Source organism: Pinus tabuliformis, chromosome 2_1, assembly GCF_031772625.1.
Source record: "Pinus tabuliformis cultivar Carrire ecotype Pingquan chromosome 2_1, CPIR1, whole genome shotgun sequence".
In the NCBI taxonomy this organism is placed as follows: domain Eukaryota; kingdom Viridiplantae; phylum Streptophyta; class Pinopsida; order Pinales; family Pinaceae; genus Pinus; species Pinus tabuliformis.
In genome coordinates this window covers 597,471,595-597,543,683 of record NC_142299.1, presented here as the reverse complement: position 1 = coordinate 597,543,683, position 72,089 = coordinate 597,471,595, and the positions used below count along the sequence as shown (strand labels likewise).

General features: G+C 37.1%; 1 protein-coding gene and 3 pseudogenes across 1 annotated transcript; all 4 read right to left on the bottom strand.

Moving 5' to 3' along the window:
* Positions 1–11,697: 11,697 nt before the first annotated feature.
* Positions 11,698–16,190, bottom strand: LOC149201869 (WAT1-related protein At3g18200-like). The gene is made up of 7 exons (XM_089399847.1): positions 15,813–16,190; positions 15,658–15,717; positions 15,433–15,549; positions 15,029–15,263; positions 14,778–14,939; positions 14,374–14,525; positions 11,698–12,249 (listed from the first exon to the last, which is right to left on the bottom strand). The coding sequence occupies exons 1-7, from the start codon at positions 16,001–16,003 to the stop codon at positions 12,102–12,104; spliced, it is 1,065 nt and encodes a 354-aa protein (XP_089255973.1). The 5' UTR covers positions 16,004–16,190; the 3' UTR covers positions 11,698–12,101.
* Positions 16,191–28,404: 12,214 nt separating this feature from the next.
* LOC149201868 (DEAD-box ATP-dependent RNA helicase 15 pseudogene) lies at positions 28,405–33,549 on the bottom strand (annotated as a pseudogene).
* Positions 33,550–36,660: 3,111 nt separating this feature from the next.
* Positions 36,661–37,071, bottom strand: LOC149201867 (DEAD-box ATP-dependent RNA helicase 15 pseudogene; annotated as a pseudogene).
* Positions 37,072–38,180: 1,109 nt separating this feature from the next.
* On the bottom strand, positions 38,181–38,507 carry LOC149201866 (DEAD-box ATP-dependent RNA helicase 15 pseudogene; annotated as a pseudogene).
* Between the last annotated feature and the right edge of the window lie 33,582 nt (positions 38,508–72,089).

Genomic DNA, 72,089 nt, shown 5'->3' with positions numbered 1-72,089 from the left:
GGCTATTAGGAAATAACCTTGCATTAGTGAGAAACAAAGAATTTAATCTTAATTGTAATTACTAGCTTTGCTATAACACCATTAAAATTATTTAGATTATTAGTCCTTGCTGATAGGCAGCTGAGACTATAATAATCGAAAATGTTTTGTTAGCATTAATCTGGGCTAATCCATATGGAAAATGTATGGCAAATAACCTAAGTGGGCTAATCCTTATGGAAAATGTATGGCAAATAACCTAAGTTTTTAGCTACTGAAATTTTTACAACTTATGAAATTTGTTTTACAGTCTTATTTGGCCTCTTCCCGAGGCACGGGGAGGCCGAAACATATGTTATATTGATGTGTTCCCATCACATTTAGAGAAGGTAAACTAAAGGTAAACTAATGCTAGCATTAGTCGAAGAAATTAAATGCTATGCGAACTGATCTTGGAGGCAATATCACTTAGCTAGGCTGGTATGTGCATGTTGACCACTCGTCACTAGCTGTCTTTACCACCAAAGCTTATGGAAGGCTATGCCGCAACTTATTGTTCCTCGTTTTCAATACCGATAAGCGGTCGACAGAGACGAATTCATGCATGTGGATGAAGAGACCTTTCACCCTCATTATGCATCCTCCATCCTTCGACCTTCGACTTTCAAGAAGAAGGATTTGAGGAAGAAGGAAGAGCCATCCTTGAAATTTCAGGGAGAAACAAGAGTCAAGAAGGGAGAGCCATCCTTCGACTTTCAGGGAGAAGGAAGAGCCACCTGCCACTCGAACCATCTGGGGGAGAATATGTGTTCAGGTAGACTTCGGAGCTAACTCCCACTCGAACCATCTGGGTCATATGATGCAGGAGCATCCAACACCCTTAGAGAAAGGGAGGAATCCAAAGCGGACAAGAAGGACGTGGACCAGCGGAGCTGAATAGAGGGAGAAAAACAGGGGAAAATCTGTTTTAAAGCAGTTAAAGAAAAATTAAAGAGAGAATTGATAAGTCTCGAAGACTTACTAATGTAATCTACCATGTGCATATGCATGCATGTACTGAGAGCTTTGAGGGCTTTTGTTGAGAAAATCAAGGAGTGGATTTGATCGGATCCTTCCAGTGATCCGATCCAATATTTCTTATATATGTATACGAACCTGCGTGTTCGAAAAGGGGGATATAGACAGAGAAATAGATAGAGGGTGTAATCAGGGCATAGTCCAGATGTAGTCGAGAGGGAGTCTGTTCCTAAGGCTGAAATGCCTTAGATTTGTAGCCGTGTTGTTCTTATATAATATACGTGTGTTTGTTGATTGTGGGTTGTCTGTGTTATATATATATATATATATGCGCATTAATGGTTTTTCCAACTCTGATTCTTATATGTGTGAGTCAATGGTTTAATCCCCAATCATGAAGACACGCTGATCGACCATCGACCACCATAAGGTCGATAACAATCCCTTGAATAATGAGTAGCGTGTGTTAACAGAGTGTAAGTGGCAGAGACTGTGGCGGAATGGCTTTAAAACACAGAAACCATCAAAATGGCGAGAAGGAGAGGTTTGATGCTCAGCAGCCATTGGATCTCTTAAGATCAACAGGCCGGATCCATATTGCATCGGCAATAGAACCGTCATCGCATTGGAGAAAGATGTGGTATTATTGGAATTGGCCAAGGGACAATTGCGATTGCGATAGTGCGATGAGTCGTGAACCATCGGATCGCGAATCAGGATCGACAGTCCCAATCTAATCAGCGACCGGGAAATGGGACAGTGTGATATCGCAAATATGGAAGTGTGCGATATACAATGGTTGCAATATGGCGACATCATGCGATAACCCAATCGGTGATCGGAACTGATCGCAATAGGAAGGTCGGCATTTCGGTGTGGACTAGCAGACAGTGCGATGGAGGTGGCAATGAGCGATATTGCGATATCGCCGATAGAGATGATCGGCGATTGTAGGATCGGGGTAATCGCATCTCGCAGAACTCAAGTGATGACAGTGCGGGAAGAGTTGCGATATGCGATGGGGGGGAAAGGACCGATAAAGTGGTGGCTCCGATTCTTGTGTGGTCCATGGTTAAAGGCTTAAAGCCTAAGAACGCTTCCGATAAGGCTTAGTGGGCCATAACCCACAGGCCTCAAGATCGATTTATTTGGGAATTGGGATTTTGGTTTAACCCCAAGATCTCAACCCCATCATCATAGAAGACGATGGAGGTAAGATTTGTATTCTTGAACCAGAAAACTAATTAGCACCAACTGACCTCTCCCCACCTCAGATTTTGAGATTTTGATGACTATGCTCATCATGGTGGTAAGCACCCTAGTTTTCCTAGAGATTTGCACCCTACACTATGCAGAAAAAGCTTCAAATGGAATTTCAACATACTTGTGCATACCTTAAATGGAATTTCAGCATACCTGTCACTTCTGCTAGAACTGTTGCGCCGCAAAACTTTGTTCTTACCTTACGCACCAGGGTCTTTATCTCAATATATACCCAGGATGAAGTATCTCAATATATACCTAGGCTGAAGTATATGCAAGTAAGCCTATAGGGATCATTGTCACAGCAGTAAGGGCATGCACTGCACAATTTGTGTTCCCATAAGGTACATTTGATCCAGAATCACCATCTATTGACCTAGAATAAGTAGCAAGGAGGGCATTTACCTTCTAAAAGAATCTATTACGGAGGATCAGAGAGTTCTAGATGTTGTATTGCTGAAAATTGTAGAATTTGTTCCAGATTTGAAGCAATATTTGTCTGCAAGATTTAATTTGAGGTTAGGAATGAAGCCACATAAACTTTTATTTTTAAAAATTGACTTGCTTGCCTCATGATCTCAAGTTTTGGATGTTGTATCGATGAAAATTGAAGAAGTTTTTCTGGATTTGAACCAATATATCCCTGCAAGATTTAATTTAAGGTCAGGAATGAAGCTACATAAACTTTTCTTTTTAAAAATTGACTTGCTTGCCTCATGATCTCCAGAAATTTGGGATCTTATTGTCTGGTTTCCCTTTTGATGGAAAGTCTTTGTTTGTTTCTACAAGAATTCCATTGGTTCTCGAGTTCAAGATTTTAGGTAACACCTTATCAATAATGCTCTTCTTTGTCTCATTTTCCCTCTTCCAAGGGTCAACTAGATTTCTTCCTCTCTTTTTCCTTTCTAAAATTCATTTCTACACAGTCCTTGGCACTCTTCCGCTTGCATGCTTTCCAATTGTCCTTCGGGTTTTATCAAACATTTAGTTTTCTCGTCAACAGCTAAATCATGCAGCAAGTCATGCATTTTGCAACTGTTTACTCGCCCATTCCAACCAACCTCTGAAACTTCGATCAGGCATCGATCAATAAGTTCTTCCATGTAGGAGCAGCCTACATCATATGCTTCTTGTAATTGTACAGAAACAAATCCTGAGCAATCCATGCATGCACTAAACCTTGGGACTCTATCTGAGTATTCTTAGCAAAAACAGAGCAGTAAAGAAAACAAGGCTTTAGATGATGAGGCAAAACCTGGTAACTTAACTTCAATGACGGCATAATGCAGTCTCTCATCACATATTCTTCACTTAGACGACCAAGGGTCCATTCCCAATGATTAGGAAGCCCCTCTACTGATGTTGCCAAATAAGCCCCTATTGTTTTGATGGCAAGCGGCAGTCCGCCGCATCTATTAACAATTTCGTGGGCTATCTTGTCCAACGCCTCTGGACAATGGTGTGCACCATCTGGGAAAGCATGGAGGCAGAATAGTTGCCAACTGTATTCTTCTGACAAACTCTTTTTGCGGAGAATTTGAGGTCCAGCCCCAAAAGCCTTTGCAACCTCTTCATCCCTGGTCGTCAGCACAACCTTATCTTGCTTTCTGAATGCAACCCAATCTTCTCTTTAGCAAATCTGTCCCACACGTCATCAACAACAAATAGACAACTTTTTTTATCTAAAAACCTATCAATCTTCTCTCTCAACATTCTATCATCTAGCTTGTCGGCCCCTTTTTTATCATTTTGCTGGTTGGAAAAACTTTCATTGTTTCCTTTGAAGTGCTTAGCTATCTCATTTCGCTCAAACTGCTTCACCATATCACATAGTAGTTCTGTAACTCTGAATTTCTGAGAAACTGCTAACCAAACCTATTTACCAACTTGAAACAAAAAGAGACATGGCCTACTTCCTGGAAAACTTGGTACTTGAATTTTTTTTCTTATTTTGCTAGAGTTTCTTCTATGATTTCCACTTCTTCCAGCTGGTGGAACAACTTATTCTACAGGTGTCGAGCATGCAAATGACAGCAAAAAGTATGGGAGACATGGGAAAAAGAGCATATCTGCCTGCACAAGTGGTCGCAGGGATGGTGTGTTTTTCCATGTCCCTTTTTGGACAAGTGGTTGCAGGGATGGTGTGCTTTTCCATGTGTCCTTTTTTTTTTACCGTGTGTCTTCTTATTTTATAAGTGACTTCATAAGTTTCTAATTTCTTAACGTTTATTAACATTTTTCAAGATTTGGAGGAATAATATTTTGCATTTTTCAAGATTTGCACGAATAATATTTTGCATTGTCGCTACAATCTAATCAGAAATTTAATGGATTAGTAATGAAGTTATGCCAAGGCTTGAGATTAGAGTAGCAAAATAATTGGTTTCTCCCTCATACCACATTATATCCTGCAGCCTTCCGGTTCAAGGAGGGTTGTTATAGGCGGCAAGGACAGAGGCACTCAAGCCCTTTGTACCTTACTATAAATGGTTTTGCCCAAGGTTTTACAGGTCGTTTTGAGATCCAAATGCAATGCCACACTCGACAGTGTTCTTAAAATTATTAAGAGGAATTTTGAATCTATCAGGAATGCGAAGTGCAAGATGAAGTGCATATCATATTGGGTTGACCTATAGAACTGTGATTTGTCACTCATCTATAGCAAATGCCCAATACACGTCCACGGGCCAGTTGCCAATGCATGTGACTGCAAGGAATCATGTAGTTTCTTACTGTTGCTGTTAAAATCATGGCAGTATTTGCAAGCCAAATGATCAAACTGCTATTTCTGCATGTGTTGTTTGTATTCTCGATGCCCTCATATATAGATTTGAAGGCAATAGAAGCCGAACTGCACCATGGGTTGATGCCCTCGTATCGGTATTTGGAGGCAGCAAAAGCCGAACTACACCATGAGTATTATAGAAACAGTCGTCCTGAAGTAGTCTCTCGTAACCTCTATACTGCAGAAAGCTATTCAAACTAGAAATAGTTATTCCAGCATCTTTAGGGACCACTGTAACTGGGAATATCTCACACAATTTAGGGTCAGTCAACGTAGGACATGCTAGGACATGCTTCATTTAGTGTAGATTGCCAAGCAAATGATGAAGCTATGGAGGATTTATGGGTTGTAGATAGGGATATTGGTTACGAGTGTGAAGTCCCTAATGGCTGCAAAGAAGAATATAATGCCACATAATTTACTATTGATGATGAGCCTGCGAATGAAGAAGAGGAGCAACCACTCCTTCACACAAAAAATCAAGTATGCTAGCCCAATGAGTGGAAGGGCCTTCTCTTTGCTTTATAAACTAAGTTTAAAATAATTCTAAGATCAATCCCGGCCTACTAATTGAATGCATATATCTCTTTTTGCAATATGTCCATCTGTGTGCTTCATAAATTGAATTAAAAAATATATCTCTGTTGACCAACAATCCTCACTGAATTCATATCTCTATCGTTCCAAAAGTTTTGTAGGGTCTCCTAACTTAAATAATTAATTATCTCACGCTTTTGATAAGGTCTCACAGCTCCAATGATTATTATAATTGAGAAATATTGATTGATAATAATTGAATTTCTCATTGTTTTCCTCCAGGGTGGAGAGGTTCCTTTCGCAGAGATGTTTGGCATATTTTCTCTAGTTGTTGGAGCAACGGTAAGACTGAGTACATTGGAAGAAAAAATAGAATTTTTCCGATCAGATATAATACACAGTTAGGTCAAGTGATCTTATTCAAAGAAATGATAAAATTCTATTGCAGATTGGAATGGAGGCATGGGCTCGTTGGGCACATCGAGCTCTTTCGCATTCCTCTTTATGGAGTATGCATGAGGTACATGTTTTCTTATGTTAACCATACATTATTATGTTTGAACTTCTAATATCAAACTGTCTCTGACTATCATATTGATATGAAATGATTTATTGTAGAGCTTTGTATGGTATATAATTCATTCAAGATGTTTGTTCTGAGTAATACTGTTGTATAGTTAATTTAATAAGTAAGGAGTGTTTTAACAGTGCACTTATTTAAATTCTTGTGTTCAACTCCCTGAATATTTATCCCTGAACATCTCCAATTGATTGATTAAAAGTTATTATTTGAACTGCCATGTTAACATGGATTTGTGGCAGTTGGATCACAGACTAAGAGAAGGTCCCTTTGAGATGAATGACATGTTTGCTATTATTAATGTTGTCCCTGCCATTTCCCCTTTATCTTATGGATTTTTCAACAAAGGCTTTGTACCAGGACTGTGCTTTGGTGCTGTAAGTTCTGATATCAATTTCCCCAACCTAACCTATATTAAAATTCTTCTTGTTTTGTTTTTCAAATCAGTGTCAATTTTGTCAGGAAAATGTGTGGATTATTTGCTTTGCAAGGCCTGGGGATCACTGTATTTGGCATGGCATATATGTTTGTACATGATGGTCTAGTTCACCGTCATTTTCCAGTGGGACCTATTGCAGATGTCCCATACCTTAAGTTGCGGTAACTGCCATGAGAAACAAGGGACAGATGGTAAGTACCCTCAGCAGCCCTGTATGTTTTCTGATAAGGGTTTCTTCTGCAATTTCGACCAGTATAGCCATAAATATGAGATAGCAAAGGGCCCATCTGAGCCCATTAAAGACAATGGCATTTTGGACCAAAGGGAAGGATTATGTTTCTTTGTAAAATATGATGATGGTATCACAGCTTCAGTCTATGAACCTATTTTTACCAAGGAGCAATCTGGTAATGATTCTGCAGCATGGCTGAAAGGGAATGTTTATCTATTTCTTTTCTGGGTAACTGTTTGCGTTCCAGGCTTTGAACCTATCTTCTTTGTTGTTTGGATGGCGTTACAATAGTAAGGCAGTCCTCAAGGGAGGGGTGATTCCATCTAAGGGATAATGATATGTACATGTCTCAGTTTCATAATCTTATTGCAACATGGGTTGCATGCAATCAAGGCATGACCACCGACGATTCTGAAGTTGGTACACATGTTTTCTTCTTTTGTTTTTCTTGTAGTATTCGTCCTTAATGCTTTCCATTGATTGACTTCTAGATTGGGATAACCTTATTTATAAATAATCTATTTTGACAGAACGAAATACCTTCGTAAATTGGCGATTGCACTGGAAACGGCTCAGAGGTTTCCTTTGCTGCTGGCGACTGACCAGGTTGATCGAGAGGAATTGACCATGCTTCAATCAATCACATTCTGGGCAAGAATAACCCACCTCCTGGCTATCATCTTCTCGCTTATGGCTCTTGCCTCTCCAAGAAGACTAGCTTTTTGAAACGGTGGAGAATTGTTTGTGTATCTTCGCTTGGTGCCTGTTGAGAGCAGTGGGGTGAGGGAATGAAAAGGCTGGATAGGAAGGCATAGCAGGTATTTACAAGAAGGGCTGGGAGCACTAGCCTGAGGTGGAGTAGAGGTGGGAGCTGTAGAAGGGAGTAAGTGTGGAAAACTGGGTGAGAGTCGACACCAATATTATGCTCATATTTTGATCATGGAGTTGCGTTTTTCTTTATTAATGCGTTGAAAGAACTGTAGATTTTCCCAATAGCAGATGGGCTTTATGTCACATTCTTGATCTACAGGACACTTTTCACTTTAGATTTTCCCAATAGCAGATGGGCTTTATGTCACATTCGTGATCTACAGGACACTTTTGTCCTGTTATTGGGAACGCAGTCAAAACAATGAAGCAGGACACTTTTGTCCTGTTATTGCGAAGGCAATCAAAACAATGAAGATAGGAGAAAGTGTGATTCTCACCATAAAACCTACGTGTAAGCTGAAAGCTCCAAACTCGGTTTGTTCTATATTGCTTTGGGTTGATATTTTTCCTTCCAATGTTGAACTGTATATATGCACTTCTAAGAAGAATATTTGTCCGTGGGTATTCTTTTGGTGATTAGGCAGTTATCTTTAATATATTTGAATATTGCTTTTCTATGGCTAGTATTGCCATGCATCAATCCACAAGTTTTCACCCCATGCACATGATATCATGCGTTAGATATATGTCTATGTCTACATGTGGTAAGTGGCTTAGGAAATTGGGCTTTGGTTATCATATGGAGTCAAAAGATTTCATTGTCATTTTATATTTTATGCTTAGTCATATACATGAAGTTACCTTCGGAATTAAGTTCCTTGGTTCTATTGATTTTTTTGTCAAAGAGGATATGGCTTTTCTCTTTTAATAGAATGCCTATGCTTTTCTTTCTTGTTCACGCTAAGCTCTGCATGTAATATTCTATTTCTCTACATTGTTAGTTAGTGCATGACTAAATAGTGAGGAATTACGCAACTCTTGTCAGCTTGGCTGAAAATTTTATGTCAAATAGTTTGAATCACCCAAGCTTATAAACTCGCATCCCTTTCTAGATCCCCTCTGTAGAAGCATCCATAGCAATGTTGGAGCTCTCTTATTTATGGACACCAAGACCAGAACATATCTCAAAGTTATAAAACAAGAACAGATAAGCGCTCCATCCTAGCTAATATACCTGATTCTATCTGTTGTATATTCTAACTTGGTTCTGGGTACTCGGCAGTCAAGAGGAATCTAATTTGCAGTCTAGAACCTGTGTTTTCTGGAACCTATAATTAGATCTCACCATAAATTCTATTTCTTATTTTTTGAGCCCCAATTCAACTAGATATTATGTAATGTTTAGATGCCACTAAGAAGTCATATATCAATATCTGGATTTTGATGGCCTTGTCTGCAGAATTATTCTTACAACACAAAAAAAACTTGGACTTATGTTTTCTCAACGATTGGAAGGACGGTAGGGAAAATTCAGGTAAGGCATACTCAGTAGGTGATATAAGTAAGGCATGCAGACTCACGTTAGGCACAAAGAAGCCTTCATTTGTGTTCTCATTAACACTAGGGAAGCAGCCTACATTTCAGACTATTATACTGGTACAATCCTAACTTCGATGTATATTTTACATCTACAGGTGCCTTATTCTCAGCATCTTCCATTTCATATTACATTCTGCGTACTCAAACTTACCATAATAACAGGTTTTGGACAAGATATACACCAGAGCCTAGAATCTAGAAAAATTCGCATCATATCAAGGTCCTTTCCCTTCATTAGAAAAGTTGGTCTTAAAAGGGCGCCCCCAACTCGAAAGATCACAAAAACACCCAACAATGGAGGTAAGAAAGGGAAGATGACCATAATTCCTCATCCAAACCAACACTGATCTATTTCCCAGCTCAGAAAAAATCTTAGCAGTTGTCTCTAGTTGCTGCAGCGGCATGACATCAAGGTCTTATTTCAGTGCCATCATTCTGTATGCAACCTTGGTCTTGCCTACATGCATCAAAAAGTCTGTCAAACACTTTCATGGCTTTTTCGAACATAGCATTTTGGCAGGGACTTGATACTTAACAACCTCTCCTGTTTATATTTGTAATTACAACCTTTACTATAACACTCTTAGAAGATATTTACATTACTGGTTTAACATCAAAATATTTCTTTTTTTCTAAATATTTCTGATAATTTCAAACTCTATTTTTTATATTCATTGTTTAACTTCACAAGAATTATTTTTCTAAAAAACTTTTTTATAGCTTATAATTTTTATTCTTTTTATATTCATGCGGAAGGTATTCTTTGCCGAAGTAAACCGATTCCAAACCAATATACTTATAACATATTAGACACTTGGATCAAGAATCCGGAAATTCTCCTCCAAAAACCCATTTATGGATATCTCGTTGGCTTCTCTCAAAAAGTATGTAACATTAGACATCGCATTTATACAGTGATATCGGGTTTAACAGTAAGTTTCGTTGGGTGAAACCCACGAGATGAGGGTTCAAATCTCATTGAGTATATATATGACCTGTTGTGTCTAGGCTAGAAGAGTAGGCGACCCCATAGCGGACGTCTCGGCTCTTGTTGAGGCACTCTTGTTGAGGCATAAGTTTCTTGCTATTGTGCGGCTTGCAGGCGGTTGCACGTAGCCTAGGTTTATAGTGGCAGCCAGTTAGATTTGAATTGTTGAGGCATAAGTTTCCTGTTATTGTGGTTGCACGTAGCCTAGGTTTATAGTGGCAGCCAGTTAGATTTGATTTGTTGAGGCACTCTTGTTGAGGCATATGTTTCCTGCTATTGTGAGGCTTGCAAGCGGTTGCGCGTCACCTAGGTTTATAGTGGCACCGAGCTAGATTTGATTCTGGGTCTGTTCAGGATAACTCTCACCAGTTACCGATTATCCTAGATTTAAAAAAAATATTAGACATCGCATTTACTCTTCAAGAGAACCTTTTCTTTTCTAATTTTAATTAAACGAAGTACATGGCTATCTCATTGTCCTCCCTCAAAAGAGTATGTGGTACCCTTTTTTTTTTAATTTTAATTAAATATACATGGCTATCTCATTGTCCTGTTCAGGATAACTCTCACCAGTTACCGTTATCTTAGATTTAAGAAAACATTAGACATTGCATTTACTTCAAGAAAACCTTTTCTTTTCTAATTTTAAGTAAACGAAGTACATGGCTATCTCGTTGTCCTCCCTCAATAAAGTATGTGGTACCCTTTCTTTTTAATTTTAATTAAATGTACATAGCTATCTCGTTGTCTCCCTCAAAAAGACACGGAAATTACTGGTGTAAAAATGAAATATGCAAAGAATCTCTTTTTCTTTTAAGTTTTCATTCAGCATTATCATCGAAACTAAATCAAATAATATTATATGTTATTTTTGTATGTATTAATATGCATGGAGCTTGATTTTAGTAAGTCATGAAAAGTTTTGGTAATACCATATATTATTATCTACTTTTATTTTTATAATGTTCCTATTTCAAAATCTTAGTTTATATAAAAATAAAATCCAATCTTTATTAAAAATAATTTACAAAATTATTTTAATAATTTATTATATTTTTAAATTACCTGACTTTTTTTATATAAAATAAATATATATTTATCAATACAATTCCAACCCATTCTTAGAAATGGATTATTTTACACACCATGTCTGATTATAATTTTTTTTATAAAATTTAGATTTAGTCCATTTGGTGAATAAATTTAATGTATATAAGAGAGTTGTACCATAGTTGAAACTTATCTCTCTTCAATCAAATAGACTTATTTAATGTATATAAACGAGTTGTACCATAGTTGAAATTTATCCCTCTTGCAATCAAATATACTTCATTTAGTGATGCATCCCGCCTTCATTTACAAGATCTCCATTATTCCCTCCTTGTGACCCGCTTATGAGGGCCCTACGTTAACATCATCTGATTTAACATTTGTTAGCCTACCATTGATTCTCATTCCCAATACCATTATGTAGAGCCTTTGACTTAAGAAAGCCGTATAACGATAAGGAAAATCATATTGCTTTTCATAGTGCCTAGATCATCAGCAATGGAGGAACTTAGATACTATTGAAAGCGCACTGAATAAAGTCATCTTTAATTTTTCAATATGCTGTACTTTGAAATCTTATGGGTGCGTTACATTTTTAAAACTATTTTGAAGTCAACCTCTACCATCGACCACCAGATATTAGAGCCTATCAAAAAAATGATTAAGGAACAAACTTATCTGCCGTTTTGAAAATATAATAAAGTTCTCAAGCTTAAACATTCGCGAAGAGCAAACACCATGGTTTCTCCGCTTTGAAGATGCTCCGACAGCTTTTTTCACAAGTGTCACACTTCAACAGGAAGCACCAACAGTTCCATCCATAAAAAAGAGGCACAGAAAAAGGTCCTCCTGTAAAATCAAGAGAATCTCACTAGATTTATGTAGACACTCAGATTCTGAAAATGCTATGCAATAACGTTTTCAAACAGTGGCCTGATCCTTTTCCAATGGTCCTGCTCCGAACTGAATATGGTTCTCCGAATCCTTATCAACATGGGTTCTGAAGTCATTTGCTTTGCCCCACAGTGCAATATAAACCCCCGCAACAATCACAATTGCTCCCACAACACTACAAATGTTTTAACATCACCATTACAGTTAGATGCTATTTTGAAATACATATGTTCCGGAACTTTTCATAATATTAGGCCACATACTGTATCACAACTTTTCAGTATAAGACAGAGTTTCCATTAAAAGATCGTATGAATGGCTGGAATTACGAAATGTATAGATCAGATCACAGTGAATTCTTGGTTTTATCTTTCATCTCATATTTCTGAGAATCGTCATCACAAATGTACTTTGCGGCTCGAGTAATATATGTAAATTTGGGGTCTCTGCTTTTGTTGTGGTTTAGGTTGACCCATATTTTAAGTGTGTAATACTGTGTAATGAGAAATCAAATTTGAAGAGAATGATTAGGAATCAAATTTGAACGAGTTAAGTTAACTTTTCTACATGAATAAGTTAAAATCGATTAATTTGTTTATAGGAAAATGAAAAATAATTTTAAATTTTATGTATGTTTTATTTATTATAATTTTTAATGCGTGAAATGGTGTATATTACACATAATTATTTTTATTTATAAATAGGAATTTTAGATATATATATATATATATATATATATATATATATATATATATATATATATATATATATATATATATATAAAATACAAGTTCATTAGTATTATAATTTATATAATAATTATATAGAGAATATAATAAAACTATTCACTTATATTCTATATATTAATTATATGGAAGGAATTCAATTGGACCATCTGCTTGTAATTTATATATGAATTATATGTAAGAGATTCAATATGACCATTTACACATTTTCATTTGATTTAATATGGACATCAATGTTTGACATTGAAATTGTTTTTTTTTATTACAAGGTAATTAGCTCAATCATTCAAACAATTGCTAAGAAATCAAAATATAAAATTATTTTATGGATATTATTGTAATCTTCAATAAAGAAAAACACGAAAGAAAGAAAAATTATTTAAAATCTCCAGGAACAATTTTAGATAAAGGAAATCTAACTTACACGAATATTTTTCCATATGAATTATAGGCCTAATGATTAGTGCAGATGTGCACTATGATGTATGACACCATTTGCAAAAGAATATAGAAATAACATTTTTTTTTCAACGGAAATAAATGAATACTACTTATTTAGAATTGAATTTCTGATAATAAGGAATGATATCTCTGTTGGATAACTTTTGATGGCTATGCCTATTGTTATGTCTTCATAATAAATAGGCATAAAGAAGCCATATAGATAATATTCATAAATGAAAGCAAACCAAATAGGAAGTAGAAGTGGAGTGGAAATGAGAACATTTATAGTAAAAGTGGAATATAGTGGGAGAAGATTTACACATGGAGATACTGAGGATTGATATGTACAATTTGTCAATTCAAGGAGAAATAGGATGGAGAGTTGATTCAAGTTTCAGTTAATTCAAATCGGAATTGATTAAATGTCCACTACTATGTTGTAGTTTTGGTAAATATGAGATACATGGATACATGAGCTTCATGACAATAAGATTCTATTGTTTAAAAATGATAACATTTATTTTTTTAAACTATCATAATATTGAGAAAAAAATATTAACAAATAATTTTTTAATTATTATGATATATAAAAAAATCGTTTAAAAACAATAAAAATAATGAAAAATAAATATAGAATGATTTTTTTTAACATTTTAATTGAAAAATTAAAAACAACTTCATTAATAAATTTTTATTTTAAGTTTCATTTCCATGGAAAATAATAATTATACCCTTCTAGAATTAATTAAAAATCTCCGAAAACCAAAAAAAACCTGGAATTTAAACTCTCTGATCTTATTTCTGCAAAATCTTATAGTCAAGAAATTTACAGATACATAATGGACAACACTATATTACGGTTTTAAAAAGAATCTTACTTTTAATTAAATTGCAAACTCAGGAATGTTTAAAAACTAAAAAATATTTGACTTCGTTAGTATACGATATTTTTCGAAAATATTCCAAAAGACTCTAACCAAATTAAGCGCAGCTTAAAAAGAGTAAATTCTCAATGTGTATTCCAAATGCTCTAACCAAATTAAGCTCAGGTCAAAAAGAGTAAATGCTCGATGATGACTTTTCGAAACGTATACCATAACCATACATACCTGCCCACACGAAGATAGACATGAATAATGATAAGCTCCAAAACTGCTGTGATAATCGTTCCCAAAGGAGTGAAAATAGCCACGAACACAGGTCCTTTTTTGCTTATACACCAAACTTGCAGAAACATTCCCAACGCGGAACACAGTATTCCCTGGATCATTTAAATTACTTTCAGAAATCAAAATGATGGTGTTTGTTCTAACTAGTATGTTGTTATACTCAATGTGTAACGTCATGAAAAACATTCCCAACGCTGTTCACAGTATTGCCTGGATCATTTAATATATTTTAAGCAATCAAAATGCTGGTGTTTGTTCTAACTAGTGTGTTGTTACACTCAATGTGTAATGTCATGAAATCTTTCGATTTCGAAAAAGTTTTTTCTGAATGCTCTGATGATTACCGAGTACACAACTCCTAGGAGCTCAACATTCCATCCTAAAGCCCAGATATTAGATTTCTTATGTTCCCAGATTACAGCAATTAGACCAGACTGTATTGATCCAAAAAAACACGAGATTGCTGTCAATGATAGCTGCGCTGGATACGTTTTAAGAACTGGTGCCTGCGTTTAATTTCACCAGAATAATATCAGTGAACAGAATAGATAGAATTGGCAACATATCTGAATATATAGAATATCACGTCTATCACCTGAAAAACAGTACATGAAGCCCAAGAAATGATGCTCCCAAAGACCAAGATGGAGCCCAGTACAAGGTTGATGGGCTTAGAATTCGATGCAGTATGATGGCTTTCAGCACCAGGTGATAAAAACTTAAGGGCTGGACCTTTGTATAAGGTCATGACCATTGCACCACTGACAGATATAACCGTGCCAAGAATCTTTGCCTGTCCACCTAAACTTCTGATATCAACACTCTCAAGTCTAGCAAAAAAATCCAAGATGAACAAGCATCATGAATAGATTGTATACAGAGGCATTGCAGCTCAATAATCAATAAAATCAGCATACAAATACAAAATACTGGAGCTACCAATCTTCTGATAAATATGTTTTAGGTCACATTTTAGTAATGATATAACATGAGCTATACCTTAGTAATGTGGCCATTGCGAATGTGAAAACTGGTAAGAGATTTAGTGCTGCTGAAGCAAACGTAGAGGACGTGTAGTACAATCCTTGAATGTAACAATTCTGAGTGATAGTGATGCTGTAACCAAGAATATGTTTCATTTTATATATAGGTGAATTGGTACCTTAATACTAGAATATGATCCTAAAGACGATATAAAAGATAGTCTGTGTAGCAACTGCTTACCCACTTGCAAGCAAGAAAATTTGAAATAAGGCAGTCCATGTCAAAGGTGGGCGCCGCTTTCTGCAACAATGGATGACAGATTAATTCACATGTATGGGGCCAATGTACTTAACGTGTTACCTTGAATCGTAACAGTGATAAGATTTAGTGCACACCTTTCTAAGAAATAAGCGATTGGAGCGATAACTAATGTTGCAGTAACCTGTCTGTATGTCACAAAAACAAAGTGATTCATTCCATCTACTAAGGAAACTCTGGCGATTATGTACATGCCTGCAAACGCTGCCTGATATATAATCTGAGAAAGAAGGGGTTTGAGTTTCTCAGTTCCCTGCAATCCAACCATTTTGATAATACTGTCTGTCCACCTGGTAGGATCCTTAAATCCTCTACTCCTTCCTCCTTCCTGTTGGGATGTGAAGAACTCTGATCTAGTAGCCCTCTCCTATATACTCGTTACGAACAAGGGTTCAGTGGACAATCAATCAGATTGTACGTAAAGTGCAGTATCAATCGGTGTAAACTATTCAGTGGAGGTGAGCAGTAAAGCACCATTACCAGATCACACCATAGGTACAGGCAGCCGGTAAGTGGAGAATGGTATAAGATTATTTTCAGCAATGTTGGATGCGATTCCATGACACACTTTGTCCTTTGGATGCGATTCTAAATTATTTTATACGTTTAATTTTGCTTATAAGTATACACGTAACATTTGACGGAAAAAATTATGTACTTCCGCTTTAGTTAAAGCTTGGGCATTTGCCTTTTGCAAATTATGCTAGCTTTAACTCTATGATCTGTCCTTGTTTTTAAATTAATGAAGATGTTTATAGTGTAAGTTATATGCAGGGTATATGCATATATATGTTGATCTAAATGAATATGAAGAAATCTAGTCTCTTATATATTTATATCTATATATATATATATAAAAGAAAGTGTTAATAAGTATATTAAAAGGAGTTGATATTATTAAAATTTAATTTATAATTTATTTTTAAAAAAGTTATTCATTGTACTTGTATTATAATTTTTATAAAATTAGGAGTAATGAGATCTTGTATTATGATTAATTTAGGGATATATTTACAATTAGAGATGGGAAATATAGGTTAAATGAAAATATTAATCCAATGTATTATAGTTTGTCCATAATTTAGTTTGTCCATAATTTAATTGAAATCGAGATCTAATTTATATTATTTGTTCCTAAGACATTAGACCTTTATGAATTCAGGTTGATTCAAAACATCCAGCGGTGCTATGCCCCCTCCATGTTAGGATTGCCACTCATGTGTTAGCACCAAAACAATATAACGAGAGTATAAATTTTAATTAAGAAATTTAATTTAATTTACTAATTATTTTTAATTAAAAATTTTAATTAGATTTATTAATTTTTAAATTTGAATTTTTAAAAAAAATTAATTAAATTTATTAATTTTTAAATTTAATTTTATGATGTAATTATTAAATTATATTACAATAAAAAAAGGAGAATTGAAAAGCATTATGGGATACTCCTCTAAATTATTAGAGTTCTTATCCCTTATACACATAATCAAGTTGACTTGAAAATTAGATGAGCCCTCCCTGAAAATCAAGGACATCCCTAAACAAGGGAACATCATATCAAGCCTTGAGGCTTGAAAAAAATATACAAAAAGGGAATTTTCCCCTGAGAGGGGATTCTCTGTGTTTCAATAATGATTAAGAATGTTGTTAATTATGAGCCATCTTTAATTAAGAGTACGAAAATGCATCCAAATTAGTGTTTTAAAATTTATATTTTGATAATTTTCATTGTTATGTATGGCTTATTAGTAAGATAAAAAATCTAAAAATGTTAAATATTAAATATATTTATTTCATTTTTCTATAATGTATCAAAATTAAAATTAATAAAATGAAAGATCATTTAAATAATAATAGGCATATATTTTTCTCCTTTTTCTCTTTAAATTTTTCAAAATAAAATTATCTTTTAAAAATAATAATTAACATAGATTCATTTTAAGTAAAGATCAAATTTCTTTATGTGCAAAATTCTTTAATGAGAAATACAATACATATAAGACCAAATAAATGTTTTACCCATAAAACTTTATTTTTTTGGGTGATATATATAATTTTTTTTAAATGATGTATGATAAATATGTAATCAACATTAAAATATTATGTACATAAAGGCATTTTACCATGCAAATTAAAATAGTTTTTTATTACTAATATATTTTTAAGTATGAAAATATTAATTAGTATTAAAATATTTGATCTTAATCACACATTTTTTTACTTCTAATTACTTTATATTCATTTTTTTTATAGTGGACATTATTTTTTAATTTAAAACATAATTTGTAATTTATATTTTGATTTTAAAGGGAACAGATGGAGAGAGAAACTTACACTTTTTCAATTTAGAACATAATTTGTAATTTTTATTTTTATTTTAAAGGGGAACTGATGGACAGAGAGACTTGCACATCCCATCCTACTAGGTTGTAGAATGAGTCTCTTGCCTCAATGAAATTCCCTCATACTATGTTGTAGAATGTGTCTCTAGGCTCAATGAATAAAATTATATCTTTATCAACTTACACATCTCCTCTTACTAGGTTTTAAAATGAACCTCTCAGCTCAATAAATATAATTATATCTTTATGGTTTACTTAATTTTGTGTATATTAATTGAAGATATGAAAAGTTGAATAACTAGCATTTGCATCAGATGTTGCAAAGGAAATGCCGTAAGGCATAAATTGAAGAACACAAATACAACAAAAGAATACTTTGATAAAGAATAAAAATACATTGAACGCTCAAATCAATGCCCCATTAACTGAAACCAGTTAGTAGACATATCTATCAACATTAGGATTATACACAATGATCAAGAAATTTCCCATATACAAACAGCACCTTCCACAACAACCTTTTGTCACATCCACATTTTAAAAAATGCCTTGGAACGTGATTGGAATCCCCCATATTGTCTTTTTAATTATGTAGATAAATATTCCATATTGCTATTTTCATCATGAATATTGTTAGTTCATTGTTGTAAAGTGTTAGTGTGTTAAATTCAATACTGTAAGTTTGACAAGCGAAAAAAATTCCTCAATTAGCATAATATGCATTTTTCTCTCACCATGTATTTTTCAATTATGCATTACAAAACTTCCATCAAAGAGCACAAGTAACAGATTAACATGTATTTTCCCTTCATTATTTTCATCACGGAGCCAAGAAATGTACGCCTTATCTATAAAGTAACAAAAACATTTTGAAATAAGTTTAATATTTCAAGCGAGTGTCTAACCTATAAAGTAACAAAAACTTTTTGAAATAAATTTAATAGTTTAAGCAATTGACTAACCTAATTTAATAATTGATAAATTCTCAAAGATGAATTATACTCCATAATAAGAGAGCCGACATTGGAGCCCATACTTTCACTAAAAGGAAAAGAAACACAACCACTTGTTAAGAAGAAATTCAAGTAATAATAATAAAAGAAAAATAATAAACATTAAAGTATAAAATGGTATTTCCAACGGACAGGTATAAATATACATGCTCTATGTCCGTTGTTAGATTAAATGGATGTGGAGAAAGGGCAAGAAGCATGTTCAATTTGTTTCTAAATGAGTGGTTATCTAAGCTCGTAAACATAATAAAAAAGATATTTATTACAACAACTTCTATATGATTATTCTTTTTGAAACATAGTTAAAACCGTAAATTAACAATTTCAGAAACCGACACATGTTAGAAACAATCAGATAAGCCATGATGATTGAGTTTCCCGTTACTTAAAGTTTTTGTTGATTGAGTCCACTGAATGAGCCAAGTTCATGTTAGCTTTGGTTGAGTTGATGTAAAAATGTGTAGTGGAGTTGATATCAACTAAGGTCTAGTTGTAGAATCACCAAACTGAGTTGAAGTTGGCTTAGCTAGACATACAAGGTTAAACCAGCTGACCGATAAAGTTTGTCATAACTGTAAACAGAGATTTATTCAAGCTTAGCAACAATTACTATCATCATCGGCCAATGTTTAAATACTAAATTGCAAAATGCAGTTAATGCCAAATAATGTATACATTTTTTAGGGCATTGCGCAGTAGCAACACCAGAGCTATGTTGTGGGTTTTGTATTGGGAAAATTCGTATTGTGGAATTTGGGTTTTGCATGAGTATTGTTGTTTCCAGAGAAAACAATGTTGTACATAATGGTGGAGAGATGTTGTGCAATTGTTTCAGGTTCTGTAATTTGATGATATGCACAGAATGGGTAATGCCATGAGGCCCTAAATGTTTTTGGTCAAATGAGGAGAGTGTTTCTAAGCCAAACAACTTCATCTTTGGCACCATTGTCAAGGCCTGCGTTGGGTAATGCCATGAGGCCCTAAATGTTTTTGGTCAAATGAGGAGAGTGTTTTTAAGCCAAATAACTTCACCTTTGGCACCATTCTGGAACATCTAAAAGCTCTGAACAGCTTACCCGCCTGGTACTTAATATGTTGTACAGGCCTGGAACTTATATTTGTGTCAACAAATGAGTATGTGGTTGAACCCACAGGTGTCTTCATCGACAAAAAGAAAGCAGCTGCTCACTTGAAGGTTTGAATATTACCATTCCACAATTTAATTATAATTGATTTTTTCCTTCAAAGGTTATCCGACATGCTACTAATTAAAAATACAATGTAGGTAAAAGTTGAGAAATGATATTTGAGGTAACTAAGGAGTTGTCACATGTAATGCCACGCCATTTCTACATGAGCAAGGAGATTTGGCAATAGCATGTCCGCTTTGGCTCTTTCTCAATTTATAAAATTGACACTGTTGACTAATGTCGGCATAACCAACCCTATTCTAAGTTGAAACTTCTTTCAAATTGAGCATTCACCTCATGAAAGGTTACCTTAAAATTGCTCCATAGTTGTGACTATTCGAAATTGACAAGGTGATTAAAAAATAACATGTTTGTTTTAAGTTAATGGTTTCAATCATGAATCCATTGTGAAATTTCTCGCATTTTAGCTTCTAATTGTTCAATAATGAACCCATTGTGCATTGTTCCAATTGTAGAAAATTCTAGCCCTAAGTGATTCTTTCCCTTATGATCTCAATCAAACAAATCAATTATTGAATTTAATTAATGTAGAAATTAATTTCGGACCATAGCAACAATCATACAATAGCTGGAAAAGTAAATAGGATGCATAAAACAGTTTTTTTTTCTAAGTAAGACTAATTCAATTAAAAAAGGCAAAAATATAATTACACCGAGGCCCCGCCTCAAACTCTGTTTCTAGCTTTCATCGAAACAGTTGATACTGCCCCAGATTGGGGAAACCAACATGAAATTGCAAAACAGTTACCATATAACCCTGAACTGACATCAACAGACACCATAATACGACCTTGTGACACAGAGAAAAGGTGCAACTCAGCAACACTGGACATGACAGCAAACCAACAAAACTACTGAACTGCTAAACATACACAAAAATATCAAGCGACTGGACCAAACCGTGATCTACCTGAGGCCGATTTGGTTCATGGGTGGCTGCATTTGCCAGAGGGCATCAGTTGTTTTGCTACTCCTCCAGAGTTTCCTCGACCACGGGACACACATATTGTTCCCAATCGTCTTCCTTTTTCTCCACATCGCTCTTCTCAGCATCGCCTGTAGGCCCCTCCATCCGCTGGGTGCCTCTTGATCTGCCAGCACACCCCACTGTTAAAGCCACGACTACAGAGCAGCCACCCGCCCGTTGAAATTCGTCTACATGCTCATTGTCACCATGCATTCTGCTATGCCTGATTCCCTGGCTATCATCCTTTGAATTTTTCTCCTGACTCCTCTCATATCCTGGGCTCTCATCCCCTGAGAATGCTCCTTAGAGCTTGTCACTTGATCACTGTCCAGCATTTCTTCTTCAGTGAAGACAACAGTCACCTTGGCAGTGATAGTAGGTTTATTTAGACGGCTATGGAGCCTGAAATGGGTAGTGTGAGAGGCAGAGTTAGGACTCTGCTGGGAAATAATAGAATGGAGCCCAAAATCTCTGAGCGGATCCCTTGACTCCATCCCACGCCCCCGCCTACTGCGCGCGTAGGAATAGTGTCTGAGCTGAGGTCTGGGTTGAGGCTCATCTTCCTGGTCCTGAGGAGGGGAAGGGGGAGCCGAGCTCTGCGCAGTATGAGGTCTCGCCCTGCCTCCCCGAGAACCTCCAAATCGACTCCTCATTCGATGCCTTACCATCCTAGGGAGGACTGAGAGCAGATCAATGGGATATTCTGTTGGGGAGCGGGATTGATTACAGAAACAGGGCCTCTGAGCAGGACTTACAGGGCAAAGCATGGAGTGGGAGAAATGGTGGCCATTTCCAAAATCGATGCAACTAAGGTGCCAACAACGTTTTCATGTAGTTGTTCTGCTACCTGCGAGCTTTGCCTGCAGTGGACAATAGCTACGAATCGGGGGACGAACAATGGGAACAGGAGGCGCCATTCTGATATCTACTGTATCCATATCTCGGCCTGATGGGCCATTTATTTCCATCTGCATGCTGGTCAGATTTCAACTGCAGTGAGCCTGGATCCGGGCCCAATTCATCACCTGGCTGGTCCTTGCGCCGGCGTTTCTAAGTGAGCCCATTAATGCTCTTTGAAAACACCCGCATCCGGGTCATAAAACAGTTTTTGCATAAAATGGTTTTTGGAAATGTTTGAGACCACTCAGAGCAATGATGGCACTGCACAAAGGAAGTTTAATGCTTAGCCAGGTGGATGGGATTAAAACAAAATTGAAAAGGCCAACTTGCAGTCTGAAAAGGGTCAAGCCCTAAAAGAGACCTAAACTTCATATTAGACTATGGTGGAGGGACGAAAGGCCTAAGAAGGTTTGCTAGATTTTTGTAAAGGCAAAGCCTTTATAAACCAATTGTATAAAATGATTTTTGGAAATGTTTGAGACCACTCAAAGCAATGATGGGACTGCACAAAGGAATTTTGTGCAAGGAGGCTATCACATCAACCCAGGAACTTGCGTGAAAAGAAATTATATTCCTCCTCCCTTACAGTGACTATTGTGAAAGTTCCAAGAAAGTTACTATCACTATTCAAAGGAATAAGAAACTTTACTCTGTTCTTTCTTGGGTTCAAAGAAAATTGAAGAGTAACCATGACTGTCAAAAAGCAATAAATTAGATGTCACAAGATTAAAGCTAAAGATAAGACAGAAGAATACTAATATGGAATGGAATTTCAACAAAGGGACATGCCATTTTGGAAACATACCCTATAACATGACATAGGTCACAATCAAAAGCTGAAGATGGTCCATGAACCAAAATAGATTTTATATTTTTTATGCCATAACAGGGCCAAAGAAGATTGATAAGCTAGATTCTTTCACTATTCAAAGGAATTAAAATGTTTAGATATTTGTTTTCACATATTCTAATATGATCCCACTGTAGCAGAGTGAGGTACAAATGTTGGAGAATTCCTAAAACAATCGAGATTTTTTCAATTTTAGGACTCGAACTCAGATAGTCAGATTGCTGCCACTCCTCCTTCCATATTTCCCTGCAGATTTGATTGAATGAGGCCTTCAAGCATCAATGTACCATTACAAGGCACCATGGCCCGTTGGCAGAGAAAGTAAGTTGTGAGCTGAACATCCCATCGCTAAACACCGTGGCAACACCTATCTCTTATGTAGCATGTGCATTAAACTGCAACCCTTGAAAGCACGTTGGCTCCTGAGGAGTAAGGTTACTGACTAATGATTGATCCACATACATGGTGGACCAATTTTTCTTGAAATTTATGATTAAATGGATTGAAATTGTAGAGCCTGATTGGCACTGATGGACTCAGTAACAAATATCTACTTCACCCTGATTATGCACTATGGGTTTCATATACAATTTCATGGAACAAACAAACAATTTGATTAAAACTGTAGATTGTGATGGTATAGCTGGATTCAACAATAAACATATACTGCATCCTGATTTCTGCAAGATCATGAAAGTAAACAAATAATTTGGCTGTAATTGTATTTGTAGATTTTGATAGCATAGAAGGATTCAGTAACAAACAACTTACTGCACTTGAATTATGCCAGTTGTGACATACAATTTTCTCAATCAAAGAAACAAGAATATTTTTAGAAATGAGGGCCAAGGTCGCTATTAAATGCAGATTCTACATAACAGATAGGTAGAGCCAATGTCTTTAAATGAGATTTTTTGGAGTTTCCTAGTGAAAAAATTTGTGGCCAAATCTTGATTTGTGTCGTTTAAACTGGTTTTTTAATTGCATATACAGATTCAACACCCTCAAAAATCTCTGGGGCACTTTCTTTGTGAAGAGTTCACCTCGAGAGCTTGTGATTTCAATGAATCCCCAGTAGATTTTAGACAAATTTAATAGGAAAACTTTCCAAAAAATCACATTTAAAAACTATTAGAATCTAAAAATATCTTGCAATCCTAAAAATAAGAACAAGTTCAAACCATTAACCTTGCTATTATCTGCCAGATTCCTGATATATATAAAAATGCCCATGGTTGCCCCTATAAACAACATTTGCTCACCTGAAAACAAAGCACTGCTATCAAAGAGAGGGGAGACTGCACGAATCACAAACAAATGAAAGAGACTGTTAAACATTGTTGCTTGTCGCAGATTTTGTTTCTTTCCTGCTTGCAGTTATAGTATCTGTCCTTACCTTTGAGTATATTGGCTGTGAGATAAGAAGTGAAGAGAAGCGGAGGAAACCATTAAAGCAGCAGTAGCAGAGGAGGTTTCGACTGGGGCGACCTGGGAACACGTCCACATTACTCTAAACTCTTGATCTCTCCATTAGTCCTGTGAATGTGTTGCAAGGTCACCCCAGTCGAGCCTGCTCTGTCTCATTTATTCATGTGACCCAAGATGCAGGGGAAACCCTTTCTGAAACTGCGTCAATGAATGTCTGTAATTTATAATTTATTGAAATGAGATTGATAGAGAAGGAGAAAGGAACCAAAATCTGGTAGTACAAGTAGTACACGTGAAGTGCAGATATGGCCCTGAGATTTATGTTGAGTTAGGTCGAAATTAGATGGTTTCATACACTGTCGGTGGAAGCAATGAAAGGGCTTAATCTCCTCCATATTTAGGTTGAAAGGACAGTTGCCACGATGGGAGGTCAGTATGAAATTGCAATGTATGGAATGTAGTCCAATACTATTTTTACCAGAAAAAATTGAATAGTACAAACAATAATAATTTATTATAATAATAGAACGAATTGAAGTATAGTAAGGTTTGAAGGTGTCAAAGCCAGTGTGAATGTTGACATGTCTAACAGTGACTATTGAGACTATGACATTAGCCAGGGACTTGCACACCAAAACCCAAAACTAGTTTCTGGCCCGATAAATCTTTTGTTCATGGATGATATGTTATAAATCATATACATTTCACAACTTGCTTGACCACGGTAAGATAAGCACCGTACCTACCTAATGTATAAAAGAAGACTGATAAGCAGGAGGAGGGGCAGGCAGTCCACTGCCAAAGTGATGGTTGCTGTAATTAGTAGAGGAATTGTAAGAACCGTGCTCTAATATGTCTGATTTTGAGTCTGAGTCAGTAAAGAAAAATGCTCAAATGTAACTATGTGCTCCTTCAGCAACCATGATGTCATGGTGACTTGGGAGCTCCACAGGCAATTTGTGAATTTCTAACCAGTACATTAACCCACTTGCAACTTCTCTCGGTAATTCTTTCCTCGCATCTCTATTAGATACTTAATAGACATTTTAACATAGGATAATGTCTAAAACACAGGGAGAACATCAAGGTCTACAATGGAATTTATTGTGAGTATTAAAATGTTTAGATATTTGTTTTCAGATATTCTAATATAATCCCACTGCAGCAGAGTGAGGTACAAATGTTGGAGAATTCCTAAAACAAAAAATACTTGTGCCATTTTGACTTCTTTTGAAGTTGAAAATTCTTCGGAGAAAGACTAATTTCGAGATTTTTTCAATTTTGGTACTCGAACTCAGATAGTCAGATTACTGCCACTCCTCCTTCCATATTTCCCTGCATATTTGATTGAATGAGGCCTTCAAGCATCAATGTACCATTACAAAGCACCATGGCCCGTTGGCAGAGAAAGTAAGTTGTGAGCTGAACATCCCATGGCTGAACACCGTGGCAGCACCTATCTCCTATGTAGCATGTGCACTAAATTGCAACCCTTGAAAGCACGTTGGCTCCTGAGGAGTAGGGTTACTAACTAATGATTGATCCACATACATGGTGGACCAATTTTTGTTGAAATTTATGATTAAATGGATTGAAATTGTAGAGCCTGATTGGCACTGATGGACTCAGTAACAAATATCTACTTCACCCTGATTATGCACTGTGGGTTTCATATACAATTTCATGGAACAAACAAACAATTTGATTAAAACTGTAGATTGTGATGGTATAGCTGGATTCAGCAATAAACATATACTGCATCCTGATTTCTGCGAGATCATGAAAGTAAACAAATAATTTGGCTGTAATTGTATTTGTAGATTTTGATAGCATAGAAGGATTCAGTAACAAACAACTTACTGCACTTGAATTATGCCAGTTGTGACATACAATTTTCTCAATCAAAGAAACAAGAATATTTTTAGAAATGAGGGCCAAGGTCGTTATTAAATGCAGATTCTACATAACAGATAGGTAGAGCCAATGTCTTTAAATGAGATTTTTTGGAGTTTCCTAGTGAAAAAATTTGTGGCCAAATCTTGATTTGTGTTGTTTAAACTGGTTTTTTAATTGCATATATAGATTCAGCACCCTCAAAAATCTTTGGGGCACTTTCTTTGTGAAGAGTTCACCTAGACAACTTGTGATTTCAATGAATCCCTAGCAGATTTTAGACAAATTTAATAAGAAAACTTTCCAAAAAATCACATTTAAAAACTATTGGAATCTAAAAATATCTTGCAATCCTAAAAATAAGAGCAAGTTCAAACCATTAACCTTGTTGTTATCTGCCAGATTCCCGATATATATAAAAATGCCCATGGTTGCCCCTATAAACAACATTTGCTCACCTGAAAACAAAGCACTACTATCAAAGAGAGGGGAGACTGCACGAATCACAAACAAACGAAAAAGACTGTTAAAAATTGTTGCTTGTTGTAGATTATGTTTCTTTCTTGCTTGCAGTTATAGTATCTGTCCTTAACTTTGGGTATATTGGCTATGAGATAAGAAGTGAAGAGAAGCGGAGGACACCATTAAAGCAGCAGTAGCAGAGGAGGTTTCGATTGGGGCGACCTGGGAACACATCCACATTACTCTAAACTCTTGATCTCTCCATTAGTCCTGTGAATGTGTTGCAAGGTCACCCTAGTCGAGCCTGCTCTGTCTCATTTATTCATGTGAGCCCAATATGCAGGGGAAACCCTTTCTGAAACTGCGTCAATGAATGTCTGTAATTTATAATTTATTGAAATGAGATTGATAGAGAAGGAGAAAGGAACCGAACTCTGGTAGTACAAGCAATACACGTGAAGTGCAGATATGGCCCTGAGATTTATGTTGAGTTAGGTCGAAATTAGATGGTTTCACACACTGTCGGTGGAAGAAATGAAAGGGCTTAATCTCCTCCATATTTAGGTTGAAAGGACAACGCCATGATGGGAGGTCAATATGAAATTGCAATGTATGGAATGTACTCCAGTACTATTTTTACCAGGAAAAATTGAATAGTACAAACAATAATACTTTATTATAATAATAGAACGAATTGAAGTATAGTAAGGTTTGAAGGTGTCAAAGCCAGTGTGAATGCTGACGTGTCTAACAGTGACTATTCAGACTATGACATTAGCCAGGGACTTGCACACCAAAACCCAAAACTTGTGTCTGGCCCGATAAATCTTTTGTTCATGGATGATATGTTATAAATCATATACATTTCACAACTTGCTTGACCACGGTAAGATAAGCACCGTACCTACCTAATGTATAAAAGAAGACTGATAAGCAGGAGGAGGGGCAGGCAGTCCACTGCCAAAGCGATGGTTGCTGTAATTAGTAGAGAAATTGTAAGAACCGTGCTCTAATATGTCTGATTTTGAGTCTGAGTCAGTAAAGAAAAATGCTCAAATGTAACTATGTGCTCGTTCAGCAACCATGATGTCATGGTGACTTGGGAGCTCCACAGGCAATTTGTGAATTTCTAACCATTACATTAACCCACTTGCAACTTCTCTCGGTAATTCCTTCCTCGCATCTCTATTAGATACTTAATAGACATTTTAACATAGGATAATGTATAAAACACAGGGAGAACATCAAGGTCTACAATGGAATTTATTGTGAGTATTAAAATGTTTAGATATTTGTTTTCAGATATTCTAATATAATCCCACTGCAGCAGAGTGAGGTACAAATGTTGGAGAATTCCCAAAACAAAAAATACTTGTGCCATTTTGACTTCTTTTGAAGTTGAAAATTCTTCAGAAAAATAATCCCAACAGCAATGTTAAGATACACACAATAATCCCAAAATAGGGACATCCAGTTATGCCAATGCAGTAAGATCACCTGGAATATCACATAGAAAACAGCCACAAACCAAAGATCGCCCATGTGGCATGGCACTGAAACCGTTTACAATGTTAGTAACAAAGTGAGGAAGGATACTATGACATTAGCCAGGGACTTGCACACCAAAACCAGTTTCTGGCCTGATAAATCTTTTGTTCACGGATGATATGTTATAAACCATATACATTTCACACTTTGCATACGTATAGAAGTTCAGTTCGGCTAAACTTAACAGAAAGGAAGTATATCTCTAGGTGATAATGACAACTCTTCCATGTTACACTTAAGCTCAGTACCTTATAAGGATTTTGTGCTAGAGGGTGCAGATTTGTGTAATAGTAGATAAAAATCAACTCTCTAATACCATTTTTAAATATTTCTAATAATTTTTTATATTTCTAAATCAAATTCCATGAATTTGCCAGAATTCTTAATTCCATTGCTAATTTGTAAATAGCTGCACACACATGTTATTGCAGTTTAGGGTGGGATAACTGTGTACACTGTTCCAGGTGGGAGAAATCTGTGCATAGATTGACAAAGGAAAAAAAAACCACTTGCTATTCAGAAAAAATACCAAAAAAAGTCGTGAAAATAAATTAATATAAATACATACTGGCCTTGATTTTTTAACCATTAAAAAAAATTAGCATTTTTTTTTGCTCAATATAATATAAAATAACAAACAAACATCTTCAATGAAACGAGATTCGAAAGAAGGAAAATCTTGAATTTGAAACTATGTGGCATGTAAGTTGTCTGAAATTTGAATATACAAACTGAAATTAATGAACATCAGTGACATTATGTCATCAAAGCTCTACTCGTTGGAGCCAATGCACAATATATTTGTTCACAAATTCCAAATACAGTCAAAGGACACACAATAAACAAACCAAACGTAGAAGATAGTCTTCCACAATTTTCAAGTATTGATATCATTATCTGATTGGATACTCAAAGTAGAAAAATAGACAGATACATTCAAACTATTCACGTTTAGTGCAAATATGTAAAATGCAAAAGGGCAACCCTTACACTACAAGGTGGGTCAGTACATCAGTGACATTATTTCGTCAAAGCTCTACTCGTTGGAGCCAATGCACAATATATTTGTTCACAAATTCCAAATACAGTCAAAGGACACACAATAAACAAACCAAACGCAGAAGATAGTCTTCCACAATTTTCAAGTATTGATATCATTATCTGATTGGATACTCAAAGTAGAAAAATAGACAGATACATTCAAACTATTCACGTTTAGTGCAAATATGTAAAATGTAAAAGGGAAACCCTTACACTACAAGGTGGGTCAGTGCATCTCAAGAACTGAACCAATAAGAAGCAACCCTCGTAGCCACAATAATGACCCACATTCAAACCCTGGAGGCATAAAGCCTTGATCTTGTGTATTATTTAGTTGAGTTTGATGACCATGACCACATGTTAAGTGACAATGGTGGTGTAAGAAATAGTCTCTTATTCAGTTTGTGAACCCTACCGAGATCATGTGGAGTTGGGTTTCATAAATCTAAAAATGAGAGAAATGAAGACATAAATGGTACAAGAAACAGGTGTCTTATTAAGTTATTCAGGTTGTGGGCTTTATTGCAATCATGCAGATTGAGGTTTACAACTCACCATGCATCAAAAAACAAGAGAGAATTAAGGACGAATGGTACAAGAAGCAGGTCTTTTATTCAAGTTTTGGGCTTTACTGCAGTAATGTGGAGTTGGGGTTCCTTTTTACTTACATATCCAAAAATAAAATAAAAAGGAATGAGGGCACGGATGGTACAAGAAATATGCACTTTTTTCAAGTTGTGGGCTTTACTGCAATAATGCAGATTTATGAAAGAACGGTACAAGAAACAGGTCTTTTATTCAGGTTGTGGGCTTTACTGTGATCATGCGAAGTTGGGATTCTTTTTCTCTCACAGAGCTATACAAAGGGCAGGAATGAGGACAAGTATGGTACAAAGAATTGTTCCTATTTATTCAAGCTATGTACTTTACTTCAATAATGCAGATTCATAAGGCTGTTTAACTTCACTTCAATAATGCAGATTCATATAAGGATGGTATAAGAAACACGTCTCTTAATCAGGTTGTCGGTTCTATTACAACCATGAGAGTTGGGGTTACGGTTCATGAGCTCCATACCACTAGGTGTCAAGTTTGAATCTAAGTCTGAATCTCACTTGAGAAATCTGAATCCCCTTAGAGGTGAGGTAAGGTGCACTAGTCTATTGCCTATGCCAATGCCAATGGGTCTAGCATGTCTAAAGGTTAAATATACCATCCATGAATGTGGGAAACCATCCTTCCGAAGGGTTTCCTTTCTTCAGTGATGGGAGAATTTATTAGAGGCTGAATGGGTCAAAACAGTCAAACTCCAGTAATATTCTAGCTTAAAATCCAGCAGTCAACAAAATGTCCATAATATTATCAGAGCTGTTGTAGGATGGATCTGTATGAAGCCCGTTTTCTGTCAAATTGTTTATGCATACAAGATTATTGTAAATGCCACCATCTTACATCTTATTTCTGCCCATTCGTTTGAAACACAATGTTAGCCATGGATTTACAGCGCACTCATGAAATAAATAAAAAATATGTACTGCAGATCAGAGAGCCAACTTGAAGGTTGAATAAAGGATCCAATGGAAGAACTTTAGAGACTAAAACCTAAAAGAACATAATCACAATCAAAAGGTTTTTTTAAAAAGATGAAAAGTGACTTGTGCAACAGTGACTTTCAGGCATAATATCTTACCTCAAGTCAGAAACTAATAATCGAGAAGAATTGTGACATATAAAGAATCATTGAAGAAAAAAATGAATAAACAAAATGCCTTTCAAAAATAGGAAATAAAGAGAAAACACTAACATTACCCTGGATACATCAGTGTCTGATCCGAACAGGTTTCGAACATACTGGATGTTGGGGTACAGAGTTTTCTCTAGATTGCTGCCCAGCAATAGTAGATAGAGAATTTGAAATCGAAAGCCGTTAATGTTGCTGCAACTTGCAATGTATCTAAAAAAATATAGTTTATATTTTTACATAACAAATGCTAAGTCATTAAGATTTCGATAATAGGTGGCCTCCGGAGTAAGCTGAGCCAATTTTTCAAGCGTTACAGGTTCCTCTACCAATCGACCAGTTTTGTCAATATCTCCAATGTTTGTTTCCATGCTCATTTTCGCTATCATCATAGCATGTCTAGAAGCATCAATTGCTCTTTCCTGCACATTCAATATTAATTCAGTAGACCACGGTTTAAGAGGTGGCTTCTAATCCATGTTGATCTATGGAGTGCCCAATATAAGAAGAATGAGGGATACTTTCCTTCATTATACTTTTAGATGACATTACAAAACTAAAGACATCGCAAAGGTAAAATTCAAGGTTTTGAAACCTCTTGTAATCCAACCATTGTAATGTTTGCTTTAGCAATATCCATAGCATGCTTCTGTGGAATAACATGACTACTTTCATCCAAAATCTAACTGAACATTCCTTGCAAGGGTGCAAGATTGGTTGAAGCTCCACTCAAAATAACTAGTGAGAAGGAAGCTCCTTGACGTGCATATTTCAAAGATTTTATTGTAAATTTTGGGGATATTCCAAGCATATATCTTCAATTTTGACCATTATAGACATTGATGACTCCATAATATGATCATTTTTCACATCGATTGCTTTTTAATCGCACTAAATCCAAATTTGTTGTAAAATTTGTAGCTCAAGACATGGGTTTTTGTATAATTAGGACAAATAGAAGAAAACACGCATGGATCTCATAGAAAAACCAAATATGTCTTAGTCGTGGATAAGACTGAAATTGTGATGGTCTGTCTACAAATGCCTTAATGGCAATTGTTCCTTTCAATTTTATGAATCTGCTGTGTTTTTATGAACAGAAAACAAAACCAAACCATGCCAAAACTGAGATGAATGAGAAGGATAATTATTGCAGACACCGGAGCAGATTTCAATGGCCATGATGGCATGTATGTTGACGCTTCTATATGTGCTGGGAGTGCCTTGATATCAACTGCAAAACGTTCTTGAACCTGCTTCAGCACATCCTCCTCTGATGAAGAAGCAGAAGAAACAAAGGTAATTGCAAGACCCTTTGTGCCAAACCGTCCAGCCCTTCCAACCCTGTGCAAATAAGTATCTGCAGACTCAGGCATGTCATAGTTGATAACAATATTAACTCTTTCAATGTAAATTCCCCTGCCTACCAGATCAGTTGCAACCAGAAGCCTCTTATTCCCCTCCTTGAAACTTTTGTATCTCATCAGTCTTTCATCCTGCTGCATTCCAGAATGAATGCAGGTACAAGGAAAGCTGCACCCCACCAGCAGCTTGTATAGCTCAGAAGCCCTTTTCACACTCTTCACAAATATAACCACCTGGTTGAAATCCAGGACATCCAGCAAATCAGTCAGCTTCCTGTTCTTTTCTACCTCAGCCAATTTTATATAGTGCTGAACTAGACCATGAAGTGTGAGCTTGGCCTCATCATCAACATATATCTCCATAGGATCCTGCATGAATTTCTTGCAGACAGGCCTGATTTCCTTGCTCAGTGTGGCTGAAAACATCATGACCTGCTTGTCATGAGGGGTCATCTTGAAAATGGCCTGTACATCTCTCCTCATGTCCAAAGATTCCAGCATTTTGTCACATTCATCCAGAATAAAATGCCTGATATTTCTCAAACTGAGATCCTTGTGTTTTTCCAATGCCAGAATCCTTCCAAGGGTCCCAACAACTATTTGGGGGGATTCATTTTTAAATATTGCCTTGTGAGTTTTGATAGGCAGGCCTCCATAGAATACAGCAACCTTCAATTCTTTCAGATGAGTCATAAACCTCTCAAATTCATGGCATATCTGGTATGCCAATTCTCTAGTATGGCACAAAACTAGGGTAGAGACTTGGCCTTTTGTGGGTTCGATCTGTTGCAGAGTTGAAAGAACGAAAACTATTGTTTTCCCCCATTCCAGATTTGGCCTGACAGAGTACATCCATGCCCAGAATCGCCTGAGGAATGCACTCGTGCTGAACTTCTGAGGGATGTTCAAATCCAGAGTCCACAATTGCTTGAAGGAGCTCTGGCTTCAGTAGGAAATCCCACATAACCTTTCTTGGAGGCTTCATCAGTGGAAAAATGTTCCTCCAATGCTTGTGCGTCCAATTCCTCTTCTTCATAGTCCAGGAGCTCTTCATTATAAATCTCTTCCTTCGACTCTTCCACATTGTCTACTCCTTATTTTGCCATTTTCACTAAAAATATGAAGCACAAGCGCAGCTTTATGATGAAATAGCAGAAGAGGTTTTATTGTTGTAAAATATGAAATAATGATGCAGAAAACCAGCCATGTGTGTCTCAAAGCACCCTCAGAAATTATATAAATTAAGGTTCAACAGACATACCCATCTCATTCAAATTGGTGACAACTTCATAGGGTGATATTTAAAGTACATTTGAGAGAACTGCCTTTTCTGGCTATGTTGGTTATGTTTTCCACCAACCCTGCATCAAACACACTAATTAAATGTCATGTAGTCACTATTACATTTCAATTGGTGACAAATTCATAGGGTGATATTTAAAATACATTTGAGAGGGATTCTTTTTCTCTCACAGAGCTATACAAGGGGCAGGAATGAGGACAAGTATGGTACAAAAAATTGTTCCTATTTATTCAAGCTATGCACTTTACTTCAATAATGCAGATTCATAAGGCTGTTTAACTTCACTTCAATAATGCAGATTCATATAAGGATGGTATAAGAAACACGTCTCTTAATCAGGTTTTCAGTTCTATTGCAACCATGAGAGTTGGGGTTATGGTTCATGAGCTCCATACCACTAGGTGTCAAGTTTGAATCTAAGTCTGAATCTCACTTGAGAAATCTGAATCCCCTTAGAGGTGAGGTAAGGTGCACTAGTCTATTGCCTATGCCAATGCCAATGGGTCTAGCATGTCTAAAGGTTAAATATACCATCCATGAATGTGGGAAACCATCCTTCCGAAGGGTTTCCTTTGTTCAGTGATGGGAGAATTTATTAGAGGCTGAATGGGTCAAAACAGTCAAACTCCAGTAATATTCTGGCTTAAAATCCAGCAGTCAACAAAATGTCCAAAATATTATCAGAGCTGTTGTAGGATGGATCTGTATGAAGCCTGTTTTCTGTCAAATTGTTTATGCATACAAGATTATTGTAAATGCCACCATCTTACATCTTATTTCTGCCCATTCATTTGAAACACAATGTTAACCACGGATTTACATTGCACTCATGAAATAAATAAAAAATATGTACTGCAGATCAGAGAGCCAACTTGAAGGTTGAATAAAGGATCCAATGGAAGAACTTTAGAGACTAAAACCTAAAAGAACATAATCACAATCAGAAGGTTTTTTTAAAAAGATGAAAAGTGACTTGTGCAACAGTGACTTTCAGGCATAATATCTTACCTCAAGTCAGAAACTAATAATCGAGAAGAATTGTGACATATAAAGAATCATTGAAGAAAAAAATGAATAAACAAAATGCCTTTCAAAAATAGAAAATAAAGAGAAAACACTAACATTACCCTGGATACATCAGTGTCTGATCCGAACAGGTTTCGAACATACTGGATGTTGGGGTACAGAGTTTTCTCTAGATTGCTGCCCAGCAATAGTAGATAGAGAATTTGAAATCAAAAGCCGTTAATGTTGCTGCAACTTGCAATGTATCTAAAAAAATATAGTTTATATTTTTACATAAAAAATGCTAAGTCATTAAGATTTCGATAATAGGTGGCCTCCGAAGTAAGCTGAGCCGATTTTTCAAGCGTTACAGGTTCCTCTACCAATCGACCAGTTTTGTCAATATCTCCAATGTTTGTTTCCATGCTCATTTTCGCTATCAGCATAGCATGTCTAGAAGCATCAATTGCTCTTTCCTGCACATTCAATATTAATTCAGTAGACCATGGTTTAAGAGGTGGCTTCTAATCCATGTTGATCTGTGGAGTGCCCAATATAAGAAGAATGAGGGATACTTTCCTTCATTATACTTTTAGATGACATTACAAAACTAAAGACATCGCAAAGGTAAAATTCAAGGTTTTGAAACCTCTTGTAATCCAACCATTGTAATGTTTGCTTTAGCAATATCCACAGCATGCTTCTGTGGAATAACATGACTACTTTCATCCAAAATCTAACTGAACATTCCTTGCAAGGGTGCAAGATTGGTTGAAGCTCCACTCAAAATAACTAGTGAGAAGGAAGCTCCTTGACGTGCATATTTCAAAGATTTTATTGTAAATTTTGGGGATATTCCAAGCATATATCTTCAATTTTGACCATTATAGACATTGATGACTCCATAATATGATCATTTTTCCCATCGATTGCTTTTTAATCGCACTAAATCCAAATTTGTTGTAAAATTTGTAGCTCAAAACATGGGTTTTTGTATAATTAGGACAAATAGAAGAAAACACGCATGGCTCTCATAGAAAAACCAAATATGTCTTAGTCATGGATAAGACTGAAATTGTGATGGTTTGTCTACAAATGCCTTGATGGCCATTGTTCCTTTCAATTTTATGAATCTGCTGTGTTTTTATGAACAGAAAACAAAACCAGACCATGCCAAAACTGAGATGAATGAGAAGGATAATTATTGCAGACACCAGAGCAGATTTCAATGGCCATGATGGCATGTATGTTGACGCTTCTATATGTTCTGGGAGTGCGTTGATATCAACTACAAAACGTTCTTGAACCTGCTTCAGCACATCCTCCTCTGATGAAGAAGCAGAAGAAACAAAGGTAACTGCAAGACCCTTTGTGCCAAACCGTCCAGCCCTCCCAACCCTGTGCAAATAAGTATCTGCAGACTCAGGCATGTCATAGTTGATAACAATATTAACTCTTTCAATGTAAATTCCCCTGCCTACCAGATCAGTTGCAACCAGAAGCCTCTTATTCCCCTCCTTGAAACTTTTGTATCTCATCAGTCTTTCATCCTGCTGCATTCCAGAATGAATGCAGGTACAAGGAAAGCTGCACCCCACCAGCAGCTTGGATAGCTCAAAAGCCCTTTTCACACTCTTCACAAATATAACCACCTGGTTGAAATCCAGGACATCCAGCAAATCAGTCAGCTTCCTTTTCTTTTCTACCTCAGCCAGTTTTATTTAGTGCTGAACTAGACCATGAAGTGTGAGATTGGCCTCATCATCAACATATATCTCCATAGGATCCTGCATGAATTTCTTGCAGACAGGCCTGATTTCCTTGCTCAGTGTGGCTGAAAACATCATGACCTGCTTGTCATGAGGGGTCATCTTGAAAATGCCCTGTACATCTCTCCTCGTCCAAAGATTCCAGCATTTTGTCACATTCATCCAGAATAAAATGCCTGATATTTCTCAGACTGAGATCCTTGTCTTTTGCCAATGCCAGAATCCTTCCAGGGGTCCCAACAACTATTTGGGGGGATTCATTTTTTAATATTGCATTGTGAGTTTTAATAGGCAGGCCTCCATAGAATACAGCAACCTTCAATTCTTTCAGATGAGTCATAAACCTCTCAAATTCATGGCATATCTGGTATGCCAATTCTCTAGTATGGCACAAAACTAGGGCAGAGACTTGGCCTTCTGTGGGTTCGATCTGCTGCAGAGTTGAAAGCATGAAAACTACTGTTTTCCCCCATTCCAGATTTGGCCTGACAGAGTACATCCATGCCCAGAATCGCCTGAGGAATGCACTCGTGCTGAACTTCTGAGGGATGTTCAAATCCAGAGTCCACAATTGCTCGAAGGAGCTCTGGCTTCAGTAGGAAATCCCACATAACCTTTCTTGGAGGCTTCATCAGTGGAAAAATGTTCCTCCAATGCTTGTGCGTCCAATTCCTCTTCTTCATAGTCCAGGAGCTCTTCATTATAAATCTCTTCCTTCAACTCTTCCACATTGTCTACTCCTTGTTTTGCCATTTTCACTAAAAATATGAAGCACAAGCGCAGCTTTATGATGAAATAGCAGAAGAGGTTTTATTGTTGTAAAAGATGAAATAATGATGCAGAAAACTAGCCATGTGTGTCTCAAAGCACTCTCAGAAATTATATAAATTAAGGTTCAACAGACATACCCATCTCATTCAAATTGGTGACAACTTCATAGGGTGATATTTAAAGTACATTTGAGAGAACTGCCTTTTCTGGCTATGTTGGTTATGTTTTCCACCAACCCTGCATCAAACACACTAATTAAATGTCATGTAGTCACTATTACATTTCAATTGGTGACAAATTCATAGGGTGATATTTAAAATACATTTGAGAGAACCACCTATAAGTTGTATGAAAGCTGACTTAGCAGTCTTTGGTTCCCTACCAAAGATTGTAACTATTAGTGCCAAGTGCTTTCAACTTTCTCCATGGTAGACGCTTGGAGGGTTGCATTGCACTAATAGATTTCAAAACTTTGTGACGAGGCTTGATTCTAAACTCTAAACTACACAACATGAGATTAGAATGTGTTAAAAGAAACTTTGAACAAAATAGTCCATGATTTTCTGCACTTTACAACCCACAATTCAACAAAAATGGTGGCATTAATTTAAGGACTTTGCCTTTGTAAAGGCCTGAAAATAAGCAGAAATATCCCAAGTAGAAGTAGAAGAGAAAATTGTTAATTGAAGTTAGAGGAGGAAAGGTTCTTCTAAATTTAGAAGTGCAATAAATTTGGTAGAAGAACCGGCATATGAACAGAAAACAAAACCAGACCATGCCAAAACTGAGATGAATGAGAAGGATAATTATTGCAGACACCAGAGCAGATTTCAACGGCTATGATGGCATGTATGTTGATGCTTCTATATGTGCTGGGAGTGCCTTGATATCAACTGCAAAACATTCTTGAACCTGCTTCAGCACATCCTCCTCCGATGAAGAAGCAGAAGAAACAAAGGTAATTGCAAGACCCTTTGTGCCAAACCGTCCAGCCCTTCCAACCCTGTGCAAATAAATATCTGCAGACTCAGGCATGTCATAGCGGATAACAATATTAACTCTTTCAATGTCAATTCCCCTGCCTACCAGATCAGTTGCAACCAGAAGCCTCTTATTCCCCTCCTTGAAACTGTTGTATCTCATCAGTCTTTCATCCTGCTGCATTCTAGAATGAATGCAGGTACAAGGAAAGTTGTACCCCACCAGCAGCTTGGATACAGTCAAAGGACACACAATAAACAAACCAAACGCAGAAGATAGTCTTCCACAATTTTCAAGTATTGATATCATTATCTGATTGGATACTCAAAGTAGAAAAATAGACAGATACATTCAAACTATTCACGTTTAGTGCAAATATGTAAAATGCAAAAGGGCAACCCTTACACTACAAGGTGGGTCAGTGCATCTCAAGAACTAAACTCGAAATCCGAGACCTTGGCCCTCATGTCATCGCCCAAAAGGATATTAGAGGGCTTCAAATCTCTGTGAATGAAGCTCGTCTGTGCAAGGCTGTGCAGGTACTCAACTCCGCGGGCGACATCGAGGGCAATGCTAAGCCTCTGTTTCCATTCTAGCGGCCTCAGCCCGGCCGCCGCCCATTCAAACAGATGCAAACTCAGCAGCCCCTGGGGCATATACTCGTACACCAGCATCTTCTCCCCGCTGTCGATACAGTACCCAAGGAGACGAAGCCGATGCGCTGCTCAGGCAGTTAAGGAGTTGCAGCTACCTCAACATAATCCAACGACTCAAGATGGCTCAATCGTCTAACATATCATCTAATGGTGCAAAGTAATGACACGTAGGCAGAGAGCAAAGTTGATTTCAGAGGGGAATGCCTTACGGCGTAAATATAATTATATCTTTATGGTTTAATTAATTGTGTATATTAATTGACAATATGAAAAGCTAATTCGAGAAGAAAGAAAAAATAAATTGACGTATGTTTCAACTCCCAAACCCACTATTAAATATGATCTATAAAATGTTCCAACTTACTTTTCATATCGGTACATTTGAGGCTCCTTTCGGTGGAAATACTGCATCACATGATATATTTAAACTATGCTTATTCAAGTTCACTATATGATTTGAAATGGATCAAAAGCGGGAAAAAAATGGACTATATGAACAAAGGGGACCGAAAGAAAACAGAATATTGGTGGTTGACACTCACTTTCAACTTATGATTTTGATCACTCGGTAAGAGGATGTCGTTGACATGTGGATCTAGCTTCCTAGGAATGATAAATGGAGAAAAAAATGAGAAACAAGAATGATATGATAAATACAAATATGGAGGTTTTTTGTAGACAACAATCTCTATCTTCTTAGTTCTTTTTACTAAATAAGTATGTAGATTCCAATGCTTATATTCAGTGTGGCCGTTAATATTGCAAAGGTTTTGATGGTTATTTGGATCCTTGTAGTAATGCGTAATGGGTATTGTTATTTTATATTTTCATTTTTATTTTTTTATATTTGGAAATAATGTTTATATGAGTAAACTAATAGATTAAGTTGGTTCGTTGTTGGAATTTGAGAGATTTTCTCAACAAGAAATTTTTTTTTGGAATCTATTGGATTTCATGAGCACTATTTATGTGGCTTTTAATTTGGCTTTGATAGAAATATACTACTTATTTGTGTGTGTAATCTGTCTGTCATGTCTACTAATCTAATTTGCTATTTCATATTAGAGAAAACTCTCTCCTAACTCACTTCAAGGAAAGCTAGGAAAATTCGAAGTAAATTTTTTAATTCTCTGTAAATAAATTAGTATAGAAATTATTTATTGTGAGTCATCAATTAATTCTCTGTGTTCATTGTTGTGAGTGATCAACTAATTTTTGTGTTCATTTCTCTGTTGTGAGAGCTGCAACTGTTTATAACACTCCCACCACGATTTGAGGACAACGTGTCATCAATGGAAATATTTGAACATAATCGTTTGTGTAGTGACTACAAATTGAGTGAAATGGTCATACTATCGATTGATTACTCGCGTTTATTTACCGATGGCCATATCATATGACTCTTATGGGTACACTGTCTGAAAAATTTGAGCAACTTGCAATATCTCCCAAAGATAAGGATATCCCTACATCCATGTTGCTTAGCCACCATGTACCCATTCATCATGCCACCAAACCTGTAGAAAGGTTTCCATTTCTATTTCCTCAAGAAAACCAAAGCAACACATTGGGACCAAAGAATATTTTAGTGAATCCTATTTTTTTTTCACAGGGACCATGACCAAAGAAGAAGAGTCAGGATCCTCAGGACAACATCTTTTTCCTATATATGAACCTCTATCTATCCAATTCACTAGATATCCAGCTCTTGGCCTCAATGGCAAGGAAAGATGCCAAAAACTTAGACCTTTCATTCTGGATCTTATAAAGAACAGAATATTGATGGCTTGAGTGCTGGTGAAATCAGAAAAATGATTGACTAGATGTATATTGAATATAAGCTTATGTGAATGAGAGGAAATCTAAAATTGAATCCTGCAAAACTCTCATCCAGTGCTTTACAGGTACCCTACAAAGATCATGGGAAGTAGAATCTTCCCCTAAATTACATGCAAAAATGGAAGCAAAATTTTTTAAGGACGAAACTAGAGATGTTATCCACAATGAAAATGGTGACCCCCAAAATAATATGATTGGACATTAACCTCCTTCATCCTAGAACATTGGTGTGGAGAAACAATAGAAATTGAAAATAATGACACAGGAAAAACTGCCTAAAGGCAATTTCCCTACTTTTCATAATCACCTTACCACAAACCTATGCGTTATGGCCCACCTATACTGATCGGAAGCGTTTACATTGGTGGATTTTATTGAAAACCCAACCAATCACCAAACAACGTTTCTACACATAACCCGCCAATGAACACTGAACAACAATTGGTATTTGAATAGCAACCGGTCCAATGTTGACTTCCCACATTGACTTTCCATTTTTGCACAGGTGCTTCACTCTACGTTGTTGATCTTACCATTCAATACGATGGCTTGTGGCCCTTCAACTAGCACGCAGATTACCAAACAACTCAACTCCCGTAGTTGACTGTGACATAAGCATTTGAAATTTACATCGACGGTTGTGATTGAGTACAGGCCTTCGACCACAATCAAGACATCTGTACACTCCTATCCCCCACGGTCTATTCATCTGCCATTCTTATTTCAGCCTTAGTCACAATTCCTCTATAGATTACATTATATTCTCACTCTCTATCTATGCTTCATCTATTAAAACCCTTTTGTCAGAACAAGAATAGGAATTGAACTCTTGGTTCCAGAATAGAACTACACTACGAAAACTGAATACCCTTCATCTCTACTCTAACACAGAGCTACACAGGATTATTGCTTCCAATGTTACTATGCATACAGATCTCCTTTATATGTGGGGAATATACCAGCCCAAACTAGATCAATTCTAGAATCCAGTTTGGTCATTACACTTCTGATCAATTCATATATGTACTTCCTCTTGGTGTCAAACAGAGAATTATCATCTTGATTTCTTTCCTGGAATGGTCGAATTTAGGTTTTAACGTAGATCTTCCTTCGTTCAACCGTGAGTTGTCTCTGAATTGAAATCTTTGATCCTCCTGATCCAAAGATCACTATAGCAAATGGATTCAATGGCTTAATATACACATAAATGCTTTAACTTCGATTAGATCATCATGATGATCACGATCGCTCTCTCATTCCACTAGATTCTTGTACAGAGCTCTCGACTAATGATCCACACTAAACTTCACATAGACACAGATTCATCTACCAACCTTACCCAATCAGAGAATCGACATCACAGGCTTCTTGAATGCATATTTTTAGATCTAAAGATTCAACTTATTACAATGTTCTTTTAAAATGATAGAATTTCTTCAACACAGAACATTAAAGGAGCTAATCTCTTATCCAAGACTTCAACAGGAATTTAATCAATCAACAATCATCCAAGATGAAATAACATAATGAAAACTTTCTTTCATTAATCAAACTATTTATATAAAATGCTTGGCCTGATTTCTACATTTGAAATGGACCTCACACATTTCCTCGCACCCATATCTGCCTTTTCCTCTATCACTACTTCTCCCTATCCTCTTTATCCTCATACGTAGGCTTACATTTATAGAATTAATTACATAGTTCTCAATTATACTAAATCGATGATTTTCTCTATAGATCACTCAACTAAATCATAAAATATCTTATCTCTCTTTTGACGCAACTAATTTATATTCAAGGAGCTCATAATCCCGAACATATCTATACAACCCAACTCTTCTCATATTCTCAATTATAAGAGAATATTTACAATAAACCACACACTCAGATTTTTCTCTTAAAATGTACATACTTTATAAAATAATTAAGAAAAACGTTACCCCCTAAATCAACCAAATAAACAATGACATTTGAGCAAGATGTTCCTACATCAGACTCCCCATGTAGAAAAGTTTCCATAGGCTCCTGTCTATGAGGTCTGTCACTTTTTTGTAATAATGGGATAGCCACAAGTCTTAGTGACTTGCTACCTCCATGATTCCAAACTCTGTTTTGCCACTGGTCCTTTAAAGTATCAAATCCATTATATAATTTTGCACATAATTCCCAGAATAGTATTTTCAGAGAATTATTGAACATGATTCTCGACTTTCCATGCCACACCATCTTTACCTCTGGAAATATAGACTTCTGAACTGCAAGTGGAAACTCAAATTCCAACTTTTCTGGTCTCTGAATTTCGAATGGGTTTCGAACTAGCTTTACATCAGCACTTATAGTTTTATCAGCTGACTCGGTAGAGTTGAAATTAGTAATAGCCAAATCTGAAAGCTCACCATCACCAACATCACTCACTCTATCAACCAGATTCCATTAATTTTTACAACAATTACTTCCGCCAATTGCTCAGAGCAGTTCCTCTTTATCAATTACATCAATACGATTCATGTTTTCTGTAGTGTCTTCTCCTCCTTCCATTGCAATTTCTCTAGTCTTATCTTCTTCGACCTCTGGCACTTTGTCTGCTGCTTCCTTCTCCAATTTTGTTGGACACTCAACTTTCTGTAATGAATAGTAATCAATAACTTCTTCTTGATCACAACTATAGTCATTGACTGTCCCTATAGTAACAAATTTCTCCTCTGATATTGTACCTATATTCATCAACAAATCATTAGTTTTATAAAGCCAAGACCTTTCGCCCTCTTTTGATGCTTCAAGCACCAATCTCCCATCATAGACCTTCTGGGTTTCAACAGATCCTCTTTTTTGTGACTCCATTCCTTTGAGTCTCTCCTTATCTAACAAATCAATATGAATTTGTTCAAGTTCTCTGAACTCATTTATCAGCTTGCGATTCCACTTTTGATGCGATAGCTTCCACTTGACCCATTTCTTCGTTCTCCATATGTATCTTCGATCTTCATTTGTCTTTCTTTGTAGCCACTCCGTTAATATATCTACTTTTTCTCTCATTACTACCAGACTAATCTCACGCTCTTCATTCTGCTGCCAATTGTAGTACCCCAACAATCTACTGCCTTTCTCAAATTTACTCTCATGTTGCTGATCATCTTTTTTAAACTGTTGGTTTCTTCCACCTTAATCTTGCTGGATTGATACTTTTGGTTCCTTCATGTCTATAAGGACATAGATTTCTTGTTTCTCCCGATCTTTCATCTCATCTTCAAATAATATCTACTCAATATATTTGATTTCAGAATCATATTTATTAATGTTATCTTCCATACATATAGCCACATTATTAATTGAAGAGTCAAAACATTCACCTAACTCTATAAACGTTAGAGACATTTCATCCTTATCATGCATGGTAATGACAATCTCTTCTTTATCAGGTTCTAAAAGCTTCGTTTCTCCTTCAGGTTCCTTGAGAGATATTTCCAAGAACTCTATTTCCATGTGAAATCTTTCTAGCATTTCATCACAACCTTAATTCTTAGCTTGATTCTTTTTTCTGGAAATCCTCCTGAGTTTTCTTGTTTTTTGTACCATCACATTACAAAATTCTTTCATCAATTTAATTAAACAAATTCATTTGCTTACCTTCTTAGAATACCACTACAACATTTTCATTATGCTTCTGGTCCATAACAACTTCAACTGACTATCTTACACCAAACAAAAATTCATCTATGAATTCCTTCTGCTGCAATAAATCAGCACCTTCCTCCTCTAAAAGGCATCCTCCATCATACTTCACCTCAAGAGATTTATTCATCTTTGTGACAGTTTCACCAGATTGTCCATCATCTTCTGCACATCCTGCAAACACACATGTTGGGCAGCGGATCCCCAGCGTAATGGTTTTGGGGCTTAAAGCCCACATTTTTGGGTATTGGTATTGTAAAAGCTCCACGAAGTACATAGAGTGCCAATTGTAAGGGGTCAAGTCTAAGGGTAGTCTGTCGTAAAATATTGTAAATTAATTTAGAATGTGTCACCCTACTCATGGTTCGTAGACCATGGGAATGTATAAATAAGAGCGAGGCTCTAAGTGTAAAGGAAAGTTGTTGTGATGTAAGAAGTAATATGGGTCTCTGAATGCAGCATTAGATCTAAGTCTGTAAGTCTAGATTTTGGGTTGTAATTGGGGATAGAGGTTCTGCATCTATGTGCGTGGACCCCTGCAGCTGTGTGCGCAGGGCAGGAAGTGGATTGTAGCTAGAAAAAGGAATTAATAAAGATAAGTTGGTTTTGCAATATTGTGTATTTGTTCTATATTGTAGTTTATGCATCTGGTTATGGTTTATGATTGTGCGTATGTCCGTTATGTTAAATGGTAACTGAAAGCATTGTGCCTTCTTAAGTAATTCAAGATCTAGAATAATATTAAGCACATAAAAGGTAATTTTCGTTTGTGCTTGTCCTCCAAGCCAAGCGAAGGTAGTTATCCTGAACAGGTGACTGCGCAGAAGTAGCGCAGCGTGCAGGATAGGCTCGCGAACTTCCAAACCTCATCAAGACATCCGTAGGGTGTGAAAACTTGGTTTCAACACCCTCCCATACTACCTCAGGTGAGACCTCAATCCGCGCTCCACGAATTATTGCCGAAAGGGTTGGTAGTTTCGGGATTTGTTTGGCTAAACATCTCTGAACCTGGGTCAGGCCCCAATAAGCCAACAAATGGTTCCGTTGCTAGGACCGAGATCTGCCTAAGGGATGTCTGATGTCAAAACACTAGAACCCTATGAAGAAAGAAATTGAAGATTGGTTGGATCAGAAGCTGCACAAGTTCATAATACAAGGAAACAAAACCCTGCAGATATCTGAGAAGAGGTGGTTGGATCGCTTCATATATATAGAAATCCATGAGATCTTCTTCGCGACTTTCTCTTCGAATTGTACGACTGGATCGTGAGGCTAGCAGACAACCAAGGAAGGTGCAAGATTGATCAACTGATAGTGTGGACTCGAGAGTTGGTGCACAGGCTAGAGGCATCTGAAGATAAGATCGTGCGGGTTGTAGACCATTGGCTGGATCAAATAATAGGAGGTTTTATCACTGAATTTGCGATAGACACAACTATCAGCTACAGTGAAGTAGAAATACGTTTTGTCAAGGGACCACAAGGTAAGTACATCAAGTCTTTGAATACCTGGATTAAGATGTTGTTATGTGAAAAACAGGTAATGCGAATATATTAATGAGTGGAATGACGTGGAGTGAAAAGGTCTCCAAAGGGATCAAAGGGTTAGGAAATAGTCCTTTAATTTCACCTCTATGAGCAAGTGAGGAAGAGCGCGCTTGGGTTTCTCTGAGGAGTATGGTCAGTTTTATCAGGCAGCGCATTCAGCAATTATCATCTCCGCTAACACCACCACTCCTGTCACCTTCTTCACCTCCAACTTCGCCCACACCGCCTCCACCAAACCAACAGTTTAGCATGGTGAGTGCAATCAAGTTGCCTGTATTCAGAGTAGGAAACGAAGATCTAGATTAGTTTTGGTTCATAGTAAGTGCAGTATGGGAAGCGCACAAGGTTATAGATGATAGCATTAAGAAGGCCACATTGGCAGGTGTGTTGTAGGATCGCGCCCTGACATGTTATATCAAGCACTCGAATGATCACCTGAGTTCCTAGCGAATATCCAGATTACATTGAACAGAGAATTTAGCCGGCCGAAATCGGAGACACAGTCGATCATCGGATTCAAGGAGATCACGATGCTTCAAGGCAAAATCCCCTGGGATCTGGATCAGAGGCTGAAAAGTACGATCTGTGAGGCTAATATGACTCTGACAGACATGCAGTATTGCGCGTGGTTTGTGGCATCTTTTACACCATACCTGAGTACGACACTGTCACAACAAAAGCTATCAGCCCAGGCAAAGGCGTTAGAAATGGCGATGAGGTTGTACGAAACACCAATACAGGATCCGGGGTTGGGAGTCTGACAAATTCATGCGCAACTACAAAACCTATGTTTGGAGATGCAAAGTTTGAAGTAGGATAGGGTGCCCCGACGAGATGCGCACGAAGAAGTGTGGTGTATAAATGTAAAGGCCAATGTCACGATAAGGATCATTTTCCTGTATTCACAAGCTATTTGGCGAGAGGGGGACTGATTCCGTTGAGACTAGAGGCACAAGTAAGGTCGAGTGCGCCCACTACACTCTGGTGCGCGATTTGTCAGGTGGGAGGAAAGCATGCGATGGACAACTATCACCTATTGTAGAAGTATACCCAAAATCTGCAACAACTGTACTGTAATTTCTATAGATCAGTGGGCCACGATGAGTAGACATGTCAGAGCTATGAGCTAATGATGGATAAGACCCCAACTTATTGAATTCAGATAGAATCACAAGGCTTCGATCCAGCCGTAGTAATAGCACGGGATGGATTTCAAGGACGAGGTCAAGGTCAAGGAGGAATGGGACTCGGAAGGGGCTGCGGACAGCTAATTTGTTACAATTACGAAGGGCCCGGGCACTACGCTCATGATTTTACCAACCCAATGAGACTATCTTGCTCGTATTTTAAATAGTTTGATCATGAAATGATAGATTGTTTGACGTTGATCACACAGATGAGCGAAAAAGGGGTGTTGTAGCCTACTTCAACGCAAAATATCCAAATGATGAGGTTTGAACCGCGCGAAGAAGACCTCAACGTGAACATGATGCTTAGAAGTGGTGTGACCATGGGGGAAGATAAGGGGAAGCAACCTAAAGAAGATACCTGGGTTCATAACGCTCCTACAAAGGAACCTGAGTTTGACTTGGAACGTGCAAAGGAAACATTTATCGAAGCTAAGAAGAGCTTCATGGAGGTGTCTACTTCAGGTAGTAAGGATCAACTAGAAATGGTTTTGGATCCTTCTATGCTAACTAACGTTTTAGAGACATGTATGAAACTACTACGTGAAAATAAGGTAGTCAAAGGACTACAAGAGCTGATCACTAGGTGCGAAGGGTCAGGGGAACCGCGCGTAGTTTGAAAAATGGGGAAGCATGCTTTGCACACCGAAAGGGAAATGTAGTTGACAGTGCAAATTGGCGAATATGTGATGGAGTAGGTAATCTTAGAATCTTAGACCTGGGTTCAGATGGGAATGTGTTACCAAAGCAGACTTGGGAACGCATGGGCAAGCCCGTGTTACAATGGTATCCTATTCAATTACGGATGACAAACTGACAAAAGATCTTGCCCATGGGGAAATTGCAAGGGGTAGCAGTGGATATCGAAGGTGCGAGCATGCATACAAACTTCGAGGTAATAGAGATTGTAGATGACAGTAATTCTTACCCCGCATTGCTAGGAATAGACTAGGCTACAGATATGAACGGAGTCATCAACCTAAAAAATTGGAAGATGATATTCGAGGAAAAGTCCCTACGCGTGGTAGTTCTGTTGGATCCCGCTGAAGGAGAACACTACACCAAACCCATGTGCAACAATGGAGGCAATGAGGAGCTGGATTATATCTACAAAATAACTGCGTGAAACCAGGATTGGCTAAATCTGACTGTAGATGGAATGGTTTCATGGGAGCATGTAGAGTCCTGCCTTTTGGATCTAGACGTAGAAGATGAACGATGGCACAATCGGTTGAGTGAAGTGACGACGCTAAATTGTAATATGTTGACCAAATCACTGCGTTGCATAACCGCCTAGGCTCGAGATCTACCAACATATGATGGATTGACAGCGATGGATGAATTCTTAAACAAGTTTGAGAGTGCAGTACCATAGCACCAGAGGTTTGATGCATTAAAGTAGGTGTTGTGTGCAACACCTACGCATTGGTGGGGAACACATGAAGGAAATTTTGAAAATTGGTGCAACTGCAGATGGATGATGCAGCTAAGGTTTGGGTCAAACCAGAACTACAAATAACTGAGAAGTATGATGGACGCGATGACCTGCGCATGCACCTCACAAAATGGACCAAAGCGTATGGCGAAGAGCCTCAACCTAAATGGGTACACTTATTTTATCATACACTGGATGTCATCCCAAGAAAGTGGTATATCGAGACAAAACTCTCACATGGTACGGGCGAATGGGATATCTTGCATGAGGGATTTTTGTTAACATTCTTATTTGAAGACCAATGGGCGGATACTGTTGACGATGCACTGCAAGTTGTGAAAGCTGCCATTTTCAAAATACCGCAGGAACCATAAGAAATAGTTCAACCAGTATGGTCACATCAGTTAAGCCATGCCCTAGAATGTTACAACATGCAAGTGGAGGATGATGATGATGACCCCCAAAATATTAATATTCCAGAAACAGAAGGAAGTCACAAAGTTCAAGGACCCCAACATCACTGCGCCACTGAAAATGAAACAGGTGAACATTGGTACAGATGCGAAGCCGAAGTATGCAACGTTTCGGGACTATTGGGATGATGACATGGTGGATAAGGTCGTCGAGTTACTTTGCGAATATCAAGACTTATACCCGACCAAAATAACAGATTTGAAAGGGACCCTTGGCGACCTAGGGATGATGAAGATAACTTTGAAACTGGACATGAAGCCAGTTAAGCAGCATCCTTGCCATTTGAATCTGAAGTATAAGGAAAAGGTCTGCAAAGAATTGGACAAAATTCTTGCAGCAGGAATTATTGGACTAGTGGAAGAGTCTAACTGTGTGAGTCCTATGATAGTGTAGGAGAAAAAATAGAAGGGTGAAATTTGAATCTGCGTGGACCTCCAAAAACTAAATGATGCCTATGTTCACGATCCATTCCCGACACCATTTAAAAATGAAGTCCTGGAGAAAGTTGGCGGACATGAAGCATACTCATTCATGGATGGGTTCTCAGGGTACCATCAGATCAAGATCGCGCTAGAAGATAGAAGCAAGACAAACTTCGTGAGCGAATGGGGATGTTTTTAGTACACTATTATGCCCTTTGGTTTGAAGAACACGCCAATGATATTTTTACGCGTAGTAGTGACCGTGTTCAATGAATTCATCCATAAGTTTTTAGAGGTTTATTTTGATGATTGGACTGTATTTGGGCTAGTCAAGAAACATATAGCGAGCTTACGGTTAATGCTGGATACTTGTCGATGACACCAGATTGCGCTGAATCTTAAGAAGTGCACCTTCCTCGTCCCCCTTGGAAATTTTCTTGGCCATGTGGTCTGCAGACAAGGCCTGATGGTGGACCCTGTGAATATTGTTGTCATACTCATTCTGCAAGCACCACAAAGTGTCAAAAAACTCTGCACCACATTGGGGCACACTGGCTACTATTGGAAGTTTATTAAGGGCTATGCACAAATCATGGCACTAATGGAAAAGTTTTTGAAAAAGGACACTACATATTGTTGGAATGATGATTGTAAGAAAATTCTAGAGATTCTCAAGGAAAATATGGCATCCGCCCACATTTTCATTTTCCCAAAATGGGACATTGAATTTCATGTACATGTTGATGCGTCGTGTATCGCGCTGGCCACTATACTCATGTAGGAAGGAGTGGAAGGCATTGATCACCCGATCATGTTCACAAGTCAACAATTGTCCAAAGCGGAAAATAACTACTCTACTACTGAGCGTGACGGATTGTCGATGGTATACGCGCTCCAGAAATACTGCCACTATCTACTCAAGGGACACTTCAAGATGTATACCGATCATTTCGTGTTGAAATACCTGGTGGAAAAGCATGTGTCAGGAGGGCGCATTTATAGATGGTTGTTACTATTTCAAGAATTTGACTTCGAGGTCATCGTATAGTTGAGATGCCTAAACATAGTTCGAGATCACCTGTCCCGAATTGAGAACGGTGAGGAGCCAATGAATTTTTGGAGGAAGGACTACCTGATGCATAGCACTATGCAGTGTGTGTCCAGGACGGCCACCTCAAGGATATAATTCACTTCTTAACCACAGGGACCACGCCGTAGGGATATTCAATTTAACAGAGGAAAGAATTGGTGGTATGCGCGGTGGATTTTACTGTTATCGTAAGCCACCTCTACAAAATGGGAGATGACGAAATATTACGAAGATGTGTACCTAAATTTGAATGAGGACAGATCCTCGCAGAAGCAAATGCGGGGGGCTGTAGGAGGACATTATGCAGGATGGGTGACAGCACAGAAGATTCTTTGTGCCAGACTATGGTGGCCAACCCTATATCAAGACTCGAAAGCATACTGTCGGGCCTGTGACATATGTCAACAGACTGGGAAACCATAAAGAAGGTATGAGATGCCACTCAATCCATAGATGATGCTGCAACCATTCGAAAAATGGGTGATAGACTTTGTGGGGCCTATCACACCTCAAGGGAAGACGGGTGCACGCTAAATCATCACTGCGACAGAGTATCTAACTAGATGGGCGGAAGCACCACCAGTTAAGGACCGCACGGTTGCTACAGCTGCGAAATTTTTATTAGATAACGTCTTAACAGGGTTTGGATGCCTGAAAATTTTAATGAGTGATTGTGGAACACAATTCTGAAATGAAACTATCAGCGCACTTACTGAGGAATTCTAGGTGTATCATCAGAAAAGAACGTTGTACCATCGACAAGCGAATGGGACTGTAGAAGCATTCAACAAGATTCTGGAGATTGCATTGACCAAAGTATGTAACACGCCATGAACCGATTGGGATTTACGCATACCTACCATGCTATGGGCATATTGAACCACATGCAAGAAATTGATGGGGCAGACACCGTTCAGGTTAGGCTACGGCATGAAAGCCATCATGCCAATGGAATACATTGTACCCAATGTGTGGATAGCAGTGATGACAGGCATGGCAGACTGCGAAGCCTTGGAAGAGGGGCTTGCGCAACTGGATGAACTAGAGAAAGAACGGTTTTTGGCAGGATTCCATCAGCAGGTATAGAAACAATGTGAGAAAGCTTGGCACGATCGCCATATCAAGTTGCGCACATTCAATGTAAATGATTTAGTATTGCTGTATGATATCAATTTCATAAAATTCCCTGGAAAACTACGAATGCATTGGCTGGGACCATATTTAGTCAAAGAGGTCACACATGGAGGTGTGGTCTAGCTCGACAAGCTTAATGGAGAGCCCTTCTCAAGAAGAGTAAATGGTAGTTGCCTAGAGCTCTAAACGAGTGGGATGGCTATCTGACTAACTGACTAAAGTACAGTCTCAGCTCTCCAAGCAGTTGAAAGAAGGCATAGGACTATAAACGAGTCTACAAGAAAGCTGCGTGGAAATGGGCTTCCGTGTAAGGCATGTTTATCGCAGGAAAAGCAATCGTGCATAAAGGGATGCACTGCTGTGCAGAAAGGTAGGAAAGTGACCGTTGAGGTCACTGTTCATGACAAGATGGTAAATCTGAGAGAATGAGGAGTAGATGGTGGGAATTTAAGACATGGAGTTAGAACTGGATTTGAAACAATCTCCTGTCAGTATCGCATTAATGAACCAGAAAAGGAGGGAACAATCAAATTTGAATATCGGCTGGCCTATAAATCATAGCTGGTCATCTACCAAACAAACCATGGCACTGTGAGATCTAATTTATTGAGCTATTTGATAGATATGGACTCGTCCAACTTCGATGCTTTCAGAATAAACCCAGTTGTTGCAACATTTCCAAAAGAGACACAAGACCTCAAGACAACGTAACATCGACAGTCGAGGTCGCAGTGTCGAGCCCAACACCAGTGGTGGGAGATATACAAAAAATTCCCAGGCGGATAGCAAGACTGGTCTGGATGTCGCCACAAAACCTATGGTCTGGTAAGCGATCTATGAAGGATAAGGGCGAGATGGTGAATCTTGGGATAAAGGATAGAATTCCATTGAAAATTGCATCCTAGGGCCACGTGCCCATGACGAAACTTGAAGATTAGGACCTCACGGAGAACAACATCTCTCTTGCAGAAATGCAACAGAAGCTTTAGTAGACATTGAGTATATGGGACCAGAGATCGCAAGCTTGCTACTCTTGCACAAAGAGTTCACAGCTTTGGCGTCTCAGCTAGAGCTAAAATTCTATGAGGGGCCACTTTGTGTTAACCGAGCAGAGCAGAATGAGCATCATCAGTTACGCGATTTAGTAGGGGCAATGGAGCAGGAGCTTGAAGAAGTGTTACAGGAGGCCAGGATGGAGCAACAAAGCGTAGTGCATCACTCACATGGATGGTGGACTGCAAAGCCTTGGCAGCGCGTCTCGCCACACTGACGAGTGACTCAGGATGAGTCACGATGATTGTGTTGGGGCCTGTTGGGCAACGGATCCCCCATGTAACGGTTTTCGGGCTTAAAGCCAACATTTTTGGGTATTGGTATTGTAAAATCTCCACGAAGTGCACAGAGCATGAATTGTAAGGGGTCAAGTCTAAGGGTAGTCCGCCCTAAAATATTATAAATTAATCTAAAATGTGTCGGCCTACCCATGGTTTGCGGACCATGGGAATGTATAAATAAGAGTGAGGCTCTAAGTGTAAAAGGAATCTTTTTGTGATGTAAGAAGTAATATGGGTGTCTGAATGCGGCATTATATCTGAGTCTGTAAGTCTAGGTTTTGGGTCATAATATGGGATATAGGTTCTGCAACAGTGTGCGCAGAGACATGGTTAGAGTCCATAGCTATGTGCGCAGACCCCTGCAGCTGTGTGCGCAAGGAAGGAAGTGGATTGTAATTGGAAAAAGTCATTAATAAAGATAAGTTTGTTTTGAAATATTGCGTATCTGTTCTATATTCTGGTTTCTGCATCTGGTTATGGTTTATGATTGCGCATATGTCTGTTATGTTAAATGGTAACTGAAAGCATTGTGCCTTCTTAAGTAATTTAAGATCTAGAATAATATTAAGCACAGAAAAGGTAATTTTCATTCGCACTCGTCCTCCAAGCTAAGTGAAGGTAGTTACCCTGAACAGGTGACTGCACGGAAGTAGCGCAGCACAAACATCGAGTTCTTCTCTTATCTCAGCCATCTCCTTGTCAAGCTCCGCTTGACTCATCTGTTTCCTGTAGATTGTTTTAGCACCCTTTTCCTTCATCTTGAGCCTTCTTCTAAACCTTCCATATGACTTTCCATAGCCATCTTCTCTTCTGTGTGAGCTTCGACACCTGCAACCAATCAATATCCTTCTGAGTTGATCTTCTCATCAAGCTTCTTGTCTTCCTGGTTTCCAAGTCCTCTTTTCCATAGAACTTGCACTAAGAAATCTTCCTCTCTCTCTGGTTGCTACACTCACTTCTCTTAAGGACTCCTCTATCCTTGTCTATTCCAAGCCTTAGATGGAATGAGGTTCTGCTACAATCTCTAAGAACTTCCAAAAGTTCTTCCTATAATCTTACTGTTGTAGTCTTGTACCAAACTCTTCCATTCATTTAACTGCTATGAAATTTCATACCTTTGTAATCATAAATCTCCATAAGCAAGAACATCCTTGCTCTGATACCACTTTGACACAGAAAAAAATTCCTAAAGGCAATTTCCCTACTTTTCATAATCACCTTACCATGAACCTGTGGGTTATGGCCCACCTATACCAATTGGAAGAGTTTACATTGGTGGATTTTATCCAAAACCTGACCAATCACCAAACAACATTTCTACACATAACCCACCAACAAACGTTGGTCCCACCCGAATGCACAAAACCAGACTCCAAATAAAATAAACTCGCATCCATACACTTCTCGGGTCTGCTCATGAGGTCAATTGAACAACAATTGAATAGCAATTGAACAATAATTCAGCAACAATTTGTATTTGAACAACAATCAGTCCCACATTTAATTTCCCTTTTTGCACAGGCTCTTCACTCTACGCCGTTGATTTTACCATTCAATCTGACGACGTATGGCCCTTCAACTAGCATGCAGATTACCAAACGGCTCAACCCCCGTAGTTGACTATGACATAAGCGTTTGAAATTTAGATTGATGATTGTGATTGAGTGTCGGCCTTTGACCACGATCAAGACATCCATACACTCCTATCCTCCACAGTCTATTCCTTTTCCATTCTTATTTCAACCTTAGTCACAATTCCTCTATAGATTACATTGTATTCTCACTCTCTGTCTATGCTCTCGTACGTCCTCAGGTTTCATCTATTAAACCCCTTTCGTCGGAACAGGAATAGGAATTGAACTCTTGGTTTCATAACAGAACTACACTACGGAAATTGAATACCCTTCATCTCTACTCTAACACAGAGCTATGAAGGATTATTGCTTCTAACATTACTATGCATACACATCTCCTTTATATGTGGGGAATATACCAGCCCAAACCAGATCAATTCTGCAATCTAGTTTGGTCATTATACTTCTGATCAATTCGTATATGTACATCCTCTTGGTGTCAAACAGAGAATTATCATCTTGATTTCATTCCTAGAATGGTCGAATTCAGGTGTTAACGAAGATATTCCTTCGTAATTCAACTGTGAGTTGTCTCTGAATCCAAATCTTTGATCCTCCTGATCCAAAGATCACTATAACAAATGGATTCAATGACTTAATATACACATAACTTCTTTAACTTCGATCAGATCATCATGATGATCACGATCGCTTTGTCTTGTTCTACTGGATTCTTGTACGGAGCTCTCGACTAATGATTCACACTAAACTTCACACAGGCACAGATTCATCTACCAACCTTACCCAATCAAAGAATTGACATCACAGGCTTCTTCAATGCATATTTTCAGATCTAAAGATTCGACTTATTACAATGGTATTTTAAAATGATAGAATTGCTTCAACACAAAACATTAAAGGAGCTAATCTCTTATCCAAGACTTCAACAAGAATTCAATCAAGCAACAATCATCCAAGAAGAAGTAACATAATGAAAACTTTCTTTCATTAATCAAACTATAGACATAAAATGCTTGCCTCGATTTCTACATTTGAAATGGCCCTCACACATTTCCTCACACCCATCTCTACCTTTTCCTCTTTTTATACTCCTATAGTTATAGGTTTCATATTTTATGATTGACTGGTTGAGCTCTATAATATGTTCATACCTTTCCTTGTTGTAAAGGTTTCCATATTATGAAAAAATCAAAATAATTAAAAAATGTAAAGAGGGTATACCCTAAAAGAAAAATCAAAGGGTGAAAAAAATAAATGGTCAAAAGAAAAAATGAAAAGAAATTAAGCCCAAATAAAAATAGACCAAGAAAGTGTGCAAGTCCAAATGCCACTACTTTTTCATTGTTTTGCAAATAAGTATTGTGTGCAGCTTGTCACGTTTTGCCACAATTGGTGAATGGCCAAATAGCTTAATCTGGCTAGTTCATGTTTGAAATTCCTATTTTAGAGATAGAGAATAAAAATATGTCCAAACTATTTAAACTTGGCAGATAAGTAGATAGGTAGAGAAGCAAAGGAGCTCAATAGTTTAATATGAGCCCTTAGAAGAAATAAGTGCAAACTTATGTAGGATTCCCATGAAAAGAAAAAGAAGATTTATGAGGGTTTCCTAGTCTAAGTGCACCCAAACGTAAAGAAGAAAAAAATGTTAGGCAAAGTAGGCTGGGTAGGTAGATTACTATTGCAGAATGAGACTTGTGATAGGTTTTGTCTCTAAAAATGTGTTAATCTTACTTCTATCACAAGTACTATGGCAGATATTTTGGGTGTAGCTCAAGTGAGGCATGACTAAGTCCCCTTCATCCTTTTTCCCCAAATCATTTACTAATTTCCCCCAAAGATATTAAGATTTGCTTAATATCACTAAGTCACTCATTTCATTTCATCATTGCCTAACTAAAAACCCTGTTTTACTTAGGAAAGTAGCCATATCCCCCAAAACCCCTTTTTCCCCTTTCACCTAAGTTTTTAACACTATAACTTAGTGCTTTTCGTTTCATTTCAAAATCATATTAACCACTGACTTTTATTATGTAAATCCCTCTTTATTACCCAAACCCCGTATTATGTATTTATAATAAAAACCCCATGTATTAACACATTTCCTGCCCCGGTTAATATATAACCATAAACATGTCTTGTGGGAATTGATAGGTTTGTTTGAAACCTATTAAGAACCCCCCCCCATGCGCAATTTTGGAGTTAATTAACTGCCCAGGTTAATTAATAACCTAACAAAATCACCCCGATAACCAATAAAATCGCGCCCGAAATGATTTATTAACGTCAAATATGATCAGACCCTCGCGCGTTAACTCCCCGCCTTGTTCATAAACCATCCAGCATCCGATCAGACGCTCACCATCTGATGACTGTTATGCATTTCACGACCCCCCTTGCCGTCGAACGTTAAGCCGCAGGGAAATGGTGGTTTTGGCACTGTACCGCATCCACGTGCTGACCGCCCGCATTGTTCGCTACCCCTCCGCTAGAAACCGCCTTAGCCCAAAAGCGGTGCGGGCAAAACAACTTACCACCCTCCCCCTACTAACGTCACTACCACACCATCTACCACGTCATCTGTCCCGTACTCCTGTTGGCGTCATGCTGACGTCATCGTCCTTTGAATTAAAATTTTCCCACCAAAAATTCTTTTTGTTAATTAAAGGGGAAAAAGTCATTTGTTATATTTTTTCTGCAAGCGGTGCTCCGGGCATGCAATTGACTAAATCAACTTCGGTTTTCTGACCGCATCTGACCAGGAAAAAGCTCCATCGACGAGCTCGACCTCCAAAAACCCTCCATTTTTTAGTTTTTCTTCCTCTTAGACACAGCTGAAAGCAAAAGAGGGATTTCTAAGCTCACAGAAGATAAAATCAGAGATATATAGGATATTTGCTACTCTAGCCAGCAAAAACCTGCAGAAACCTGATTTGCCAGAGAAAAGTGGTGAGAAGTCACCTTAGTAGACAACGGTGGGCAGAAATCAAATCAGAATTGAAGAGTATGAGATTAAAGTCTAAGAATATCAGTTCAGAATTGAAGAGTATCACTGCAGAATTAAAGACAAGTCAAGTCAGAATTAATGAATATCGGAGCAGACTAAGAGAAGCAGATCAAAAGTTAAAGAACAGTTAATACAAACAGTCGGCACAGAGCTACAAAGGACACCTGCAAAGCTGAACCCTAAAGAGCCAGCCTCCAGCGCAACATTAGATATCTTTTCCAAGTCGTTTCTATCTTCTCTTGTAAATTATTTTAGGTTAAACTTAGATATTATCTCATAACTTTTATGAGATACCTATTGTACATATTTTTTTGTATAAATACCCCCTTCATCAGAGTTTGAGTAGGTTGGGTATGTGTATATTTCTTAGACTTTGTTGTAACTCTAAACTTTTGGAATAAAAAGTTGTTGGGATCAAACTGTTGTCTGGCCTACTTGATGAAGAATCGATGCAGAAGTCCTGTCACAGAATTCTTGAATCAACCCATGGATCAATGAGTACTTTCCACCTTGTGTTTTACAGTTTCTTGTCTGTTATATCATTTGTGTTTCATAAATCTGAATGATAAAGAGAAAGATTAATTCAGAATTTTCTTAGTTGCACTCCGTTTTCAGTCTTTATTATTCTCTGTGTTTTCTTTAGAATTAGTATAACAGTGAATTCTTAATTGCTCACGTTTCCTGATTCTCTCATCTTGATTATTTGCTAAGGAATCCTTTACTGCTCCTTAACAGTAAGCATCCATTTTCCACCTATCAATATGTTTAAGTATTCTTAATTGCCCTTCATCCATTTGAGCCCATTCCATCTGATTCCAGCCTTTTATTTGTTCCTTGTTTGACTACCTTGGTCTGTGATGCCATCCTCTGTAAGAAACCTAATCCAGAAAGCCATCCTTCTTTGACTCCATCATACCCAATGGACTGAACCTCTTCTGTTTTACATCTCTGTTCTATTGAATCTCACCACCCAAACTCAAAACAAAACCCTTGTACTTCATAACTAGCCTAAAACCTTCAAAAAACAAAGCTAAATCATAAAGAGAGAGCCCTATCTAGATGCAGATTGGCTAGAATCTGTATCTAAAAGATTGGTCTGTGGTTACCTTGGCCATATTCCCTTTCTTACAACTTTTGGGAACAATCTGAGTGATAACATCATTGGCGACTCCACTCGGGACCTGAATAATTATTTGTTACTGTTGGTTATTTCATAAGCTATAGAAGGAGCCTGAAGTTAGCTATGTAGCCTTTGAAACTGCTTTTGTTTTACAATTACAGAAGTAAATAAATGATGCTTCAGTCTATCTCCGGTCTAGTTTATCTTTTGAGCAATTGTTTCAAATATTTGGTCAATTCCTTTTTTCAAATAAATCTTTAGGAAAGTTCAAAACTCCCATATCCAAAACTTCCTAGAAGAGACTGTTAAAAGTTGCATTGTAAAAAACTATTCCAAGAAAAAACCAAAAATGCAGACCTAGAAACTAGCTTCAGAAACGATTTGTTACACCAGATCAAATCCTGATCCTAATCCTCCACCTGGGTTTCAAAATCCTAATCTGATTCCCAGGATCCTTAGAAGCCAAGAGAGCCAAGAAAATTCTACTAGTTCACACCTTGATAAACATTTGTAGAACCCCATTCAATCTGAGCTTACCTCTGAAAAACACCAATCCTTTCTGTGATTACTACAGCTTCTCCAAATTCCCCATCAGCACTTAAAGCTACCCTTTCCACTCCTCCATCTGCAACTGTCATTCCCATTGTTATCCCTACTCATCTAGTTGTAACACTTATTTTGGCAACCATGACAAACCGATACACTCCCCTAAACTTACCTGCAAATCCAGGGGCTATGCCTCAAGATTATCAAAGCAAAATCACTTATTTTGACTGTACTGGCACTTACACAGCTCAACAACATACCAAGAAAATGACTGACTATTTTGAAAACTATGAGATTGATGATGATGATGTCGGAATGAAAGTATTTGTTCAAAGTTTAACTAGAGATGTTAGAACCTGGTTTAGGGCCCTCCCTACAAATAATATTAATGACCCACAAGCTCTTTATCAGACGTTCTTGAACAGATGGGAAAAGAAAAAAGATCCTCTCCACATTTTATCAAAATATGAGAACCTAAGAAGAGGCACACAAAAAACTGTCCAAGATTACTGTACCAGATTCAATAATATCTACAATGCTATCCCTCATAATCTCATACCTCCTCCAGATTTGGCCTTGATAAAATTCCCTGATGCATTTGACACTGATATGACATACCAGCTTACGGAAAGAGCTCCTCGAAACTTAGAAGAAATTCAGAGTATAGTTGTTAGTGTGGAGGCCAATCTGATATCTAAACGGTCTAAAGTCAGAGCTGAGAGAAGGATAACTTTCAAAGAAGAACCTTCTGCCGTTGAACAAAAACTAGATGCAATCATCAATGGAATTCATAGACTTGGATAAAGAGTAGAAACAATTGAGAGAAAATCCCCTTTGGATGGTCAACCAAACAACACTGTGAGAAATCCAAATTTCAGGAAGAATCAAAATCCTATCACTGGAAAGACAGGGCTTGACCAAAACATTAGGCCACCATTTCAAAAAAACTATGTTGAAGCCTCAACATTTGATGAACAAACAAAAGACACTCAAATTAATCTAATGGGACTCAACAATGAACAATAAGTTTTCTTGACCCAACAAGATCAAGAAGCTAACATTCTTGAACAATTCTAAACTCAGTCAGGTGAATCATTTGACTTTAGGGAGGAATATGACACAACCATTTATGAAGTCCACAAGCAATATAATCTGAGGAGCAGAAGAATAGATGTCCCTGAAACTAGCAAACAGAAAGATACCAAACAACCTAACAAAGGAAAGGTCAATAACCCCCCTATACATATTCTTTCTAAAATAGATCCTAACCCAAATAATCCAGTTATAGAAGATATATCAGACAATCAGCCACCTAACAGACAGTCTTCCACTGCTATTCATGCTAAAGAAAAAGAAGAAAAGCCTCTAGAACATGATTTGGAAAACATTTCAGCACATAATCCCACACCTGAAGAAGAGAAAAACGCAGAAAATTTAGCTGTCTGAAATACTAAAACTCAGACCGAGAAACCTTTCAATCTTGAGACAGAAGTAGGCAAACTAAAGATAGTTGTTCCCTTATCAGAATTAGCTAAACATGATGTCTACAGAAGTCAAATCAGCAGATCACTCAAAATTTCTGTGAACGAGGATTCAGAAGATTTAATAAATGTTTTTGATGACTAGCCAAAACTGATATTTGGCCCTGAAGTAAATGGAAAAACAACAAAGGGACAAGTTCCTCCTTTTTATGTGGCTTTAAAAATACATGATAAGATACTCCATAATGCCATGTTTGATTCAGGTGCTTCCCATAACTTAATGCCTAAATCTGTAATGGAAAAACTTGACCTTGACATTACCAGGCCATATAAAGACCTTTTCTCTTTTGATTCAAGTCAGGTCAAATGTTTGGGTTTAATCAAAGATTTATGTGTGTCACTAGTCCAATATCCTGCAAAAACCATCTTAATGGACATAGTAGTAGATGATATTCCACCAAAGTGTGCTATGCTGTTGTCTAGATCTTGGGGTACTAAGCTTCAAGGATCTCTACAGTTAGACATGTCTTATGCTACTATTTCAGTGTTTGGTCAACCAAAGAGACTATACAGAGAAACCTTAATGAAGTGTGTAGTAAGTAGTCAAGAGAAACCTCAAAATTTCCCTATCTACTCAGTGCATTCAGATATGGATTCTTTTATCCTATACAATGTTGAAATTGGTCCCCCACATGAAATAAAAGTTCTGGCAGATGAAACAAAAGAAACATCAAATGTAAAGACTAGCGTTCGAATCCAAGAAATTGCTGAAAATCATGAAAAATCAGATAAACCAAAAGAAAATGAAAAACCAGACCTCCCTGCTGAAAAGATCCCTGCAAATCCAGATGCTAATTATAAACATGAAATCCTTTGGTATTTAGAATTTGATGGTTCAGTGAACAAATTAGGAGCAGGAGCAGGAGTTTGGGTGCACAATATTGAAAATAAACATGCTGAAGGTCATGCCTACAGGTTAAACTTCAGGTGTACTAATAATATGGCTGAATATGAAGCTCTGCTGCTAGGTATTAAATTGCTGAAGAAATTTCAAGCAACTAGAGTGTCAGTCTTGGGAGATTCTGATTTAATCATTCAACAGATAAAAGAAAAGTTTTTGACAAATGATCCTAGATTGAGAGAATACAGAGGAACAGACATAGAGATCCTCAACATGTTTTTGGAAACTCATCTTGCCAAAATTCTGAGAAAACATAACTTGCAAGCTCACAGTTTAACAATTTTTGCCAGCACCTGTAGATTACCATTCGATCCAAATTACCAATTCACAGCAGAAATTAGACACGGGCCAGCCATACCTGACAATGTCAAGAACTGGCAAGTGTTTGAAAGCAATAAACAGATCAACAAGTTTTTGACCCTAGAAGAAGAATTTTCCAGCGTTAATGTAGATGAAGATACAATCAGTAAAATTGATCCAATAAATTAGAAACAAATAGACATTTCAGCAGAAAATACAAGTCAAATGCTTCATCCAACAAAATTCACCAGAGAGGAAATTCAAGAGCTTAAACAAACAGACATTGATGAAATTATTAAAGTAGAATCTGAAGTTATAAATCTGAAAGACAATCATTTACCCAAGGGATTAACTCCTTTGGAACATCTCTTTGATTTCAATGACATTCCAAAGAAACCCCAAATGGAACCTCCAAAAGCAGACATTGAAGACTACAACATAGGAATTGAACAAAACCCAAAAATGATAAAATTGTCCAAATCTTTACCCCCTGATCAAAAGCTAAAGTATGTTGAACTGATCAAAGAATTCTAGGATGTTTTTGCCTGGAGCTATGAAGACCTTAAGTCATATAACACCTCTGTAATTCAGCTTACAATACCCCTCAAGGAAAATCAAAAACCATTCAAACAAAAACTCAGAAGAATCAACCCGGTACTGCTTCCTTTAATTGAAAAAGAAATCAAACGAATCATGATGCAAGGACAATTACTCCAATCAGATTTTCAGAGTGGGTATCTAATTTAGTGCCTACCAGGAAGAAAACAGGAGAAATCAAGTTATGTGTTGACTTAAGAAATTTAAACAAGGTCTCTTTGAAGGACAACTACCCTTTACCCAAGATGGATCATATTTTACAAAGAGTAGTAGGTGCTTCTAGGATTTCACTTTTGGATGGATTTTCAGGTTTTAATCAGATTCTAGTTCATCCTGATGACCAAGAAAAAACTACATTTACAACACCATGGGGTACATTTAAATATGTAAAAATTCCATTCGGACTTAAGAACGTAGGGGCAACCTTTCAGCGAGCAATGGACATAGCTTTTGCCAAAGAAATTCACGATTTCCTGGTTGTATACTTAGATGACCTCACTGTGTTTTCCAAAACAGATCAGTTACATTTAGATCATTCGAGACGAGTGTTTTTAAAATGCAAAGAATATGGTATTTCACTCAATCCTAAAAAGTCCTTGTTTGGTCTAGAAGAAGGCAAACTGTTAGGCCACATCATCTCCAAAAATGGCATCAGAATTGACCCTGCTAGAATTGAAGCTATTCTGCAAATACCTCACCCCAGAAATGTCAAAGAACTTCAAGCTTTCTTAGGGAAGATCAACCTTTTGAGAAGATTCATATCCAATTTGGCTGAATTAATCAGATTGCTGAACAACATGTTAAAGAAGGATTCAAAGGTTAAATGGACAGTACAAGCTAAACAAGCACTTGAAGAAATTAAATTGGCTTTAACTAGAACACCCATCCTCACAAGTCCAAAATTTGACAGAGACTTCATAATTTTCTCATTCACATCAGAACACACCATAGCAACTATTTTACTTCAAAAAGATGATCAAGAACGTGAAAAACCCATAGCCTTTTTCAGTAAAGCACTTAGAGATGCACCTCTGAATTACAAAATCATGGAAAAGTAGGCCTATGCATTTGTGAAAGCTATCCAAGACTTCAGATTCTACATACTATACTCACATGTAATAGCTTATGTGCCAAATACTATTGTAAAGGACATCTTGACTCAAGATGGAATTGAAGGCAAATGAGGTAAATAGATAGCTAGAATATTGGAATATGACATTGAGATAAAACCTACAAAGCTAATAAAAGGATAGGGATTAGCAAAACTCATGACTAAAACAAATTTTCAAGCCCTGGACATCAATGAATTGGATAACGAACAGGAGATGGTGACTCCACAAATCAGCTAGGCCTTCTTAGAATCACCTTGGTATGCTGATATAATTCATGTATTATTAAACATGTAGGCTCCTACAGGGTTATCCAGAAGAAAGAAAAGGTTTCTAAAGATGAAAGCTTCAAAATTATGTATTATAGATAATACTCTTTTTTGGAAAAATCATGAATGTATTTTATTGAATTGTTTAATAAAAGAAGAAACTGACAAAGTTCTCAAAGAATTTCATGCAGGGGACTGTGGTGGACACCTCTACTGGAAATCAACTGCAGAAAAAATCCTAAGGGCTGGATTTTACTGGCCATCATTTTTCGCTGATGTAAAGAAGTTCGTTATTGCATGCCACAAATGCCAATTTTTTGAAGGCAAAAGAAAATTGTTGCCCTTGCCCTTGAGACCAATTTCCACTGAAAATCCTTTTGAACAATGGGGTTTGGACTTCATTGGAGAAATCCATCCTCCCTCATCTAGCCAGCACAAATGGATCCTTACTGCCACAGACTATTTCACCAAATGGATAGAAGCCATCCCTGCTAGACAAGCCAATGATATAGTGATCATAGGATTCTTAGAGACCAAAATCTTGTCTAGATTTGGTTGTGCTGAAATGATCATAACCGACAATGCTGCTACCTTCAAGTCCAAGAAACTGATAAATTTCTGTAGCAAATATCATATCACATTAGGCCATTCGACAGCCTATTACCCTCAAGGTAATGGTCTAGCTGAGTCCTCCAATAAAAGTCTGATCAATATTATTAAAAAACTGCTGGAAGAGAACAAGAAAAATTGGCACAAGAAACTCACAAATGCACTATGGGCAGACAGACTTACTACAAAGAGATGTATTGGAACTAGCCCTTATGAGTTATTTTATGGCATGGAGGCCATATTTCCTTCATCTTTAGGAGTTCCTGTAATAAAACTGCTACAACAAGCTCAGGTGGAACCCAATGCCATTCAAAGAAGAATAAATCAGATCATCCATTTCCAGCAGACCAGAGAACAAGTGCATCGAAGATCCCAAGTATTACAAGAAAAACTTAAGAAGATATTTGATAAAAAGACCAAAACAGAAGACTTATACATTGGAGACAAAGTTATAAAATGGGATTCCATAAGATAAGACAAAGGAAAACATGGGAAGTTTGACTTCCTATGGAAAGGGCCATTTATCATCCATGCATTGCAAGGGAACAATACTTACCTTCTAAAGAGCATGGATGGTACCAAAACAGAAGATGGATCAGTCAATGCCCAAATGTTGAAACATTACTTTGATCCAATTTTTTGATATATTTTGACTCTAACATGTGCATAAGAAAATTCAGGTTCAAGCAGCGTGAAAGAAGTGATCAGCTTGTTCATTTCAACAGTGAGAATGAGGAGGAAAGTGCAGAAAATTCATAAATTTATGAAGGAACTTTACCATTCTTTTTTCCTCATTTTAGTTTATCAGAGATTGCAGTAAAAGATATGGGAGCAGGAACAAATAATCCAAGTAAAAGCTATCCAAAATAGATATACAGTTGTTTGAATTAGCTCAAGAGTAGTGTATATATTTTACAGCATCCTTTTGCACAGTGTTCTACATTTAGCAAAGGAAGATTTAAGAGCACAGTAAAAGGTATTCATAAGGCCATCTAACCTGTTGTTCTTGACTTTCCACCAGGGAAAGCCATCCCCAAGTGGATCTAGTGTTATATTCCTATAGTTATAGGTGTCATATTTCATTATTGACTGGTTGAGATCTATAATATGTCCATACCTTTCCTTGCTGTAAAGGTTTCCATATTATGAAAAAATCAAAATAATTAAAATATGTAAAGAGGGTATACCCTAAAATAAAAATCAAAGGGTGAAAAAAATAAATGGTCAAAATAAAAAATGAAAAGAAATGAACCCCAAATAAAAATAGACCAAGAAAGTGTGCAAGTCCAAATGCCACTACTTTTTCATTGTTTTGCAAATAAGCATTGTGTGCAGCTTGTCACTTTTTGCCACAATTGGTGAATGGCCAAATAGCTTAATCTTGGCTAGTTCATGTTTGAATTTCCTGTTTTAGAGATAGAGAATAAAAATCTATTCAAGCTATTTGAACTTGGCAGATAAGTAGTTAGGTAGAGAAGCAAAGGAGCTTAACAATTTAATCTGAGCCCTTGGAAGAAATAAGTGCAGACTTAGGTAGGATTCCCATGAAAATAAAAAGAAGATTTAAGAGCGTTTGCTAGTTTAAGTGCACCCAAATGTAAAGAAGAAAAACATGTTAGGCAAAGTAGGTTGGGTAGGTAGATTGCTATTGCAGAATGAGACTTGTGATAGGTTTTGTCTCTAAAAATGTGTTAATCTTACTTATATCACAAGTACTATGGCAGATATTTTGGATGCAGCTCAAGCGAGGCATGACTAACTCCCCTTCATCCTTTTTCCCCAAATCATTTACTAATTTTCCCCAAAGATATTAAGATCTGCTTAATATCACTAAGTCACTCATTTCATTTCATCATTGCCTAAGTAAAAACCCTCTTTTACTTAGAAAAGTAGCCATATCCCCCAAAACCCCTTTTTCCCCTTTTGCCTAAGTTTTTAACACTATAACTTAGCACTTTTAGTTTCATTTCAAAATCATATTAACCATTGACTTTTATTATGTAAATCCCTCTTTATTACCCAAACCCCGTATTATGTATTTATAATAAAAAACCCCATGTATTAATACATTTCCCACCCCGGTTAATATATAACCATAAACATATTTTTTGGGAATTGATAGGTTTGTTTGAAACCTATTAAGAACCCCCCACGCACGCAATTTTGGAGTTAATTAACCACCCGTGTTAATTAATAACCTAACCAAATCACCCAGATAACCAATAAAATCACCCCCGAAATGATTTATTAATGTTAAATATGATTGGGGCCCCGTGTGTTAACTCCCCGCCTTGTTCATAAACCGTCCGTCGTCCGATCAGCCACTCACCATCCGACGGCTGTTAACCATTTGCAACCCCCCTTGCCACCAAACATTAAGCCGCCGGGAAATGGTGGTTTCGGTGCCATATCGGATCCACGTGTCGACCACCCGCGTTGTTTGCTGCCCCTCTGCCTAAAACTGTCCTAGCCCAAAAGCGGTGCAGGCAAAACAGCTTACTGCCCTGCCCCTATTGACATCACTGCCACGCCACTACCATGTCACCTGCCACATCATCTGTCATGTACTCCCGCTGGCGTCATGCTGACATCATCCATCCTTTGAATTAAAATTTCCCCGCCAAAAATTCTTTTTGTCAATTAAAGGGGAAAAAAGTCATTTTTGTTATATTCTTTTTCTGCGAGAGGTGCTCCGGGGATACAATCGACCAACTCAGCTCTAGTTTTCCGACCGCCTCCGACTAGGAAAATGCTCCATCAACGAGCTCATTCTCCACAAACTCGCCATTTTTCAGTTTTTCTTCCTCTTAGACACAACTAAAAGCAAAAGAGGGATTTCTAAGCTTGCAGAAGAGAAAATCAGAGATATACAGGATATTTGCTACTCTAGCCAGCAGAAACCTGCAGAAACTTGATTTGCTAGAGAAAAGTGGTGAGAAGACACCTTAGCAGACAGCGTGGGCATAAATCAAATCAGAATTGAAGAGTATCATATTAAAGTCAAAGAATATCAGTTCAGAATTGAAGAGTATTAGTGCAAAATTAAAACAATTCAAGTCAGAATTAATGAATATCAGAGCTGACTAAGAGAAGCAGATCAGAAGTTAAAGAATAGTTAATACAAATAGTCGGCACAGAGCTACAAAGGACACCTGCAAAGTTGGACCCTAAAGAGCCAGCCTCCAGCACAACATGGGATATCTTTTCCGAGTCGTTTCTATCTTCTCTTGTAAATTATTTTAGGTTAAACTTAGATATTATCTCATAAATTTTATGAGATACCTGTTGTACATATTTTTTTGTATAAATTCCGCCTTCATCAGAGTTTTGAGTAGGTTGGATATGTGTAGATTTCTTAGACTTTGCTGTAACCCTGACCTTTTGGAATAAAAATTTGTTGGGATCAAACTGTTGTCTAGCCTACTGGATGAAGAATCGATGCAAAAGACCTATCGCAGAATTCTTGAATCAACCCATGGATCAATGAGTACTTTCCACCTTGTGTTTTACAGTTTCTTGTCTGTTATATCATATGTGCTTCATAAATCTGAATGATAAAGAGAAAGATTAATTCAAAATTTTCTTAGCTGCACTCTGTTTTCAGTCTTTATTATTATTTGTGTTTTCTTCAAAATTAGTATAACAGTGAATTCTTAATTGCTCATGTTTCCTGATTCTCTCATCTTGATTATTTGCTAAGGAATCCTTTACTACTCCTTAACAGTAAGCATCCATTTTCCCCCTGTCAATGTGTTGAAGGATTCTTAAATGCCCTTCATCCATTTGAGCCCATTCCATCTAATTCCAGCCTTTTATTTGTTCCCTATTTGACTACCTTGCTCTTTGATGCCATCCTCTATAAGAAACCTAATCCAGAAAACCATCCTTCTTTGACTCCATCATGCCCGATGGACTGAAACTGTTCTGTTTTACATCTCTGTTCTATTGAATCTCACCACCCAAACTCAAAACAAACTCAAAACAAAACCCTTGTACTTCATAACTAGCCTAAAACATTCAAAAAACGAAGCTAAATCATAAAGAGAGAGCTCTCTCTGGATGCAGATTGGCTAGAATCTGTATCTAAAAGATTGGTCTATGGTTACCTCGGCCGCATTTGGGAACAACCTAAGTGATAACACCTCTATCACTACTTCTCCTTATCCTCTCTATCTTCATACACAGGCTTACATTTATAGAATTAATTACATAGTTCTGGATTACTCTAAATCCATGATTTTCTCTATAGATCACTCAGCTAAATCCCTAAAATATCTTGTCCCTCTTTTGACTCAACTAATTTCTATTCAAGGAGCTCGTAATCCCTAACATATCTATATAACCCGACTCCTCTCATATTCTCAATTATAAGAGAATATTTATAATAAACCACACACTCTGATTTTTCTCTTAAAATGTACATAGTTTATAAAATAGTTAATAAAAACATTACCCCCTAAATCAACCAAATAAATAATGACATTTGAGCATGATGCTCCTGCATCAAATAAACATGAGATGATCTTGATGAATCTCAAACGTAAAAAAATTTCCCAATATGAGGATTTCCACAGAGATTGGACACAAAGAATTTATGAGGTTAAAGAAAGTCAGAATGAGTTGTGGAAGAAATTATATTTAGCAACATTACCCTCCAAATTTTTTGAATACATCCAGCAACAAGAAGTGTTCCAAACTTCTTTTGAAAACTATACATGGGGAGAGATATATTGCAACATAACAAAAGCCTTAGTAGGACTTTGCACCAGCATGAAAGTGAATAAGCCCTTACAAAATATGTCCAGAATACCTGACAACAAATCCATCTATAGTAAATATTTATTGATTATTGATGATACGATTGTGCAAAGAATAAAAAACAGAAAATCCCAGAAGAAACGTAATAAACAGTTGGCTAAAAGTCATCCTCATAAAACAAATAGGCACAAGAAAGGATCATATAAAATAGTGCCCAAAACACACTACTATGAGCCCAAAGATATCCGTCTTAAGTCTCAAAGAAAAAATATGATTACCTATTGGTTATGTGGACAGACTGGACATACTGCAAACAAATTTCCTCAAGGAAGAGAGTCAATAGAAAATAGAGGCAGAAAGGCACAAGAATATGCCTATAGAAGACCTAGAATCCACTTCAACAAAGAAGTACACCTGATGAAGAAAAAATGTTGCAATTCATCAGAATCATCTCATTCGAGTTTATCTAAGCCTGAACATAGTGAAGAACAAGTGAATGTCCAACAATGCAATTGCATAGATACTGATGATTGCAACTACAACACTTCTGAAACAGACTCAGACTTTAGCTCAGAAACAAAAACAGAAAAGGCACTAGCCAAAGAGAAAGTGTGTAGGGCACACACTATTGATGATGATGAATCAAAAGTTGTAGTGGGCATCGAAATGCTTGCAGAAGGAGAAATGAAAGAAAAACTTTTAGAAGCTTTTTTACAAATCAGACATGGAGATCTTGGTAATACCTCAAGAGGTAATATTTCTAAAGCACTGTTTGTTGATGCTTCTTATGAGAAAAACACAAAAACTTTTCAAAGAAACCAGCAACATACAAAACCAAGTTCTTTGACTCTAGGAGAATTCAGTCATGAGATTCATCATATAAAAAGAAAATAGTTGAGCTGAAAGAAAAAATATCTCAATTAGAAAAGGGAAAATGGCAAGAACTAGCAGAAAATCCTAATGTCACGATTTTTAAAGATATGAAAAATAGTGGCATAGGGTTTGGCAATATGAATATCATTACCATTAAGTATCAACAACACCATGTACTATTAAATGTTAATATATGAGAAAACTTCACTCTCAGAACATTAATAGATTCGGGTGCAGACATAAATGTTTTAAAGAAAAAAGTCATCCCAGCCAAATACTAGACACCTACATATAGGCAAGTCACTGGGGTAGGTACACAGGATTTTCAATATGAAGTCTGCAATGCAACTCTTTGTTTTTCGAGATATTGTATGAAAATGAAGTTCGCAGTCTGGAATATTCCAATTCACTGTATTTTAAGCAATATTTTTCTTGTTGTTGTTGGATCACATGGATCGACTAGATTGCAGGATGGAAAAGATGGTTATTTTATAATTGTCCTTGATAACAAAGGTTTCTTACAAACCATCACATTTCCTTTTATTTCAACACCAAGAACATCCACCATGGTTCAGACTATGAAAGAAGTTAATCTGACAAAAATAAAACTAGGAGAATTAATATTATTCAAATCCTCTCTTAGAATAAAATAACAGCTACAGTCCCCAAAGGTACAACAAAAAATATTAGAAGTCATAGAGCAATCAGAAAAAGATTGTTGTTCTGAAAACCCATATGCCTTCTGGCATAAAAGGCAACTCAGAGTTTCATTGTCGTTCAAACAAGAGTATGATGGAAAATCCTGCAAGAGCCGATCCATACCTATGAATAGTGAGTACAGAAATATGAGTCAAAAAGAAATGTTAGATATCTTAAAAAGAGGATTGATAAGAGAATCTAGCAGTCCTTGGAACTGCTATGGGTTATATGTAAATAAACACTTAGAACAGATTAGATTTGTTCCCAGATTAGTCATAAATTACAAACCTCTAAATTTTGTACTAGTAGATGATACATATCCTATTCCCCACAAAGGGAGCCTAATAAGTTGAATAGCAGGAGCTAAAGTTTTCTCCATTTTTGATATGAAATCTAGGTTTTGGCAGGTTGCGGTAAAAGAAGAAGATAGATTCAAAACTTCCTTCAGCATTACTATTGGTCATTCTGAGTGGAATGTTATTCCCTTTTCCTTAAAACATGCACCATCCAAATTTAAAAAGGTCATGCACCAGGTTTTCAAGCCATACTTTGATTGGCTCATTGTATATATTGATTATATGTTAATCTTCTCTAAATCTGTAGAAGAACATTTCAAACATGTATAGGTTTTTACACAGGTAGTCAAGAGAAGTGGGCTAGTACTAAGCAAGAAGGAAATGCAATTGTTTCAGAAAATAATCAAATTCCTGGGACATACTATTGAGGATGGCCAAATCACATTACAAAAGCATTCACTTGAATTTTCTGATAAATTTCTAGATTTGATCACAGATAAAAAAAAGTTGCAGAGATCCCTAGGCTATTTGAAGTACATTAGCAATTTCTATGAAGGATGTTCCCATGATAGAAAATTGTTAAATCAAAGATTGAAAAAAGATCCAGTGCCTTGGACTTTAGAACATACCAATGCCATCAGAAAAATAAAATCTAAGGTAAAAACTTTACCTATTCTCTACCTTGCAGATGAGGATTTGCCAAAAATTGTAGAAAGTGACACCAACAACATTGGATGGGGAGGAATTATCAA

What these genes read in the sequence shown, in the direction of transcription:
- LOC149201869 (XM_089399847.1), bottom strand. Translation starts at nt 16,003, where the DNA reads ATGGTTGGATTGCAGGGAACTGAGAAACTCAAACCCCTTCTTTCTCAG. An exon ending in ATCGCTTATTTCTTAGAAAG is followed by an intron (nt 15,718 to 15,812) that starts GTGTGCACTAAA and finishes CCATTGTTGCAG; the next exon opens with AAAGCGGCGCCCACCTTTGA. An exon ending in GCAATGGCCACATTACTAAG is followed by an intron (nt 15,264 to 15,432) that starts GTATAGCTCATG and finishes TTTTTTTGCTAG; the next exon opens with ACTTGAGAGTGTTGATATCA.